We start from the raw sequence: 71,743 nt of genomic DNA, 5'->3' as shown, positions 1-71,743 counted from the left end.
TACACTGAGTCACTAAGAAAGTACTTCCTTCAAGCGTAGTGCTTACTCAGTGAACCGTCTTACAGGATGTAGCTCATAGCCTTGATTGTCAGGAAAAATCTTTTAGAACTTTTCATTACATTTATTTATTTGTGTACGTACCCACAGGCCTGTGTGTGTGTGTTGGGGTTTGAATGTGGAGGTCCCAGGATAACTTGCTAGAGTTACTTCTCTCCTTCCATGCGGGTTCTGGAGTCAAACTCAAGTTATCAGACTTGGCAGCAAGGGCCTTTAACCATTGAGCTATCAGGCAGCTCTATAATACAGTTTTTTATAGATATGATGAGGGGCTGGAAAGGTGGCTAAGAGATTAAGAGCACTGGCTGCTCTATCAGAGGATCTATCTGGGTTAGATTCCTAGTACCTACATGGTGGCTCATATGCCCTATTATTGCCTCTGTGGGGCCCAGGCACACAGTGGTACATAGACATACAGGCAAAACACCCATAAGAAAAAAAAAAAACACATCAGGCTTTGAGTTGGCCCACCCCAACATCTGCCCCATCTATGACCTGTTGGAATGAGTGCAGGATCTCCAAGAATCAGGGCAACAGTAGGATGGCCAAGGGAAGTTTCAGTGAGGCTTCAGCATTGATGGTGTACCAGAAGCCAGAGGCTTTGAACCAGACCAACGACTCATTACAATGAACATTTGCAAATAAAGCTGTTGGGACAAGGGGGTGTACTATGTGACACACCACAGCTTCCAGTGCCACTGCAACAGATGAAGAGGTGAGGGAGAGGTGGGAAAATGGGGGAGCAAAGTGTGGGGGTTTTGTTTGTTTTCTTTATTTAAATTTCCTTTGGGGAGGGGATGCTGCAGGGGCAAAGGGTGGATATAGAGGGACTGGGAAATAAGTGGGATTGCGGTGTGAAATTCCCAAAGATTCAATAAAAAAAAAACTCTTAAAAAAATTAAAAATTTAAAGCCAGACATGATGACACATGCCTTTATTTTTTTTGTTTTGTGTATTTGTTTGCTTATTTTGTTTTTGTTTTTTAGACAGGGACTCTCTCTACATAGCCCTGGAAGTCCTGGAACTCACTATGCAGACCAGGCTAGCCCCGGACTCACAGAGATCCTCCTGCCTCTGCCTCTTGAGTGCTGGGATTAAAGGCGTGCGCCAACACACACAGCATTTTTTAAAAAAGATTTTATTCTTTTTATTTTAAATTGTGTAAATGAGTGAGTGTGTGTGTGTGTGTGTGTGTGTGTGTGTGTGTGTGTGTGCAGATGACAAGGTGCTCCCAGCGAGCAAAAGAAAGGGTCAGATCATCTGGAGGTGAAGTTACAGGTGTTTGTGGGTGCTGGGAATGAAACTCTCATCCTCTGGAAGAGCAACAAGCACTCTTAACCTCTGACCCATCTCTTCAGTGAGTGCACACCTTTAATTCCTGTACTTAGGAGGCAGAAGCAGGTAGATCTCTGTGAGTTTGAGGCCAGCCTGGTCTATAGAGTGAGTTCCAGAATAGCCAGAGCTACACCGAGAAACCCTGTCTGGAAAAAAAAATTATGCTGAGATTCACAGGTCAATGATTTGTCTATCCGAGAGCTAACTTTATGGAAGGAAATCCTAAATGCCAAGGCAGCACATATGTATAACCTTCGTTTACCTGTTTGCATATATTGTTGAGGCAAATGAGGGATAGCTTAGCAGCCCAGGACTCCCATTGGCTTGGGCGGTGCACACTCCCCTCTTCTAACAAAGCACCTGGTAAATCTTAGTAACCTACATCAAGCTATGCACACATCCCTCTCCAAACAATGGAGTAAGTTTATCATCCCCCTTGCAAAAACCAAAAACCACTTGTCTGAAGGAGAATTTCTATTCAACTGTATTTGAGAACATACATTCTATGGAAAAACAGATGGCCAATCTGGCCTAGACCAGTTTTGGATGCCTTTGCCATAAGGCAAATTGTGTCTTCTAAGTTTTAAGGAGAACCCCCTGATTACTATCTTAAACCTATTTATAATTGGGTATGCCTATGATTAAAATTAGATGCATTATAGGAAAAAACATGCACAGTGAGCAAAGGCTTACCTAATCTAAACCTGTCAATCAAAATAGAAAAAAAACAAAAACAAAAACAAAACCTATTCTATACCTCTTAACAACCAAACTCCTTCTTTTGAATCCCATAAGAGGGACTGGAAAGAAGGCTCAGTGGTTAAGAGAACTAGTTGTTCTTGCAGAGGACCCAGGTTTAGCTTCCAGCTTCCCAAGGTGGTCCTCAACCATCCATACATAGCTCTAGTTCCAGGATTCTTCTTCTGACCTCTGCAGGCACCAGGCATCCATGTGGTCCACAGAGATACATACAGACAAAACATCAGTACAGTAAAGTAGAATAAATAAATAAATTTACAGAGAGCTCAAACTTGAGGCCCTGATGTATTCTTTCATCCATGTGGCCAGCCCACCATCAACCTTTACAGATTATTTCCTTCCTGTGTATACTACGACTTCGCTTTGAACAAAGTTTCCTTGGTACTTTAACTAATCTGTGTGGGCCTTTACTTCATCATTGAATAAGATGCTATCTGAGTTAGCTTTCTAATGCTGTGACAAAACACCATGGAAAGACAACTTGGGGAGAAGAGGGTTCATTTTGCTGACACTTCCACATCACAGTCCTTTGAAGGACACCATGGCAGGAACTCAAGGCAGGGAATGGAGTGCAAGAACTGAGCAAACAAAAGCCCCTGAGGAGGAGGGCTGCATACTGATTTGTTCCTCCTGGATTGCTCCTGCTGCTTCTTTGTACATCCAGAACCACCTGCCCCACAGTAGGTGAAGCCCTTTCACATTAACCATTAATCATGAAAATGTCCTACAGATTTGCCAATCTATGGCAACATTTTCTAAATTCAGATTCCCTCTTCCCAGGTATGTCTAGGTTTGTGTCAAATTGACAAAAACCAACCAAGATGTCAAGAACCTAGGAATACCTATCCAAGACCCTGACTTATAGCTTATTAATATTTCTGTGCTTATGGTTGAATTACACTAACAACTAACATTTTTAAGTATTTGACAGTGTTCTACATGCTTATGTGCACTGTAGCACTAATTCTCACACAAAGTAGGTTCTACTATGCCCATCTGACAAGTGAAGAAACTGATACAGTGTGATTAAGGAATTCACCAATAGTCATAAACACCACAAATAAATGTAATTATCTCCAAACTCAGGCCCCAAAACAATATGTAATTCTGCATCGGGAAGTTCTTCCCTTTCTTTCAACATCTTCATCTATAAGATATACAGAGTACACTCAAGTTATAGCATTGTTTGTGAGCCCCATATTTGTGGTCACCTACCCTCTAAAATTTAGCTATCCTCTCAAAATCTATATTTGAGCCAGGCATGGTAGAATATACCTATCATTCCAGCACTAGAAGGGATGAGGCAAGAGAACCATAAGTTTGTGGCTGCACTCTGGCTGGTCTACACCTGGCCTGGTTGCAGAGAATAGTCCTAGCCCCAGTCCATCTTTTGTTCAGCAGACACCTTTGTTTCTCTTGTCGCCCTATGTGAATCTTGTCTCAGAGTCTCCCAAGGATCCAAAGGCCTGTGCAAAACTTGGTTCAGGAAACCTGGAAAACTGTGGTACCTGGTGAATCAAGGAATTTGCAATGGCATTGTATTTTGGGGAGCTTCTTTCAGGTTGTTTTGAACATATGGAAATCAACTGGCTAAAGTGTAAATACAGAGAAAATAAAAATGCCCTGGGTGAAGGGAAAGTGTTTCAGTCCTTAGAGACTGGATCCCCCTGCAGCAGAGAAAGGTTAGAGTCACTCTTAAGGTGCCTCTGAGTCTTATTTTCACAGATCTGAGTGAACCCACATACCTATGCTGCAACACTTTGAGACATGAATTTAAAGCTAGTCTGAGCCACATAGACTGATTCAAAAAGAAACAATGGATCTGGGGATGCAGCTCAATGGTAGAGCACTTGTCTGGCAAAGCCTTTGGCTCAATCCCAAGAGGAGAGGTGTGGGATTTAAATCAATATTCAACTCATTTACTTCATTCTAACTTTAAAATAGTAACAAAAAGAAGAAGAAGAAGAAGAAGAAGAAGAAGAAGAAGAAGAAGAAGAAGAAAAAGAAAAGAAAAGAAAGAAAGAAAAAGATCACCAAACACAGGGAGAACAGAACAGATGTTGAACAAGAAGAATCTCTCTTTTCTCGTTCTGTTCTCATACAATAAACAACTGTCTTTTGCATAAGCTTATTAGGTGCCACTATTTTGCAATTTTGTAGGTTTTGTTGGTAACTTAGCATTCCTTAGCATAAGAAGGCTTGACTGTGCCTCACACAGAGAACGTGTGTCTTAGATAAAATTCATTCATGGGTGAACTATGGCACTGTTAGTAAACAGCTCAATGTTTGTGGGAATTCTGCCATTTGGTCCAATGACCAATTGGATGGAGCATTTTTGACCTAGTGGGTGTGGTTTTCTCTGAAGATAAGTGGCCCCTTAAAAATGGTGGAGCAAGGGTCACACACTCTTGGGTGGTCGGGGTAGAAGCATAGTCTGCAGTTTGGTTCTAATACCCTTGGACACACCAGCAGGACAACAGCAGCTGAATCCGTAATGGCATCTCAGCTCTGTTCAGTGTCATGAGTGGACCTTACAGATTTTTATTCCTTAATAAATCTTGCTTGATCTAAGATTCCAAGATCCTGCAGTAGATGGCCATTATGGGATATTTCTTTACACTACATGAAGATGTGTCTATGTTTTGCCTCACCTATGTAAGACACTTGACTGGTTTAATAAAGAGCTGAATGGCCAATAGCTAGGCAGGAGGGAATAACTGGGACTTCTGGGCAGACAGAGGAACTCAGGGGTCAGAATCTGGCATGGCAGGAGATGCCAGCAAGACATGGAGGGAGCTGGACATACATAATGGAGGAAAGGTAGGTTAATAGCAATGTAGATTAATAGAAACAGGTTAATTTAAGTTATAAGAGTTGGTTGGGAACAAGCGCAAGCTAAAGACCAAGCTTTCATAATTAATAAAAATTCTGTGTCATTGTTTGGGGTTTGGCAGTTCAAGAAAGTCCTATGAGAAAGACTCACCCTATTTGGTGTCCAACAAAACCCACAAAAGATCTGAAAAAGCTGAAAGGCTTCCCAGTAACCGCAGTCTTTCATGCAGTCCTGGTGCTTGTGACATCCAGAGGCAAGGATCCTTTAAGGTGCCCTACTTTGTAGCTAAGCACTACTAAACTGGGAGACTAGTTAGAAATGGCTGCTGCAGCACAAACTCAGAAAATTCCTAGAGCTGGGGTGGGTAAATGCAGCTCTGGGGCCAGTACTCACCTGCATGAGGCTAGGTTCTTAGGGAACAGAGTAGGGAGGGGCCAACCACCAGAGCCTTGTACTAAGTAGAAGTGGAGCTGCATGACTGCTGGTCTAGCTGTTTAAGGTTTGGCAGTCAGAGAAGGCTGCAGATGCAAAGAAAGTCAGGTCCAGACTGAAAAGGACCTCTGAAAAGATACAGTATGCTTGAAAATGTGCTTAGATGCTAAAAAAAAAAGGAAAGAAAATGGGTATAGACAGTCATAAGTTGTTTAAAAACAATAAAGTCTTTTTTAAAATTTTTTAAAATATGCCATGTAAGGATGGTTGTCTGGATTCTGTATGGTGTTTTGATGACTTTGAACTTTTGAATGCTGATGAGCAAAGGGAAAATGCTGCTAAGATACACTGGATAATTTAAACACTGCTAAATTATACTAGCCTGTATATTTTAAGGATGTTTTAACTTCAGAATGGACGTCAGAAAGTGTGTTGCATTGGGGGAGAGATTATGCTTTTGTTTCCACAGGAAACAAAAAACTATGGATTTCTTCAAAATTAATAAATACCAGATTTGACCAAGGGAGACTTCCTGAAAATCTTAGCTACAGACAAAAAAAAAAAACTACAAGACAGGTGATGTATATGATGTATATCCCTCTACTATGGGAATGGGTCTGAGACTGGATGAGACATGATAAATCTTGTTGACTACAGAGTCCTCATGACTTATTACTACATGCCATCCTTTCATATGTCATGCATAAAGATTTATATTACAGTTTGGTTATGTAGTCCAAATGGATTTATAAAGTTGACAGATGTCTTTTACCTACTCAAACATAGAACAGAAAATCATCTTTAACCAACTTGTGCACACTGTGCATTCCATACTGTGTTAATGCAAATATGTACGTTATCTTTGAAAGTTTATGTGTTTTAAGAAAAAAGGGGACAGTGGGTTTGAAGGCCCCACCTCCTCCTCCTCGTCCGGGTGACGCCAGTCTGGGGTCCTGACCGGGGGCGAACTATGGCGGCTACAGCAGGCCCACGCCTTGGGCGGGGACTGGAAGCTGGGTATCACCCAGGGCTCGCACGGGGCAGGAAAGTGCAAGGTCCAGACCCGCAGCCGGCCCACGCCAGGCAGTCAGTCCACACCGGACAGTCAGCCCGCACCACGCAGCCAGCCCGCGCCAAGTCCAAACCCTGACGTCGAACGTCACCCAACCCATGAGGGACTTAGGCTCTGGCCGTGTGTTGCTGCTGCCAGCTAGGGAGGGCTTTACTTTTAGTGGGATCTGCCATGTGACTTGCATCTATGGCCAGGTGGAAATATACGACCATAACATCAAGCAAGGCCAGCCTGCTCAAGATGTCTTTTCTGCCTATACCCACTCTTAACCTGACCATCAGCGGGGTTCAGTACTCAGAACCTGAGAAAAGTGAAAAGGAGATGAGGATGCCGGCTCTGCTCAAGCCTCACATGAAACTGGATGACAGAAACTGGTTAGTCCAGTACTTCCCTCCTCTGGGCTCCATTCTGCTGCTGGAGCAGCTGAGGACCCCACCCTACCCACCCTCACCCACCCTCACCCACCCCACCCCCACGCACCCACCCCCACCCCCACCCCCACTCACCCACCCCCACGCACCCACCCCCACGCACCCACCCCCACCCCCCCACTACCCCCCACCCCCACCCACTCCCCCGTGGACTTCATGAGCTCCTATGAGTGTGCATGTTATGTCTTCCTGCAGGAGAATACTCCTGTGCAGATTAATTCTGAGTATATAACTTCAAAGACGTATGGTATCAGAAGACAGAGGAAGAGGAAAGGCATCTATCTGCCTGAATGACAGCAGCCTTTGTGCCCTGGAAGAGCTAGTCAGCACATCCTGTGCCTTCCTGGAGTTGACTATCTGGAATGTGACCTGGAGCAGATGGAGTTCACTCCTCCTGGCTACATTGCTTTACTTAACATTACAGAACCACTGCTGGGACCACCTTACACCCACTCGAGGAGGCCACAGAGGATAGTGTACTACGGGAAGATGAATTGTCATAATGACTATGAGAATTACGTCGAAATAATAAAATACGTGTTCAGAGATTACAAGAGAGAATCCCCACACAATGGGCTGGGTGAAAGATGACAGACAGACTATTGCTGCTGGTTGACCTGATCCGATTGCTGTCTCCCAACTATATTGTTCAATTGTATACTGGCCAGGGAAGGTTGATGCCCACTCTGACCTCAGAATATGTGGAGCTCACAGATGGCCTGTATACAAAAAGCAAGATCAAAAGGAGACATCGAGGCTTTGAAATTGAAGAACTGGAAGACAATTTGGAATTTACTGATGAAGAGAATGACTCTAGTCCAGTTCCGGTCTTCACTGGACATAAGCTGATATGTGTTCACTCAGGATTTTTATGTGATAAAAATGAAAAAAATAGGGCCAAATACACAGAATTTTTCAAGATCTGGCAGTGTTGAGTTACCTTAGCCAGCTGATGCCTCCTGTGCCAGGGCCATAGAGTCCTCTGCACAGCCTCACACCCTATCCGGTCCCCTTCAGTGCAGTTGCTGTCCAGATCACTCATGCTGATGTTGCCCCTGCCCACATACTGTACACTGTGAATGCAGCTGGGCTGGCCTTTGCAAGATCCTGGACGATATGAAAGGATATACTCGGGGGCCCATCCTGCTTGCCCAGAACCCCATATGTGACTGTTTGGGCTTTGAATGGCTGATGTTGCTCTGTATCTTCAAGGCATCTGCAGAGGCATTGACATGGACCAGCGGCTATAACACATCCTCACCCCTTTGCCTCCAGAAGAGTTAAAAACTGTGAACTGTCTACTGATTGGTGCCATTACTGTTCCACACTGTATTCCCAAGAACCAGCCTGGGCCCGAAGGGACAATTCCTTATATCACCACGGATTATAACTTTAAACTTCCTGGAGCCTCAGAAAAAAATTGGAGAAAGAGTGTATGGAAATGCATTTCCTGGGTACAGAGCCTATATAAAAGGAAAATAAAGCCTTGCTATGGACAAAAAAAGAAAGAAAGAAAGAAAGAAAGAAAGAAAGAAAGAAAGAAAGAAAGGAAGGAAGGAAGGAAGGAAGAAAGAAAGGAAGGATCAGATACCAATAAAGACAAGTAGCCCAGGTGATCCAGCCTCTCAGAATTCCTCTGTTGCGGTGTCCTCAAAAATCTACATCCAAAACAACTTCAAAGCAGCTAGCTGAGATGGTCTGGCCTCACAGACTATCCAGCTAGGACTTCAGATAAGTTCTGCACTTTCCCATCACACAGAGACTAGACAACAAATGATACAGCTGGATCTCCCAGGACTTTACCATTATCAATTTTCTCAGAGTCCTCTAAAGATGCTGTTACCCCCAGACAACAGGAGTAATTTTAAGAACAGGACACCCACATTCTCAAGAGGTGGGGTAGATGGTTTTTGGTCATTTGAATGGTTATAAATATTTGTCATTGTTTAGAGGGGTTGGTTGCAAGTTGTTACTGGTCATGGTCAGGGGAAAAAATAAGCAAAGTTGGTTACATTCAGGGATCTCCTTCTAAAAGAAAAAAAATGGGGGGCTATAGAAATGATAGAATAAAAGGATAGATTGTTGAATCTACTTTTAACCTAAAAAGCAACTATTAATCTCAGATATTTTAATGGTATGGATTTTTGTATATTGATACAAATTTAAGGGTTTTTTTTTGTTGTTGTTGTTGTTGTTAGAACATACCTGTGTACGTGTTTCTGTTCTTGTTTAAGGTATTGTACCTATGAAGCTCATTTTTAAATATAATGTAAAGTTCTAGTCCTTGAAAGCTACATAGGATAATAAGAAATGCAGGTTAGTAGTATGTCATCTATAACAATCAAATTTGTGGCTATGTTAGATATGTTTTCAAGGTCAAACAGACATATATTTTAGATAAATAGATAGTCTTCAAACACTTCAGAGACCTACAGAATATAGCATTTTAAATGTCTTGTTTTGTTTTCTCTTTTCTTTTCTTTTCTTTTTTTTTTTTCCAAGACAGGGTTTCTCTGTATGGTCTTGGCTGTCCTGGAACTCACTCTGTATACCAGGCTGGCCTTGAATTCACAGAGATCCACCTGCCTCTGCCTCCCAAGTGCTGGAATTAAAGGCATGTGCCACCACTACCTGGCTTAAGATGTTTTAATAACATAGGTTTTTCATGACAGTGAGACACATCTGTTCCTGGCAGCACCAATCTAGTTCAAAAAGATGATGGGCATTGAAGAACCTCCATATGGCATTTGCTTTCATTGTGGCAAAGTTAGTCATCCAGCAAGAAACTGTCCTTGCTTTGACTGCTGACAGTATGCTGTCCAAACTAAGACAAGCAGGATAAAGAGAAAGCAACTGTTGAACTTTGCCGAGACAAAGTAGGACAATCTTTTCAAAATTCCTGCTTCACAGAAATGTCTGTCAGATATTCTAGACCTGTAGGCTGAAGATGGATGCCCCAACATTTGAACATTCTATTTTATAGTCTTTGTGTCTTTATTCATTTGTTACATATTTCTTTTTTTTTTTAATTCTTTTAATTATTTTATTTTACACTATGGGTGTTTTTTGTGGGGGTTTTTTTGTTTGTTTGTTTGGTTGGTTGGTTGGTTGGTTGGCTTGGTTCTTTTGAAACAGGATTTCTCTGTGTAGTTTTGGTGCCTATCCTGGATCTTGCTCTGTAGACCAGGCTAGCCTTGAACTAACAGAGATCCACCTGGCTCTGCCTCCAGAGTGCTGGGATTAAAGGTGTGCATTACTGCCATCCCATATTATGGGTGTTTTTTGCATGTATGTCTTGTGCACCAGTACATGCCTGGCACCCATGGAGGCCAGAAGAGAGGATCTGATTCCAATAGAACTAGAGATACAGAAGGTTGTGAGCAGCCATGTGGGTGCTGAGAACTGAACCTGTATCTTCTAGAAGAGCAGCCAGAGCTCTTAACTGCTGAACCATCTCTCCAGCCAGCTCATTCTTTTGCTTTTAAGATACATTTGCAAGCTGGATATAATGGCATGTGCTTAGAGAGGCACAGGCGATCTGAAGGCCAAGGCTATCCTTGGTTACATAATTCAAGCCCTCCTTGGGCTACATCCAGAGCTTGTCTTAAAAAAAAAGAAAAAAAAAGAAAGATAGATTTGCAATCTCTTTGCACAAACTAATTTAGAGATATAAATGAAGGAGCCAGGTGATGGTGGCACACATCTTTAATTTTAGCACTTGGGAGGCATAGGTAGGCAGATTTCTGTGAGTTCAAGGCCATCCTGGTCTACAAAGCGGGCTCCTGGACAACCAGGGCAACACAGAGAAACCTTGTCTTGAAAAACAAACAACTAATAATAATAATAAAAAGAAAAAAGAATGAAATTTTTTTACTTTCCAAATACACTCTATTAGGAACACACTAAAATGTAGGAGTGGGATTCCAACATTCATTCAGAAACAAGAAAAACACAAGTTCAAGGTCATGGTCTAGATATTGGAGTCTCTGTCTTGATAAATCAAACAAGCAAGACGAGACACACCACTCAGGTTTTCACAGACAACAAGCAAGGGCATGATAGGCTTGCTGTGGACAGCTGTCTGACACATTCCTGTTTCTCGCAGGCGAGGAAATGAAAGAGTTAACTGCAGCACAGTGTGGTCAGGATGCACCTCCAGCCCAGCTTCTCTCCCTGCCTATGGTGAGTCCTTGGAAGGTCCTCTGTGCTCCAGCTGGATCACTTTACCTGTATCACTTTGATGCCCAGCTCATCCGGGTGCTGGTGTCTACATTTAAAACATCCCCTTTTGTTTATTTCTCTGGTCAAATAACAGAATTTTAGGTTGCTATATATATATATATGGTACCATCACCCAGTCTAGCTGTTTAATTTTATGCCTGAATAATAGTAAAAAAAAAAAAATTCCAGGTCAAACATCCAGCTCAATGTCAAGTAGCTATTACCATAACCAGAAGTTAAATCCCATCTCCAAATTCCTAGTCTCAGCTCTTTTCTCTGCCAAGCATCTTCTCTTCCTTGAAAATTAACCACAGTTCTGATCACTTTCTATCTTGTGCCTTGTTAATCAGACATAGCATTTGTGTGTCATCCCCAGTTTTGCACTGTTATGTTTAATTTAGAAGATAGATTATTCCATATGAGCTAATACATCTAATCACTCGTCATACTAAAACTTGTCATATATTTGTTTTTAATTATCAGAGAAAAAGGGGCTACAGCATATGTAATTTCCTTTTTTCTTATTTTGGCTGAATGAAGTCTAATACAGCTGTCTAGCATTGACAATATAAGATTAATTGGTAATTCATAAAAGTTTTTTTTGTTTGGTTTGGTTTGTTTTTGGGGGGTTCTTGGGGGGGTTGTTTTGTTTTTTGTTTCGGTTTTGGTTTTGTTTGTTTGTTTGTTTGTTTGTTTGTTTGTTTTTTGAGACAGGGTTTCTCTGTGTAGCTTTGTGCCTTTCCTGGAACTCACTTGGTAACCCAGGCTGGCCTCGAACTCACAGAGATCTACCTGGCTCTGCCTCCCAAGTGCTGGGATTAAAGGCGTGCGCCCCCACCGCCCGGCTTCATAAAAGGTTTTTAATGTGGTCTGTGTGTATGTTCAAATTTTCATGTCTTCCTTAAACATCTGGTCTCTCTCTCTCTGGAATTTATATTTAGATGTTCAAAAAAGAAGAAACAGATGTCAACAACACAAATTCCCCAGGCTTATTCTCACTTCACCACTAAGCAGATAGAGAGAAACGTCATCAAAAACAGGAACACTTCACAGGACATTCTCAATAATCTGCTTACTGAGGCTGGGGTGTGGCTCTGTGGTGAAATGCTTGCCTAACATGTACAAGACTGTGGGTTTCACCCCCAACACAGCAAAAACAAAAATAGTATTTTCTCCCACTGGGGAGATAGAGGCAAAAGGATCTGGAATTCACAGTTACCCTTGGCTACATGGCAAGTTTGAGGCCAGCTTGGGATACAAGCGATCTTATCTCAAAAAAAAGGAAAGAAAATTTTTAAGCAGAGCATAGTAGTATGCACTTGAGATTCCAGTTACTTATTGAGAGCTCCTGGCTATCCTTGGAAACAGTGAGATCCAGACTGATAATAATAATAATAATAATAATAATAAGAAGAAGAAGAAGAAGAAGAAGAAGAAGAAGAAGAAGTTAATAATTTCTTAATGACTGAAAACACAACAGGAAGCTCTCAAACTGCTTTAAATTGCTGCATATCTTTTTAAAGATTTATTTATCTTTGTCTTACATGTATGAGTGCTTTGCCTGCATGCGTGTATGTGCATCATGTGTGTACAGTGCCATTGGAGGCCAGAAGAGGGTGATAGATGCCTGGAACAGTAGTTACAGAGATTGTGAGCTGCCGTGTGGGTGCTAGAAACTGAACCTGGCTCCTCTGCAAAAGCAACAGAGTACTTAGAGCCACTAAGCCATCTCTCCAATGCCTCTTGCACAGTCTCTAGAAAGACATAAATCGATAAGGCTGACTCCACTCCAGAAACAATTTTAAGGAGCTATAACTCTTTGTATTATATTCAGACATCATTTTCAGGCAAACATTCATAGTTTGGTGACAGTGACCCCGCAGAGCTGTCCAAGGCTCTGCTGAAGGCAGAGGGGATATAAAGAAAGTCGGGTTCTGTGGGACAGAGACAGATAAACGGCTACTTTACAGCCTTGTAGTGTCTAGCGTCTGTCAGTGTCAACCCACCCTTAATACTTAGCTCCAGGCCTATCTCTTCAGTGCATCAGCTTGCTGTTTATTTTGAGGGTGATTACTATTTCCCACATCAATGCCCCCAAAGTGTATTGTGCAGCCATAGCAGCCCTTACTCTGTTATAGTTAAGTGTTCTCTCAGAGCTTCTGCACCTCCCACAATGCAAGTGGTGGAATCAAAGATGAGGGTATCAAAAGCAGAGTCAGACAACACGGTCATGATAATGAAGCAATAGCTTCCTCTTGTTTTTTGGTGGGTTTAGCTATGTGGCCTGTACTGGAGTCCATTTCACAATCCTCCTGCATCAGCCTCCCAGGCAGTGTGATCACAGGGGTGCCCACTATCCCTGGCTAGACCTCATCATTTCTAAGTAGAGAAGATACTCTCATCACTGCTAGTGGGAGTGAAAACCGGTGACCCTGCCAAGGGCTGTGGGAGGATACAGCAGACGACAGCTAGTGTTTGGCAAGCTGACCCGAGCCCCACCTGGCAAAGCCGTGGGGTCACTGGCTGTGGAAACTAGTTGTTTCCTGTCTATAATTTTCTCATGTGCCACCACTATACCTCCCTATAAGAACAGCTGTGAGGGTGCTTTCACAGCCCTTTGGTAGTGTGTTTTACATCTTTGGGCACACTTAAGAGTTGTGGATGGTCAAGTTATGATTTCTGTTTAAGCTGTATAATTTTGATGTATAGAAACAATATGAGGATATTTTACATTACTCAGACTGACGTAGGATTCTCAGTCACAAAGACAGCCTTTTACACAGACAGCTAAGTTTAGACTTCAGAGCAGATTCGAAGCAGGCTAGTTGCCCCTGGAGTTCAAATTCACGAGGTCATTTTTCCAGGTGTTGTTCTGCCCGTTCAAGGACAGATCTTGAAGCACTTTAGAAAGAACTTTCTCAGTAATTCACTTTTTGCACGTAGTCCTAGCCCTCAGTTCATGCTACAGGCTCAAGGTTCAGCCAACTGTTTACTTACTGTCTGGGATTCTTCACCAACTTAGAGCTATGTGCATGGGTCAGTGTGACATCACTAGCCTAAGAGAAACTATGTGACTTACCTTGTGTTGTGAGAAGGGGTAGGGCCCTGAAAATATAATTGTTCAGAGTTTGACTGGGAGGGAGCAGCAGCGGCAGTGTGGAGAGAGACGGCTGTGTAGAGCTGTGTGAGCGCTGCTGCCGAATGTGAGTGTGTGTGTGTGTGTGTGTAAAAGTATGAGAGAGAAAACCATGTGAGAGAGCTGCTGCTACATAGAGGAGCTGTGCCTAGGAACTGTGTAAAGTGTTATATGGTGAGAAAGCTATGTAATGAGATGTTTAGCTGTGGCTGTGTGGAGATTTGTAACTGTGTAGAGATAAGGAAGATGAAGCTGTGTAGGAAAAAGATGTAGAAGAGAAATGTATGTAAAAGAAAGATGTGTGCAGATATGTAACTGACAGAAAGTGGGAGACCACCCCCCTTTTTTTTTTAATTTTTGAGACAGGGTTTCTCTGTGTAACAGTCCTAGCTGTTTTGGAACTCACTTTATAGACCAGGCTAGTCTTGAACTCACAGAGATCCACCTGCCTCTACCTTTCATGTGCTGGGAATAAAGGCGTGTGCCACCACCGCCCGGCTCCAGAGACCATTCTTAAGTTGTAGTAAAAGAGAAAGTTATCTATCATCAGAAAGCGTGTGTGTTTCCTTATTTCATCAGTCATAGATTAAAACTTCTTCCTAATTACCCTCAGATAAAAAAGTTTCCTATCCCTTGATACTCTGAAGCATTTCTTTCATTGCCCTGAGCTGATGGTAGGAGATGGTCTTTCCCAGTCCTCGTGATGACACTGTAGTGAGCTGATCATGGGAGCTGGTCTCTCACTGTCCGATGACACTGTAGTGAAAATTTTCATATCTTTCAAAAATTATGGGGCTAGAGAGCATTTAACAGCATCTGCTGATCTTACAAAGGATCTGGATTTGGTTTCCAGTAGCCACATGTAACTTCAGGTCCAGAGGAGCCAATATCCTCTTCTGGCTTGAGGGAAGCAGGCACAAACATGGTGTGCATACATACATGCTAGCAAAACACTTGCACATATAACTAAAAGATAAATCAATCTATAAATTTATGCATGTATACTTTCAGGTTAAACTCTTCCAATTCTAGGAGCCTGTTTGTTTGTTTGTTTGTTTGTTTGTTTGTTTGTTTGTTTAATATTGGTATAGTCATATATGGTGATACATTCCTATAATCCCAGTACTTGGGAGCCTGACTCAGGAGGATCAGGAGTTCAAGATCATCCTCAGTTACACACAAGTTTGAGACCAGCTTGGGCCTTATAAATCTCTGTCTTGGAGAGGAGAGGAGAAGAGAGGAAAGGAGAGGAGACCAGACAGACAGACAGACAGACAGACAGACACAGAAACATACAGAGAGAGAGAGAGATTTGAAAATACATATTTATAACTGTTTGAAATTTGATAAAAGCAGAATATTATGCCAGACAAGGCACATGCCTTTAATTCCAGTACTCCAGAGGCAGAGGCAAGAATATCTCTGTGAATTTGGAGCCAGCCCAGTCTCCATATCAAGTTCAAGGCCAGCCAGTGATACATATCTCAAAAAACAAGCCAAGCCAAAAGTGGTAGGTTGCCTCCATAACATTTGCACCACCATTGCACTGATGGGCATGTCTTGCCACACTGGTCATCATTGCAGTTCACAGGGTTCACAGCAAGGTTGAACTGTTGGTGACCTTCTCCCCACCCCATCCCACAACTTAGGCATACCTTCCAGTACTGTGAAAGCTAGCCAACAAGGAGGAAGCTGGCTGGTCAGTACCAACTTGATTTCTCCATGTTCTGTAAGCGGGGTGGTGTCTTCAACAAGGGAGTCTTCCTGTCAGATATTGGTGAACAACTGAGAGCAATGGCAATATCTCATACATGCCTGGTACTGTAAATAAGCCCAAGCACCCATAGTTGGGAGCATGTGGCCTCTGGGATTGGACCTACTATTTTGTGAAATGGACATAGTATCAAACTGCCCTCTAACTGCTTATCTACCTAAAGATTGGTGCAACTCTCAGCCCTCATCAGAGAAGTTTCTTTGTGCAATACGTGGAGGTTAGTGCAGAAACTCACACGGGTCAAAGTGCAGAGAATAAGTGACTGTGGAGCCCGGCTACAAATGGAATATTTATGTCACATCCCCTCCCAAGGCTCAGGGAGGCAGGGTGGAAACGTTTTAAGAGGGCAAGACCAAAACAGTGCCTTCTAGACAGATGGGACCACTGCACTCATGAGCTCACAGCTGTGGCTGCCCACACTAGACCGGAACAAGATCCTGGCAATCAACATTCTAGGATGGAGTGGGAAGGAGTGCACAGGTCCCTACCCCCAACCAAGAAATTATGGACAGCTGATGGCTTCTGGGAGGTGGAGGGGAGTCAGTTTTCTTTTTAAGGCTGTACCTCCTGGTAGGTCAACCATACTCCAGGGGATGACTCCACACCCAGAAATACAGTGACAGCAGAAACTGAAGTCAATGGGTTATTAAATTTAAAAAAAAACTCATGAAGTTAGGAGAGGGATAGGAAGTTAAGGGGAGGAATTGAGGTGAATGTCATCAAAATATATTGTATGAAATTCCCAAAGACTTATTACAACAGTAAAATAAACCAAAAAGTTGAATATTCATAAATAGAAGAATAATCACATAAAACAACATAGAGCAATTTAATAAGATTTTCACTTTTATTTTATATACCCAGGTGTTTTGCTGTGTGTGTGTCTATGCACCAGGTGTTTTGCTGTGTGTATGTGTCATCTATGCACCAGGTGCATGCAGCACTGGCAAAAGCAAAAAGAGGCCGTCAGGTCCCCTGGAACAGGGGTTCAGGAGTTGTGAGCTGCCATGTGGGTACTAGGACTTGAACCCAGGTCCTCTGCGAGAACAGCCAGTATTCTTAAGCACTGAGCCATCTTCTCCAGGTCCTGGGACAATTTTTTTTTTGAGCTGAGGATCGAACCCAGGGCCTTGTGCTTGCTAGGCAAATGCTCTACCACTGAGCTAAATCCCCAACCTGACAATTTTTAAAGTATGCTTTATCCTGGTATGAAAAAATAAATGGGAGAAATTGAATTTAGAAACAAGTGTATGAGTCACTTTTCTATTACTGTGATAAAAACAAACAAACAAACAAAAAACACCATGACCAAGGCAATTTACAGAAGGAACAGTTTATTTGGACTCATGGCTCTAGAGGGTTAGAGTCCATGACAGGACAGGAGGTGGAGAAAGTAAAGCAATTACTTACATTCTATTATCAAATAAAAATCAGGAGTCAGATACCAGGGTAAAATTCTGATTGATCAGAGAAGCAGCAGAGAAGAAGCAACTGATGATCTCATCTCTCCTTCCTCAATCCAAAGGGCCCACTAATCTTTCTAAGCCCCTCCCTACTACTTCCAGTGTCTCTCTATACCCTGTGTCCTCCAAAACCTCTATGGTTAATTCTAGTCAGCTAGTAGCTAGCTCCACCCTCTGATTCAAGGTAAACTTTATTGACAGTCTCAGGAGTGTCAGACAGAGTACAATCAAAATATCCCACATCGCCCCCTTTTTGTCTAAATAAAAAGTTAAGGTTTTAACTCTAACACAGTAAAACTATATACAGTAAGAACAATTACCTAGTAAGGATTACATCCACAATGTTCAGTCCATTTGCATTTGTCAAATTCAGAGAAAATACTCCATTATCTATCCTATCTTGGTGAGTTCAAAGAATTACACCTAATTCACTTTCTATCATAACTTGTACTATGAACCCAAAACTATCTTTTCATAGCTTTCAAATTTTCTCTTACAAGCATTCTTTATTTTATGGTTTGTTTCTGAGATTGGGGGAATGTTAATCTGGGTTTTCTATTGTGTCCCCATAAATTCATTGCTATGTTAGCCATATATGGCTTTAATTTACCTATCTGTCCTTCTGGCCCTATATACTCAACCCATATTGTACTTTATTTTATCTGAGATAAAGGTCCAATCTGTAGAAGCTGAGCATTTACCTCCTGAAGAGGCCAATCTGGATGCCAAGATTTGGTGAAATTATGGTTACATCTGCACTTGTGTCTACCAAACCCTTAATTTCAATACCATTTATATCTATTTTTAACTTTTGTCTCTCATCATTTATGGCAGTTTGCCAAAATACTTGTTTTCTGGTCTCTCTTGAAAAGTTTGTCTTGTCTAATGAAGCTGTTCTGTCACCCAGAGCAGTATGGGTTTTTTGTTTGTTGTTTGTTTTTGTTTGTTTGTTGTTTTGTTTGGGGTTTTTTGTTGTTTTTTGTTGTTGTTTTTGTTTTTTTGAGACAAGGTTTCTCTGTAGCTTTGGAGGCTGTCTTGGAACTCACTTTGTAGACCAAGCTGGCCTTGAACTCACAGAGATCCACCTGCCTCTGCCTCCTGAGTGCTGGGATTACAGGTGTGAGCCACCACCGCCCAGCTGAGCAGTATGGTTTTAAACAACAGGCATTAAGTCTTTATTTATTTATTTATTTTTATTTTTTATTTTTGGTTTTTTTTGAGACAGGGTTTCTCTGTGTAGCTTTGGAGCCTTTCCTGGAACTTACTCTGTAGCTCAAGCTGTCCTCAAACTCACAGAGATCCTCCTGCCTCTGCCTCCCAAGTGCTGGGATCAAAGGTGTGCACCACCACCGCCCAGCTGCATTAAGTCTTTTAATTTCTCTGTGGATGGATTTCCCAATGCAGACATGAAATGATTTAATCAAATTTGACATTAGGGCTTATGAGGGGCCTCTAAGGCATTTCCCAATGACAAAGGATTACTTTGTCTGTCCCTTGTTGATCTGCATTCATTAGTCCAATGTCAGCCTTTGCCATGCCTTCTGCATAGTACAGAAGACTGGGGCCTTCTGTTTGGATTATCTCTAAAAAAAAAATTATTTCTAGGACTACCTTGCCTATAATCCCCTTTCAGATAACATTGTTTGCCACAATTAAAACATCTGACATTTTTACTTTTCTTAAAATTTTTAGAAATTTCTTCTATCCAAGTATCATCTAAGTGTGAGATCCAATATTAGTGGTAGTTTGGATCCACTCATCTATGGGTGCTTATTTTGCCTTTAGAAGCCTAATCATGCTTTTACATTCTGAATTAGCATTTTTAAAAGCCAAAGATTCAATTAATATTTGTCTAGCTTCTGGGTCTGATATCATTCTATTTACAGCTGAAGTCAATCTTTGTAAAAAAAAAAAAAAAAATCTTCTTTTGGGTCTTGTATAATTTTAGTAAATAATTCAGTCCTCTTTCCCAACTCTATCACAAGCATTCAAAGCTGCTGTCTGCATAAGGCCAAGGTGTGATCATCAAATCTAAACTATCTTTGTAAATCAGTATACTGCCCTTCATTAAAGAGCTGGTCTTGGGAAATTTCCATACCTCTATCCCTACTTCATTGTTCTATGACCCTAGCTTCCTCTCTCCACCATGTTTGCCATTGTAACTGAGGACCAACTTCCAATATTGCTGTAGCTTAATCTCTCCAGCCTTGTGAAATAATTCTCTTCCAAGTTGCCCATGAATTTAATTTCTGCTTCACAAAGGGTGAATGCATACCATATGAAATGACTCCTTTTCTAAATCTTTTCAAATCTAACATTTCTACAGGATCACAATTAATTTCTGCATATCCTTGGGGGTGTCTATCATCTGGTTGTTGTTCTTGTATGGTAACTGGATAAATTAAGGTTGGTTTTCTAATAACTGTGGGCTGCTCCTCCTCATTTTCATAATTCAGAGTTCTGCTCTAAATTCCTCTGTCTGTGTGTAAATATTTTTTTTAGTTTCATTAATAGGTCTTTCTAAGGATTGTATCTTAGTCAATTTTTCATATTCTAATCAATATCAAACCACTTTTAAAAAATAAAACATGAATTACCACACTGTTAATAATTATAATCAGTATTATGTCAATCTCAGTCAAATTGATTATCCCTTCATTTAATTTTTCCAATTTCAAACCATTCTGGAACCATACAGAGACCTAACTCCCTGAATCATAATATTGTTCCTCATTCTTAATATGGGAAAAACCTCTTAAAAAAAAAAAAAAACTACTTTCTCCCTTAGGAATTCCCAGGTGTCTCACCAGATCTGATGATGATGACAGCAAGGGTGTATTGTGCAAGGGTAGCCAGCTGCAGCTGCTCGAGTTTAGCCAGGGGCTGAGGTTGTTAGGCAGTATCAGCATCAGTAGAAGACTGAGCAGGTGCAAGCAGGTGTCGAGGCAGCTGGGCTGGCACTGTGGCAGCCCAGGGAGGGGATCCAGGGAAAGTCTGAAACTCGCAGGAAGAGGTAGCAAGCCATCTGAAAAGCTGACAGTGGGGAACATGCAGGAGAAACACATGTGGTGGGAAGTGAGGGCATGGGGTCACCTGAATGACAGAGTGGGCAGTGAGCAGTGACTCCTGTGGCTACAAAGCCGGCAGTGAGTGGCTACCTCGTGATCTCATGCCCCAAGTTGGACTCCAGATAAAGCATTTATTTATATTGTTCTATTATTAAATAAAACTCAGGAGCCAGATTTGGGGGTAAAAATCCAATTGACCAGAGAAGTGGTGGAGAAGTGACCTCTCTCTCTTCTTCCTGATCCAAAAAGGGCCCATGAGTCTTTCTAAGCCCCTCCCTACTGCTTCCTATGTCTATCTATATATCTTGGGTCCTCCAAATCCTCTAAGGCTAATGTTGGTCAGCTAGTAGCTAGCTCCATCCTCTGATTCAAGGTTAACTTTATTGGTAGTCTCAGGAGTGTCAGAGTGTGATCAAAATATCAAAATGTACTCAAAGTAGAGTCTTTTTGAAACTTCAAAGCCCACCCCCCAGTGACATACTTACTCCATCAAAGTCATATCTCTTAAATCCTCCCCAAACAGCCACTAACTGGGGGCCAAGTAGTCCATTGCCTGGAACTTAAAGGGGACATCTCATTTAAACCTCCACAGCACGTGAGAAGCTGGAGAAGTGGCTGAGTGGGTTCTAAGAGCACTTATTACACCATGGTGAGGACCAGAATTTGGATGCTAGCTCCATGTAAACAGCTGGGCGTAGCCTTGCTCATGCCTACAATCCTAGCCCTAGAACATCGAGGGAGAGTTAAATTCTAGGACCTGCTAGATACCCAGCCCAGGTTCAGTGACAGACCCTGACTCACAAAGAATGGGTAGACAGTTACAGAGCCAAACACCTGATACCCAACATCTTCCTCTAGTCTCTTCAAGCACCTCCATAGGCACACACAGCTGCACATACACACATACTTCACACATATGTACACTCATTCTCAAATATACATACACACCCACACAAAAATTTAAGAGAAAAAATGTGAAATGGAAGTACATGTTTGCATTTGTATTTTATATAAATTTTGCTTATTATATTTGTATTTATTTTAAAAATAGATCAGTGGGGGCTGGAGAGATGGCTCAGAGTAAGAGTACTGACTGCTCTTCCAGAGGTCCTGAGTTCAATTCCCAGCAACCACATGGTGGCTCACAACCATCTGTAACGAGATCTGGTGCCCTCTTCTGGCCTGCAGTCATACATGCTGTATACATAGTAAATAAATCTTCAAAAAAAAAAAAAAAATAGATCAGTAATGGTGGGGAGTTAAGAGCACACGTTGCTCTTAAAGAGGACCAGAGTTCAATTCCTAGTATTATACCCATCAGCTCACAACTAACTGTAACTTCATTTCCATGGGGATCTGGTGCTCTCTTCTGGCCTCCTTGGGCACTTGTACTCACATGCACAAACACACAGACACCCACAAATTAAAATTAAGATAAATCTAGGGGCTGAAGAGATGTCTTAGCAGTTAAGCGCATGGGCTACTCTTACAGAAGACTCGGGTTCAATTAATCCCCAGCATTCACATGGTGACTCACCACTCTGTATCTCTAGTTATAACTGTAACTATAGTCTATGACTCCACAGGATCCAATTCCCTCTTCTGTCCTCTATGGACTCCAGGTATACAAGTGGTGCACAAACATGCATGCAGACAAAACAATCAAACACATAAAATAAAATTTAAATTTAAAAAGGTTAAATAAAATGAATCTTGGGGTTGGGGATTTAGCTCAGTGGTAGAGCGCTTGCCTAGCAAGCGCAAGGCCCTGCGTTCAATCCTCAGCTCAAATAAATAAATAAATAAATAAATAAATAAATAAATAAATAAAATGAATCTTTTTTAAAAAATGGTGTTTAGAAACTTTAGTCTCTACTTTAATCCTTCTAATTTAATGTTTGACCATGGTAATGAATTGTCTCAACAATATATATTTTATGTGACTATATATGTACATGTATAAATATCCACATATTATAATCCTACTTTTGTATGCTTTCTGGATACCTTCATTATTCAATGTTTCCAAGTCCTAGAGGGGAAACACACACACACACACACACACACACACACACACACACACACATACACTAAATAAATAAATGAATGAATAAATAAATAAATAATGAAACTGTATACATTGTATATGAGCATAGAAATAAGTCCTGATGTGTTCAGTAGAAGGTCAAGCCATAAAATCACACACCAATTATGCTACATTTTGTTCAAAACCATCACTTTTTTGTGCCAGGCAGTGGTGGTGCGTGCCTTTAATCCCATCACTCTGGTGGCAGAGGCAAGCAGATCTCTATGAGTTCGAGGCCAGCCTGGTCTACAGAGTAAGTTCCAGGACAGCCAGGGCTACACAGAGAAACCCTGTCTCAAAAAACCCTGTCTCAAACATATATATACTGCATTTAGAAAAAAAAATCAAGAAGAATTGGCAGTAACCTATTGAAAATGGCTATTCTGGGAGTAGGAAATAAAAAACTTTTATTTTTTTTCCCTTTTATATTTTAGTATTATCTCAGTTTATCTTTGTATGTTCATACTATTTTAAGTAGGTTAAAGAATAACAATAGAAATAACTTAATGGGTATTATTCCACTCTTGTCTTTTTTTTTTTAAGACTTTCTAACTCAGACACCCCAGATTATTTGATTACAAACAAAGAAAGGAGGCAAAGTTGTTTTCTGAATGAGTTGATCTGTGAGGACTGGAGCCTTTGCCACAGATAATGATAGTAAGGAGGCTTTGTCTGTCTGTCTGTCTGTCTGTCTATCTGAGTAGGTATCTCACTTTGTAGCTCATGCTGCCTGGAACTTGTGATCCTCCTGCCTCAGCATCCCAAGCACCTGTTTTACAGATGTGGGTCACCCCGTCTGGTTGATGGGAAAGAATTCTTTGCAGCAGGAATGCTCTAGGGACTTTATCTCCACCTGAGGGGACACAGCCTGGAGCGTGCAGACCAGGACACCAGGAGCAGCTGCACTCTGACCCTGGCCTCGGGCCACTCCTTCTACACGCAGCATCTGTCACCTGCTGCTGGTGCAAGCCCTGTAATCTCACTTCTCTCTTATTTTTTCCCAGATTGCCCCCAGATGAACATATCCACACCCATTGCAGTCCATTTTATTTCTATTTACATGCCAAGTATGTTTGTATTATAGGTGTGTGTGTGTGTGTGTGTGTGTGTGTGTGTGTGTGTGTGTGTATCTGCATAGACCAGAACACAGCTTAACTCGTTCTGATTCTGGTATAGCATATTTTTTATCCACATATCAAACATTAAAGAGATACTATTTCTCTTTTATGTAACTAATTAATTGATTTGATAAATTAAATGTATTTTTACATTATTCCTCCTCAAACCCCTGACCCCTAACTCAGCCATCCTTTTTTTGTTAAGTGTGTTCTTATTTGTTCCTTAACCAATACCTATGTATGCAATGTATCTTGATCATAACCACCTCCCGTCCACCCCCACCCCCCCCCCCCCCCCCACCACACACTTTCTTGTTCCTGTGCCAGGATTAAACACAGACCTAAGCATGCCAGGCAAGTGGTCAGCGCTGATCTGCATCCCGAGACCTTTAATTACTTTTTTTCTTTTTTTTTCTTTTTTTTTTTTTTTGGAGCTGAGGATCGAACCCTGGGTCTTGCACTTGTTAGGCAAGTGCTCTACCACTGAGCTAAATCCCTAACCCCCTTTAATTACTTTTTATTTTGAGGTAAGATCTTGATAACGTTCTCAAGTTGGCCTTAAAATCACTCTAGAGGCTGGGAAGATGATTCAGTAGTTAAGAGTTCAATTCCCAGCATATGTATATATATATATATATATATCTCCAAAACTCTTACACATAAAATAAAATAAAATAAATCTTTTAAACACCTCACTCTATGGGGCTTGCTCTGGCAGAGGACCCTCAGTTCCCAGCACCCACATCAGGTTCCAGTTCCAACGGATCTAGCCTCCTCTTCTGGCTTCTGTGAGTACCCATAAACACGTGGCACACACAGACACAAAAATGAGTTTAAAAGGAAAAACAAAAACTTCACTCTATAGCCCAGGCAGGCCTGGAAATTTCTCGCTTCCTGCCTCGGCATTCTGGTAGCTGGACGGCAGGCTCTGGCAGAGAACATCTGCGTTCCGCTCCCTCCTCTGTCTGTCCCTTCTGCTTTTCTTATCTAAACCGCCTAAGCTGAAGCCCTGACTCACAGAGAGCCCCTTCCTGTGCAGTCAGATAGCCGGCTAGATCCCGAGTTCCCTTTACCACAGGGAAAGTCGGCGCTCAGCTACTTGTCCAATGGACTTCATGACTTCATCTCAGCTAAGAGTGGAGAGCAGATAGGATTTGTTGGTGACCTGCAGATCAGTGCTGGAGCCCTCTGCTTCATCTCAGTGTGTTCGGTAAGAAACCCTAGATGAAGCTGATAGCTTGTGCTTTGGTTAGCCCACTGTACTGTTTATGTACAATGGTTTCGAGTTCACTATCTTCTATGTCCGAGGTTTTTATTGTTAGAGAGTCCTGACCATGGAGTCTCGGCTGGCCTGGAACTCACTACACAGACCAGGCTAGCCTTAACCTCCCAGAGATGTATGTAAATCCTGCCTCTGCCTCCTGAGTGCTGGGATTAAAGGCGTGCACCATCATGCCTGGCTCTTGCCCTAACTTTTATTCCTCCTGCTTATCCCCATGTCTGTTTTTCTTTTTTTTCTAAATACTATACACTCTATCTGTCTTTGCTTTTAATATTTTCATTCTGATAATAATAATGAATATTTATGTCATTTATTCCCTTTCATAAAATGACTGTTTCTCCTGATCTCTGACTCTGTTTGTTCCCATTAGTTTTGTTCTCCAATCACTGATCCCAGGTATACACATTATTTATATGTATGTGTATATACCCATATGCGGATTCCCGTCTGTCTCTCTCTCTGAATTTCAAATCTCTGAGCCCTTCCCTCGCACTGCTGGGTCTGTCATCCTATAATTAGGATTTGATTTGAGAGTCTGTTTTTCTTTACTCATCATAGGTAAATTTTAGTCCCAGGATCTTACATATCTTTTTTATTACTACTGGCTAACTCAATACTAAAATCTTTTTTAAAAAATAACTAATAATCTTAAACAAAGAGGTGGGGTTTTTTTTGGGGGGGGGTTGCTCAAAATTTGGGGAAATATGAACCTTGATCTTGCTCTGGGTGACTTCTTAAGGCCTGACTTGCATACACTTTCAAAGCAGATCATTTGTAATATTTAAAGTATAAGTCACAGCATAAAACCAGTTTCTCTTGTTCTTTTCAACTTCTATTATTTGAAGTTGCACTGTCCACTTTATTATCAAGTTCCTTAGCTGTGTGATCCTTGCAGTAAAAAGAACATTGGCCTAACAGTTACTGGATGAAGGGCCGGCGACTCTTCCCAGCTGTGACTGTGTGAAGGCCACACAATCCCCTGAGTTTCAGCATCAAAAACTGCAAAGTGGCCAGAGATGATTTCTGTGTGTTCTTGTGTTCCTAGCAATCTCTGGCTGTTTTCCCTCGACATCTTTGGATCCTGTGCACCAATGCTGGGCTGGCACAGTAGATCAGGACCCCTGCCAGTCACCTTAGGAACTGGGAGGATTGGGGGATCTGAGCAGAAAAAGACAGATAGGAGGGAGGGAATCATTTCTCCTTTCTTCATTTTGTTGACTTGTTATTTTAACTTCTGCTTCTCACGTAAGACCCTGCATCAAACTTTGTTAAGCTCAGCAGAATCACTTCCAAATGCCTGGGTTTCCATTTAAAAGAAATGTAGCGTGTTCTTATATTCAGTAATAGTTGGGAATTTACTAAGAGTGGTGTTGTTCAGCTGTGGAGCATAATTCCATTTGAGTTCTCTTTTTAAAAGCTGTATTTCAAAATTAACAGCTCAATGTTAGTGAAACTAAGCAGATCACATGAGGCTGTATTTTGAAATGATATATTAAAATTATATTAAACAGTATATTTTGTTTTAGTACATAAAACCAACTTTATACTGATTAAAAGGTAGAATTTTTTTTTTTAAAAATTGGGAATTTAAAAACAAAACAGAAATTAGAAGAGACAGTATAGGATTTAAGGAAGCCATCTGGGTACAAATGAAAAGGCTAAGAACTAAAATTTTAAATGTAATTGAAAATGAAAAATTGAAACCTGAGAAGTAATCATTCTCCTGGTCACTGTGGTACATGCCTTGTAATCCCAATATTCGGTAGATGGAAGCAAAAGAGCTCCAGTTTGAGGCCAGCCTGGGCTATATGATCAGGCTTCATCTCGGAAAAAACAAAAGAAAAGAAGTGACCATTCACCCACATGGTAAACCCTGTGCGATAGATTTGTAAACACATCTTGTCATTACCACCACACAATTTAGGGTCACCATAAGAATTACAACGTAAGATAAAATATGCCACCCCACAGTGCACATCAGAAAAGACTCAACCACACACTCAAACAGGAGTATGTACGTGTGGGTGCACACACATGCAAGGAAGAGACTGAAGAATCTTCAAGGGATTATAAGAGAATATTTCAGATAGAATGCATTGATCTTAGGCTTGAAGAGTAAGTATTTTAACAAATGGAAATTGAGTGTAGAGAATGGAAGAAGCCATACAAGAGGCACAATTCTAAATGGAAGTCATTAGCCTCATTTAGAAATGTTTATAAAATGTCATTAATAGGGAGGATGTCAAATAGACCAGGAGGAGAGACTGCTAAGAACTGCATTGCGGAAGATAGAGAAATCGGTTTGGGTTTGAGTTCTCAATGCAATTTTAGCAGAGTAATAGAAGCAGAAGAAAAAATAAACCCAAACCACAAAGAAGAGAGTTAAGAACAATAATTCAAGCTAGGCATGGTGGTGCACGCCTTTGATCCCAGCTCTCAGGAAGCAAAGGCAAGTACATCCCTGAGTTTGAGGCTAGCCTACAGAGTGAGTTCCAGGATAGCCAGGACTGCACAAAGAAACCATCTCAAACAAACAAGCAAAACAGAATAATAGGCCCTCAAACAAGCTGTTTGCCTTGACAGAGAAGTTGTGTTAAAGGTAAGATCCAACAAGGCCTTTAACCCCAGCACTCAGGGAGGCTGAGACAGGTGGATCTCTGTGAGTTCCAGGCCAGCCCGGTCTACAGAGTGAGCTCCAGGACAGGCTCCAAAGCTACAGAGAGACCCTATCTTGAAAAAACAAAAAACAAAAAACAAAAAACAAAAAACAAAAAAAAAAAAACCCACTCTAATGGGTAGTATAGTCACAGCTTAGATCACTGTGGAGAAACCACTTATGAAAGATATTTAGGGGCTAGAGAGATGGCTCAGGGGTTAAGAGCACTGGCTGCTCTTCCAGAGGACCTGGGTTCAATTCCCAGCACCAACATGGCAGCTCACAACTGTCTGTAACTCCAGTTCCAGGGGAGCCGATGTCCTCTTCTGTTCCACAGGATCACAAATGCACATGGGGCACATAAGCTCACATGACCACACACACAAACACATAAAAATAAAAAATTGACTAAATAGTTGAAAACATAAAAACTTTAAAAAAAAGATATTTAGGGAGAAAGTTGGAAAATAATTGGATCAAAAACTTGGTATTTCTTAAATTAAATCTTCCTGTGTGATGTGGAGACAGTAAGTCTAGAAAGTGCTATGCGATGTGTCTGTAACTGCTGTCCTGGGTAGCTTTCTCTCAACCTGAGACAAGTTGTCTGGAAAGAGGAACTTCAATTCAGAAAACGTCTCCATCAGATTGGCCTGTGGACAACTCTGGGCATTGTGTTGATTACCGCAGATGTGGGAGGGTCCAGCCCACTGCCCTCTGCACTGGGCAGATAGATGGTCCTGGGACGTATAAGGAAACAGGGTGAGCAGCCGTGAGAAGCAAGCAGTAAACAGTGTTCCTCTGGGCTGCTCAGTCACTGCCTCCAGGCCCCGGCTTTGGCTTCCCTCACTGGACTCTGACCTGGAATATGTAAGAAATAAACCCTTTCCTCTCCGAGTTGCTTTTGGTCAGTGTTTTATCACAGCAGTAGAAAACATAGAAATATAGCTCTAGAGTATTTAAATGCCCTAAAGGTAGAAGCACTCCAAATGTCTATTGTTAGATTACGAGATAAGTAAAATATGCTACACACACATTGGAATATCGACAGGCTCTGACTATGCAGCCCACACTGACTTTGAACTGGTGGCGATCCTTACGCCTTGTGACTCAGTGCTGGGATTAGAGTCATTCACCAAGAGGCGGCCCTAGCCTTTAAGAGAAAATCCTGACACATCTCCTACTTGGAGGACATTGTTGACAAGTGAAAGGACATTAAAAAGAGCTGGGCATTTTGACTCTTGCTGTAATCTCACTACTTGGGAGGCTTAGGCAGGTTGCTGCAAGTTCAGGGATGGCCTGGGTTATAGACTGAAACCTTGTGGTTGTCACACACACACACACACACACACACACACACACACACATACACACACAAACTAAATAAACAAATAAATAACTGAAATGACAATATACAAAGTTCAACATTTATATGCTGTTGTCAGTGTGGCAAAGCTTTCTAAAGTCCTCCGATGACTTCAGACTAGGGAGAGTCCTCCTAGAAGTCTTTCTTCACTGACTCATTTAGACGTCTGTTCAGTGTTAGCAGCAGACACTGAGTGAAGAAAGAAGCCGAGGAAATGAGGAACAGAACGTATCCCAGCAACGCTTAGGAGCGATGGCTGTCATCCCAGCACTCAGAAGTCAGGCAGGAGGAGCAGAGATTCAAGTCAGTTTACTCCACAATACAGTTGGAAGCCAGCCAGCCTGGGCAACATGGAGATCCAGTGCCAAAAAGCCAAGGGGTGAGGCTGTAGCTCAGTAGAGTGCTGCCCAACAGGTGCAGACCCTAGGCTTGAATTTCAGCACCAAAAAACAAACAAACAAAAAACAGGGGGTATAACAAAAAGGGGGCAGGGAGGTTTGAGTTGATATGAACTTGCGAATGAAGTTACCTTTTTGATACACATTTAAATCAGCACCATAGATTTTGTTTGTTTGTTTTGCTTTTCGAGACAGGGTTTCTCTGTAGCTTTGGAGCCTGTCCTGGACTAGCTCTGTAGACCAGGCTGGCCTCGAACTCACAGAGATCCCCCTGCCTCTCCCCCCCCCCCCCCCGAGTGTGGGATTACAGGTGTGCGCCACCACCGCCCGGCCAGTACCATAGATTTTAAAATGTCTATCAGAGAATGCTGTTGTGTGTCTAATCTGGTGAAGGAATGCAAACCAGACTCCTGAGAGCCTGTGGCATTGAGAGGGTGCATCACCACATAAGGCCTCCTAACAGTACCTGTTTTTATAAAGGTACTACCAGCTCTAACATTTTCTTCATCTTTTTGCAGGTGCAGCAATGGAGTCTTCCTCTGCTGACACCAATTCAACTGACACATACTCAACGCATCTGTTTAAACCCCAAGACATTCTCTCCATGGTCATTCTTATCCTCACTTGTCTATTGGGACTGCCAGGCAATGGGCTGGTGCTGTGGGTGGCTGGCCTAAAGATGAAGCGGACCGTGAACACAGTTTGGTTTCTCCATCTCACCCTGGCTGACTTCCTCTGCTGCCTCTCCTTGCCCTTCTCCCTGGCTCACCTGATTCTACAAGGACACTGGCCCTATGGCTTGTTCCTATGCAAACTTATCCCATCCATCATTGTCCTCAACATGTTTGCCAGTGTCTTCCTGCTTACTGCCATTAGCCTGGACCGCTGTCTGATGGTACACAAGCCAATCTGGTGCCAGAATCATCGGAATGTGAGAACAGCCTACGCCATCTGTGGATGCGTTTGGGTGGTGGCCTTTGTGATGTGTGTACCAGTATTTGTACACCGAGAACTGACCATTATAGACAATTATAGTATATGTTCCTATAATGTTGATTCCCACAGGTCCTTTGATTATTGGGACTACTACTACTACAATATAGATCTACCAGAAAGCAATTCTACTTACAACTCCACTGCTCAGCTAACAGGACGAATGGATGACAGGCCTTCCTCTTTACAAATAAGTGATCACCTTTGGACAGCTGTCACTAGCCTCCAGTCACAAACATTCCAAAGATCTTCTGAAGAGCCATTCCCTCTAGATTCAGCAAGACTATCTAGTCAACAACCCCATTACAGTGTAAAAGCTCCCAGTGCGCTCTTAGCCACCAGAGCCAGTGGGTTTCCTCTTGAAGATCACAGAACCAACACACAGAACCCTGATGCTTTTCTCTCTGCTCATAGACAGATTTCCCCTACTGCTTCCAGCAGTTATGTATCTCACCCTGAGCAGTCACAAGATTTCCAGGATGATTATTTTGCCCAGTCCACGTATAACAATCATGCACTAACCCCTCTGGCGGCAATGACCATCACAAGGCTGGTGGTGGGCTTCCTGGTGCCCCTTTTTATCATGGTGGCTTGTTACAGCCTCATTGTTCTCCGAATGCGAAAAACCAACTTCACCAAGTCTCGGAGCAAAACCTTTCAGGTGGCCCTGGTGGTGGTGACTGTCTTTTTTGTCTGCTGGACTCCATACCATATTGTTGGAGTCCTATTATTGATTGCTGACCCAGGAACTTCTTTGTGGAAAGCTGTGTTACCCTGGGACCACATGTCCATTGCTTTAGCATCTGCCAATAGTTGCTTCAACCCCTTCCTTTATGCTCTTTTGGGGAAAGACTTTAGGAAGAAAGCAAGACAGTCCATAAAGGGCATTCTGGAGGCAGCCTTCAGTGAAGAGCTCACACACTCTACCAACTGTACCCAGGACAAAGCCTCTTCAAATAGAAACAATATGAGTACAGATGTGTGAAGATGTGGAGCTGGGGACCTAAGCAGATGTTCTCAGCTGAATCCTGAAAAAAGTCAGCATGATGAGCAGGACACTTTAGACAATCTGGTGGCCCTCAGATAGGGATCTCTGACTATTGACATAACATCATTTGGAAACATAAAAGATGCGAATTTCCAAGTCCCATCCCAGGCTTGTTGACTCAGAATCTCTGGCCCCCGGGGACCAGTGTTTTAACAGGTCCTCTTGTTTCTGATTAACATTAAGTTTTACAGTCATTTGGCTTAGTCTATTCCTATCCCTAACTAAGCTGTGCAAGATAACTTTCTCATCTGTTTTCAATATTAATCTTTTTTCCTTAGCATCATCTAAATCATCTTTTAGTTTGCACAGAAGGCTGTTTTTATTGTCCTGAGTGAAAGATATTCATTCATTGTACAGCTTTATCGTGGTGATGGTTGTAAGTGGAGAAAAATAAAAGACACAATAAAGAAAAGGCCCATGAAAGCAAGTAGGAATGAGTTAGACACTGGAACAGAATACAACGCCAAATGCTTGCACTGGAAGCATCCTTGGGTAATTCCAGGTGCCCATGATTACCCCTAAATGAGTACAGATGCACATGAACACTTTCCTACTCGTGGAGTGTTTTGGAGGCTGTGGTTGGAGTGTTCTCTTCCCTGTGTATTCGGTCTGTTCATAGAGCCATCTATGCCCCCCCCTTTTTTTTTCCTGTGTGTGTTTTTTTGTTTTTGTTTTTGTCTTTTCAAGACCATTTCTCTGTGTAACAATGGCTGTCCTGGAACTCACTCTCTAGACCAGGCCAGCCTCAAACTCATCTGCCTCTGCCTCCCGAGTGCTGGGATTAAAGGTGTGTGCTACTAAGGCCCCCAATGTCCCATTTCTTAAACTCCTGAATTCCCTTTTTGTTTTCCACACAGGGTCTTTCTGTCTCCTGCTGGGGTTGGGGGTATGCAGCACTGTGCCTGGCCCCGCTTTCTTAGTCTTCCATGTTAGACTTTGAACCTCACATAGAATAAAGCAGTGTTCTAAAGATGCTTTTCTCCTTATCCCAAACTCATGTCAAATGGAAGGAGGGATGAAGGGTGGAACTATCAACCTTCACCTCACTCTGAGGTCACTGCCCTCTAATGGCAATACCATCAAAAGGTTTGAAAGACGAGTCTAGGTATCTCACATGACAAAAGTGCTAGGCACACTCTCTTTGGGATTTTTCTCCCAATTAATGTTTATCTGGACCATGGTATTATCAAGTATTATACGCACCCAGTTTTAAAGGAATGAATGAATAATGAAATACAAATACAAAGACCTCTTTTTCCAGTGCCTTCTTACTTCAAGAGAGCACCTTTGAAAGAACGGTCGCTGTTTATTCTGACATTTACCATGATGTGCCTAAATCTTGTGCTTACACTGCTGTTTTTCATAGATTGGATAAAAATATTTATTTTGAAACATACATATTTTATCCACTTTCATATTTTCATCACCATCCCAGTGTTGATCAGTGAGTACCATACTTTCGTTTGTCCATGACCATCCTTTTTCTTTCTCTTTTTGTTGTTAGACTGTGTTTGCTTTAGAACCAGGGTCTCTCTATGTAGCACAGGCTAGCCTCAGACTCACAGGCCTCTTTCGACAGCACTAGACCAGAGCACCAGCACCTCCAGCTGACAACACAATTTTCTCGTCCGTACATTGTGATGACATACTGTTTTTCCTCTGTCCTTTCCGTTTTACCCATCGTACATATAAGGTTCAATGTGATTGATCCATATATGCACATAGCATTCATGCTTCAACCTCCCAGACTCTGCCTAGTCATTATTCTACTTTCTGGTTGACTTTTTTTTTTTTTTTTTTTTTTTTTATTTATTACATATACAGTGTTCTGTTTGCATGTATGCCAGAAGAGGGCACCAGATCTCATTACAGATGGTTGTGAGCCACCCATGTGGTTGCTGGGAATTGAGCTCAGGACCTCTGGAAGAACAGCCAGTGCTCTTAACCTCTGAGCCATCTCTCCAGCCTAACTTTTTTTTTCTTTTTTCTTTTTCTTTTTTTTTTAAAGACAAGATCTCAAGAATCCCAGGCAATCTTAAAATTGCTATGCAATCAAAGAGCTTCCAATCTTCCTGCCTCCACCTCCCATGCAGGGATTACAAGCATGGACCACTATGTCCAGTCTTACGGGGTGCTGGGAATCAAAACCAGGGCTTCGTGCAAGCTGATTAAGCATCCTAACAGCTGAGCTACTCCCCAACCTGCTCAGGTTGACATTTTTGGCTGTCATACATGGGACTATGTGGTATTTGTATGTGCACTTCACCTCACTCAGAGTGTCCTCCAGTTCCATCCTTTGGGCTAATAACAGGATCTCTCTCATCTTATGGCTCCTTATGGTATGTGTGCATATAGTACATTGCCATTATCCACTCAACTGTTAACAGACACCTCCACAGGTTCTACGTCTTAGCTATTATACTTCGTACTGCACTAAACCTTTAGTTTAATTTTAAAAAATTAGCAACTCCCACAATCTTCTATTCTTTTTTTTTTTTTTTTTTAATGTTCATTGGTGTTTTGGCTGCCTGTATGTTTGTGTGAGGGTGTCAGATCCCCTGGTACTGGAGTTACAGACAGTTGTAACTGGGTAGAAGACTGCAGTTTTACCTTTCCAATGTAAGCTTTTATATTCCATATGAACAAACACTTGTATCCACAAGGCTCAGGGACTCACTGATCCTTTTCATCTTCCTTTTAGACTTTATTTTATGTGTTTGAGCATTTCACCTTCATGTGTGTCTGTGCACATGTGTGCCTGTGCATATATGCAGCAATCAGACTCATGGTGAGTGACGGCAGCCTTGCTCTGAAGCAATGCCAGGTTCCTGGTCCTCTAAGGCTCTGGATATCAGTTCCTGGGTTACTGTAAAGAGCAGCAGGGTGAATAATCTTGGCATAATGTGAAGACTGAAAGTATAGTAATTCTGGCAATAACTGACTTCTTCCAAGTGCTCTGCTTACTTTGGGATTGTACTCTGAAGAAAGTTTTACAATTAGATCCCCTCACTGCAGATTTACGACTCTGTAAGTATCTTTACCTGCTTTCTACTCTCGTCTCTAGGAAGTCTGAAACACAGACCTAACACCTCCCTATAGTACAGGATCCTGAATCTTTTTTAAAGTTATATAATATACATAAAAATAATAATAGACAATATATTTTGATCATATTCCCTCTCCTCCCCCAACTCCTTCAAGATCCTCCCCACATACCTACCCACCCAACTTCATGTTCTTTCTCTCATAGAAAGGAAAAAACAACAAAAGACAGAAATCAAAACACACACACAAACAAAAAAAAGGAAAATCATAAGATGAAAACTACCAAAAAAGTCAGGCGGTGGTGGTAGAGGCCTTTAATCCCAGCACTTGGGAGGCAGAGGCAGGTGGATCTCTGTGAGTTCAAGGCCAACCTGGTCTCCAAAGTGAATTCCAGGACAGCCAGGACCATTGCACAGAGAAACCCTGTCTCAAAGAACAAAAACAAATAAACAACAACAAAAGCACACATTAAAAACATGAAGTCTGTTCTGGGTTGGCCAGCGACTCCGGGCATGGGGCCTGCCCTGGAGTGTGGTTTATATACACAATGGCACTCCCCTAGAGAAAAATGTTTTTTCCTTTTTCAGCAGGTATCAGATGCAAATAGATTCTTGGTTAGGGGTGGGCCTTCGTGTCCACTCTTTAAACTAGCATGCAAACATGTTGGTGGGCCTGCTCTACCGCCAAATGCCAACAAGATGTAACTACACTTAATAGCATTTTAAAGACAGACTGTGAAACCCACGTCTAATTCTCTTTCCATTGGTCTCACTAACAGTCAGTCGGCTAAGCAGCCCCAGCGGCAAGGGTGGGTGAGAGATAGCAGGGTGCCAGCAGGAGCCGAGCGCTTTCACATTTCTCCTCTCCCACCCTGCAAAAAGAAATTAGAGAGGAGTACCAATAAGATAAGAACTGGAAGACAGGCGGTGGTGGCGCACGCCTGTAATCCCAGCCCTCGGGAGGCAGAGCCAGGCGGATCTCTGTGAGTTCGAGGCCAGCCTGGTCTCCAAAGCAAGTTCCAGGAAAGGTGCAAAGCTACACAGAGAAACCCTGTCCCAAAAAAAAAAAAAAAAAAAAAAAGAACTGGAGACATTCCCTTTTTTTAATTTTTTTTTTATTAAGAAAGCATGCAAAAAAAAAAAAAAAAATCAAGTTGTGAGCCTATATACCCTCTTCCCAGCCTGCACCAATGCAAAGCATTATGGGTGGTATAAAGAACTCACCAAACCAGAAACATGGGAGTTGAGGAGAGGAAGCCTAGGATAGGTGGATCAATATCAAATGACTTCTCCTTTTGTCCTTCTCCTCTGCTTTTCCCCTTATCCCCTCTTACAGGCAGTGACTCCTACAATTTTGCACACATCACCCAAGACAACAACAATGACTAAATTTCACGTCCAGCAACACTGGACCAACAAAATAAAGTAGTTTTCTTTCCACTTCATGGAGGGGATGGGAAACGGAGGCCCAAAGGGAATCAAGTTTGTCCGGTGCCATTTTGCAAGCCTGAGCCTGGTGGGGGAGAGCTGGAACCCCAGGAGGGCTAAGGCCAGTCTTCAGGCCCTAGCCCCATACTTCAGCTGCTCTGGCTGCCCACCGGGCCCTTCATGGGACTAGTTCTCAAGACATGGAGGAGCCAGGGGCATTTAGAAGTATGATTCAGCCTACCCTTCCCAACCTCATACAGATCTGACCAGGAAGGTGTTTAGAAAGAGGGTGTTACTCTGAAAAGGCAAGATGTTGAGGAAAACCAAAGGGAAGCTGCATAGAATACACCTGAAAGGAAGGAGTAAGGAGATGTCTAATTGGGCACCGGGCAAAGGCATGTGCCACCCTCAAGAGAAACACTCCCTTCCCCAGTAAGAAACATTGATCATACTTCAACCCCACCAAATGGTCTCCAGTACCATCTCCCACAGTGTTGTAGGGTGTTTCTTTTTTCTTATACCCCGCCCCCCTCTTTTTCCTTACAAAGGCTTCAAAAGAAATAAAGTGCTCTTTAGTGAACTGCCCTGTCTTGCCCCTTCACCTAGCCTCACTGGACTTCACCGATCTCATACATTAATTAACCCCTTCTAAAGAAAGGAGAGGGGTTGGTGAGGAGGAAATCGGGATGGGAAGCCCAGTATCTTGGAAATCATGGGTAAAGAAAAGAAAATGAACAAAAATCAGAAACCACAAAGAGCCTGGCCTTGTCTAAACTATGTATATTGTCCATTTCAGGAAAATGGAAGTAACTTGGTCTTCCCTCTCATAAGCCAAATTCAACAAACACACTCACTAAGAACTCTGCAGCAATAAGTCATGGCCACTTATTGTTAATGGAGGTTACTCACCCTCATGTCTGGAGCAAGCGCCCCTGGCCTCCACTGCATCCTGTCTCCATATTAACTTGCCTCCTATGATTTTCATGGCCTGTCAAAATCAAAAGCTTCAGTCCCACTGACAGGGATTTCAAGAAAGCGCTCCCTGCCCGTGTCTACGGGTAGAGTCTGCTCTGACAGGAAAGAGGCTTCCGCAGCGCGTCTAGGATGTGAAGAGACTCAGATTGACAGGGGCTTCCTCTTGTCATTCGAGAATGCCAGAAAATGGGAGAAAATAAGACGGGGGGGGGGGGGGTGATCTGGACAAACAGCTACAGAAGACAAAATCATTTGGGAAAAGAAAATGGAAGACAATATATGCAGTAATGGCCACAGTTAATCCTCAGAAAGAACTCTTTTTCCAAAGCCAAATGCTTTAAATTGGAAGTGTTTCCAAGAGGCTGAATCAATGATGAACAGTGGTCCTCATGCCCTCCCATACAAGCTAACCTGAGAGCAGTAGCTAAGAGGAAGCAGGGATGCCCTGACACGGCAGGAGGAAGCCAGGGATGCCCTAACATGGCAGGAGGAAGCCAGGGATGCCCTGGCATGGCAGGAGGAAGCCAGGGATGCCCTAACATGGCAGGAGGAAGCCAGGGATGCCCTAACATGGCAGGAGGAAGCCAGGGATGCCCTGGCATGGCAGGAGGAAGCCAGGGATGCCCTGACATGGCAGGAGGAAGCCAGGGATGCCCTGACATGGCAGGAGGAAGCCAGGGATGCCCTGACACGGCAGGAGGAAGCCAGGGATGCCCTGACATGGCAGGAGGAAGCCAGGGATGCCCTGACACGGCAATACACACCCAACGTCATGCTGATTTATACCCCATCACTTCTCCATGGCTTTCTACTCAACTCAACTGTCCAAGTCCACCCTTCGTGGGGAATGAGGACTGCCAGAAGAAGTAAAGACTGGGTGCACACAGGAAGAGTTCAGGACACAATTAGCACCATTGAGTAAAACCCGCAAAGTCATGGCTGCCAAGCAGTGTCTTAGACTCTCCACTCGCTGAGGCCTATCCAGGCCCAGACAGGAACAGAACACAGTTTAGAGCTGAAAGGTAGAAGCAGCATTGCGTTTCACAGAGAGAAAGCGGAACTAGAATTTGAAACCTTTCTCTGCAGCTACCACGGCCTCATCTTGCATCTGGAAGATTTCAAATAGGAAAAAGGAGGGCAGAGCCCATGGTGAAGGGTCGGTACTGGGCAGTACATAACCGATAATAATAATAATATAATTAGAATAATAACAGAAGAACTAGGAGGGACCGGAGAATGAGGAAGGAAAGGGGTTATCTTCGGCAGCATCTTGCGGTGGCTTCTCTGACAGAGAACAGACAGAAGCTATATATCTATGTACAGGTTTGGGGAGGATGGGCGAGGGCTGTTCTTCCACCACGGCGAGAATTCACCACCAGGCCTTGGGCTGATGTCCACTCTGATTCACTAAGTGATCAAGTCCCAGTCGAAGTCATCAGCAATCTCCTCAGTGGCACCAGGAGGTGGGACGGGAGGCCGCGGGACCATGTGATGTGCTGTCGAGAAGAAAGACAGACCAGAAAGGAAGCTGGATGAGAAGCAAGTCCATCAGTCTAGATGGGGAGTGTTCTCCCCAATGACACCAGGAAGGACACAAAGACATGTGTGGCTCTTTCTGTTACAGACTGTTCACTCAGCAACACCTCAGAAACACCAAAGCACATGCCGTAAACTCTAACAGAAAAAATAACTTAAGAAGGTGATATCATATGAAACAGCAGCACAGAAAGTCACAGTTGCAGAGCACGGACAAAGAAACAGATGTCACCCTAAACACTGAAATACTTGGACTGGAGAGATGGCTCAGAGGTTAAGAGCACTGGCTGCTCTTCCAGAGGTCCTGAGTTCAATTCCCAGCAACTACCGGAGATCTGGTGCCCTCTTCTGGCATGCAGACATATATGCAGGTAGAATAGTATATACATAAATAAATAAAAATAAATAAATCTTTTTAAAAAAAAACTGAAATACTTGTGATCAAATAAAATGACAACAGTGAATTTCCTGAAATACATTTAAACATGAGAAATCTGTTCATGTGTACCATCTACAGGAGTTCAATGTCTCCCCACCATCAAAGACAGTTCAATCCCCTGCTGAGCAGCTCAGTGGTACAGTACTTGCCCAGCATACAAGAGTTTAACCCCAATACTGCAAAAAAACAAACATTAAAAAAAAAAAAGATAGTTTGCCCCCAGATCCCTGATACTAATAGTCAGGTGACCAGAAAACAGACATTCATTTCATTTGCCTGTCTTCCATCTTGATTCCAAAGTTGGACATAAACATCCCTCACAGCTATCTTTCACTAACATTTATAATTTTACTTCCTTTCAGTATTGCAGTTACAAGGTAATTTTTTAAATTTTTAAAAACTATTTTATTGTATGTGTATGTGTGTTTTGCCTGCATGTATGTCTGTGCATCACATTCACGCAATGCCAGCAGAGGCCAGAAGAGGGAATCAGATCCCCAGGTACTGGAGTCATTGACCATTGTAAGCCATGTAAACCATGTGGATGCTGGGAATCAAACCCAGGTCCTCTGGAATAGAAGCTAGTGCTCTTGACCACTGAGCTAACTCTCCAGTCCCAGGAGCAATTTTAAAGCAATCTCAAGTTAGTGGTGTAGCTCGGAAGTAAAGCCCTTGTCTAGTATGAGCGAGGTCCTGGCTCCGCTCCCAGCACTATGAAACAAAGCAAATTTAATAAAATAAAACGACCTTTCTTAGTCTCACAGGATGTACACCTCCCTAGAGTCTCATCCTCTAGCCTTGGGAACCATGCCCTCACCCATTAGCAGGTGCAGACAGAAGGGAGAGAGAGGATTCCGAAAGAAAACAAAACACTGAGAGATGGGCAAGCTTGCCTGTCAGTGAAACACTCCTAGCTCTTACCTGGGCGACTGTATCCTGCTGTGTCCTGGGTGGGGATTGGGTACATTGGTGCTGGGCCAGGGTAGAGATGGGAGGCTTGTGGATGCCCATAAGAGTTCACTGCCAAAGTGAAACAAGAGTTACTTCACTAGGGGACTATCGACGTCAACAAGGCAGGAAGAGAGAACACGTTCCCTGTCCTATCAGTCTCTGCCTTTCTTCCTGCAAGCAGGAAGCATTCCACAGAAGCTACCAGTCCTCAGTTCTTAGGGTGAGAAGGGACGGATCTTAGAACTGTGAAATATCAAAGATCTGAGAAAAACCAGAAACATGACAAACATAATCATCAATCTGTTTTCCCCTGCTTGATCTCCCCTTGGCCCCCATGAAGATTATTACTGAGACAATTTGGAACAAGGACTTTCTTTAATAAATTCCCTCAGCCGGGCGGTGGTGCACACCGGTAATCCCAGCACTCGAGAGGCAGAGGCAGGTGGATCTCTGTGAGTTCGAGGCCAGCCTGGTCTACAGAGCTAGTCCAGAACAAGCTCCAAAGCTACAGAGAAACCCTGCCTCGAAAAACCAAATAATAATAATAATAATAATAATAATAATAATAATAATAATAATGATGATGGCTGGAGAGATGGCTCAGAGGTTAAGAGCACTGACTACTCTTCCAGAGGTCCTGAGTTCAATTCCCAGCAACCACATGGTGGCTCACAACCATCTGTAATGAGATCTGGCACCCTCTTCTGTATACATAATAAATAAATAAATCTTTAAAAAAATAAAAATAATAAAAATAAATTCCCTCCCTTTTTAATTAGTAGTTTTACTCTCCCAAACCAAGGCATGGGAAGGAACAGGCCTGCTGCTTCTGCGGTTCTTCAGGAACTCCTGCAGCTCACTGAGTCGACAGATGTCCAGTCAACAGACTAGCCCCAGGACCCAGCCTGGTCACTGCCTGTAAGATCGCTTCCTCATTTCTCCTCTCCCATCACCCTTCACTTCCCTCCCAGTCCACTTCTCGGCAGCTTTGTGTAGTACCTTGGTTCATGGATGGCTCCGCTTTGCCACTGGTGAGAGCACAGGAGTCAGGGATGCGGGCAGGGGCAGGCGGCCGATGGGAGGCCCCTTGTGGGGGCATGTGACCAGTCTGGGTGAGGAAGTGGTTGAGGGAGTCACACAGGTTGGCGATGTGATGCTGGTCGAGGGTCCAGTTCTTCTGCTCTGCCTGCCGTAGACTCTCCATCAGCTCTACAAATGAGAACACCAGCCAGGCCAACCCTGAGCACCTAGCTACCAAAGCCACCACCACACCACCCCGGTGCACAGTTTCCTCTCACCTTGGACCACCAGCGTTGTGCGCTAACAGTAACAACTTATACCTTTTTCCTCTTTGCTTATGTAAGCATATATTGAAATGTGATATGACAACAAGTATCATGAAATGTGCCAGCTTTTAAATTAGTTTTTAAGGCTTGCTCTAACGTTATTCTGTACTCACAGTTTTAGAATAAAATAGACTAGAAATAAGCCTACTCATTTCACTCTAGCTAAAGATGCTTCTTGCAAAATTGAAACTACTTTGTTTTCTTGTTTTTTTTTTTTTTCTTAAAGGGGAATCCCAAAATGACCATCCAGAGGCCATGAGTTTATCTTTTTACAGTTCCTTTCAATTTTCCATTCTGTTTGTTCCTTGCCAAATTCTTATTTTAATTTGCATCTCCTTGATGAATAAAAGTGTTCAAAGTGACTTAACGAATTCACTATGTCTCTGTCAGGAAGCATCACTACAAAACTGTGGTCCAGAGTCTGAATCCCCAAGCGCCTTTCCTCTTGCCCACACAAAACATGACTGGTATAAAGCACTGTAACATCTGAACAATGGTAAACATTTGAGTCAAATCTGAAAACACTTATATCTTTCTTGTATAGCATGCAGAAGTGATGAGACTCTCAGTCCCACACCCATCTGGGCATCTCCTGGGTCCTAGCACCTCCCTCTCTCTCTGCCCCAGAAGTGGACCTAAAGTGCTAACCGGAGAACTGAGACTGCTCAATGCTGGACCAGTTAAGCCGGTTCACCATTTTGAAGCTTTCCTTTAAGGAGTCAATACTGGAGCACCAGTCTGGAGGAAAGGCTGTGGAGAGAAAGGTAGGTGGTGAGCCAGGGTGTAAGAGAGCAGTCAACACATGCCAGTTTCTCACAGCTACCCACCCAGCTTAACAGCTGCATTACCAAGAGAGCTGTGGACGCGCCCTCACTGGAGATTCAGGAATGGTACAGTGTGACCCGTTCTTTTAGCCCCAGCCGTTCATAGGCAAATATACAAAACAATGCGAATTCATCTATGAATATGAACGGGAAACAACGAAATCCCCAACCCCAGTCCTCCATAGCACAGAGCAACTTTATGTAGCAATTTCCGTCGGCTGAGATGAAGGAAGAGGGTAAGAGACTGAACCTAAAAGACCAACTGTTCGCTGTTTCACCCGCGGTTCCCCCACGCCGGTGGAGCACGGCTCACTCACCCCCTCCCAGCTTCCTCTGTGCCCTCCGTGCTCACCAAAGCCAGAGCTGTTGATGGGCGCCTGGCTCTGTGCTTGCTGCGGCGCTGGCTGCTGGGCAGGGTGGGGGTGGGCATGGTGCTGATGAGGGTGGTAACCTCCGTGCTGCAGTGGGGGAGGATGCAGGGCCATCACACCCGGGGGTCCGTAGCCTTCCGCTCCAGCTGGTTTCCCCCCTGGTGTCGGACAACCATCAGGGCTTGGGGTGTGCAGTGGAGGGGCACCCCCTACAGCGGAGGGGCCCTGAGTGGGTGCCTGGGGCTGCTGGGGCTGTGACTGCTGGGGTGGCGGCGGCGGCTGCGGCGGCGGCGGCTGCTGCGGCTGCGGCGGCTGCTGAGGTGGTGTCTGCTGATACATGTAGTAGTTGTTAGAAGGCGGCATGTCTCCCAGGAGTGAGGAAAACCCTGCAGGGGGAGGAGGACATCGGTAAGTGATATGAGCTACACAGTTTCACTGAATGACATCTCTCGGGATGAACGAGCTCAGGCAGAAAGAGTTGAGAGGACAAGAGCATATTCTGTGACCGCAAGGACCCTGTGTCCCTCCTATAGATAACAGACCGGAAAAGCAGTTAAATAAGAGGAATGCTTTGGCCCACTGGTGACCACGGGAACGTTAATAAAAAACTTTAAAAACCTCATCGGTGACCTTTCATGCTCCTTTTAGGGGATTTAGATATAGGGCTGGAATCAGTTTCAAAGGAAGTCACATAGCAGAAGAAATTTAAAAATTAAATTATAACTAAAACAAAGCTATCAAGCAAGCCCAGTCTGCTCCTCCTGATGGTCTCTGCAGCCCTCTCCATTCTGCCTGCTGTCTTCACAACCAGGAAATGCCGCTTGCACGGGAAACAGCACACAGACTGACTGATTTCTCAAGCCAACTGGGCAAGGAAGGGCTAACTTAGAGGAGGATCCAGCCGCAGCCCCAGGCCAACAGCAGCTCAGGATGCAAAGAATAAGCCAACACAAAGCCGTAAACTCTCAACCACTAAACCATCTCTCCAACCATGAAGTTTCTTAAAACATTATGAAATACTTTTCTCAAATTTTGTTTTCGGGCTGCGAGGTGGTGGCGCACATCTTTAATCCCAGCACTCGGGAGACAGAGGCAGGTGGATCTCTGTGAGTTCGAGGCCAGCCTGGTCTACAGAGTGAGTTCCAGGACAGGCTCCAAAGCTACAGAGAAACCCTGTCTCGAAAAACCAAAAAAGAAAGAAGGAAGGAAGGAGAAGGGAGAGAAGGGAGCAGGAAAGGAGGGTGGCAGAGGAGGCCTGGGAGGAGGAAGGAGCAGAGAGGAAAGGGGTGGAGGAGGAGAAGCTCACGATGGATAAGCAGGTTCTGAAAGGCCTCAGCCAATGCTGTTTTCTCTCAGCTGAGATGACAGACCTCAGACAAAAGAGGTAGTGTGACTGAGGCCCTCATGCCCCCACCCTACCCCCCACTCTTCTGTCTAGCCCATGCTGCCTACAATGAACTACCAAACAGATGCGAAGGCCTGAGCTCTCAGCCCACCTGGAAAGACAGCTCGGCTGGGAGAAGTGCTTGGTGTGCAATTGTAAGCAGCAGGGGTCGGATCCCCAACACCTATGAAAGTGCTGTGTGGGTGACCTGCCACCTGTAATCCCAGTACTGGGGCAGAGAGAGTGAGGGTTCCCGAGCAAGGTGGCTAGCTAGACCTACCTAGTGGGCAAGCCCTAGGTTCAAGTGAGCAACCTTGCCTCAATGTATAAGGTGGAAAACAGCTAAAGAAAACCCTTGATACTGATCTCAAACCTACACAGGCATATACATTTACACATTCACACAGACAGACAGACACATACACACACAGACACACACTCACACACAGTTGAACATTCAAACGCAAACACAAATAAATGCAAAAACATGTGCATGTGTGTGCAATTGTGTGTGAGTGTGTGTGTGTGTGTGTGTGTGTGTGTATGTGTGTGTCAACTTTACACAAGCTAGGGTCATCTGGAAAGAAGGAACATCAATTGAGAAAATGCCTCCATCAGACTGGACGTGTAGGCAAGTCTGTGGGTCATTTTCTTGATTAATGATTGAAGTGGGAGGGCCCTGACCACTGTGGGCAGTGCCATCCCTGGGCAGGTGGTTAAGAAAGCAAGCTGAAGCTGGGCATGGTGGCACCCACCTTTAATCCCAACACTCAAGAGGTGGAGGCAGGCAGATCTCTGTGAGTTCCAGGCCAGCCTGATCTACATAGTAAATTCTAAGAGAGTCAGGGCTACATAAAGAAACCCTGTCTCAAGAAGAAAAAGGAAAGAGAGCAGGCTAAGCGAGCCATGGGGAGTAAGTCAGTAAGCAGCATTCCGCCATGGCCTCTGCTTCAGTTCCAGCCTGCCTCTCCTCTCGAGGTATCCTTCAGCCATGGTCTTTACCACAGCAATAAAAAAGCAAACTAGGAGGCTGTACAGATCTAACCATCACAGAGCACAGAGCCACACCATCTCTCAGGAGGCCACCCAATAGGGACTTAAAGTAGTTCTCACTCAATAACTAGAAATTTGCACATGGGCACGATCTCAGGGGCTGCTGAGAAGTTCCACGTGCTGTGTTAGGAGTTACGGTAACGGTGTGCTGGAAAACTAAAGGAGAGGTCCTCATCGCTTAGCGGTGCACACTGAAGCTGAATTTACAGGGGAAGCGATGTCTAGGAAAGTCACGCAACTATTTCCACTTCAAAACAAGCTCAGTGGCAAACAAAATGAGCTTAACAAAATAAAGTTAAGTGATGGAAACCAGGCGTTTGTTATTTATCCACTCTACTTTGGTATCTGTTTGATATATTTTACAATAAAAAAATAACAATGCTGGGCCATGGTGACACATGCCTTTAATCCCAGCACTCGGGAGGCAGAGGCAGGTGGATCTCAGTGAGTTTGAGGCCAGCCTGGTCTACAGAGTGGGGTTCAGGACAGATAACTTGCATAGTGAGACTTGTCTCAAAGGGAAAAAAATCATAATAATAAAGCACTAGGAACTGGAGGTGGGGTTCAGTTGGCAGCCTCAGTCATAGCTCAGTACTTGCTCTGATTATACTGAGCCCTGGTTCCAACCATAGCACGTAAACCAGGTATAACAAAGCACACCTGTAATCCCAACACTCAGGTGAGAGAAGAAGGATCAGAAGTTCAAAGTCACCCTTGGCTACATTGTCTCAAGCTCAAGGCCAGCCTGGGGTATCTGCCATTCTGTTTCAATCTAACTTACTAACTGAAAAAGAAAAGTAAGTTATTTATAATAAAGCAGGATTCTTGGGGAGAGAACACTACTACTGTCCCCTAGTGGTCATGCTCTGAATGACTGGCTCACAGCCATGAAATCTCTACCCCAGAAAGAGAGGTGTGGCACAGCGGTAGAGCACTCATAACACACACAAGGCCCGGGGTCAGTCAGATCCCCAGCACTGGGGCAAGGCGTGTGGGGGAAACCGCTGCCTTTGGATGGCCCTCCAATTCAGTTTGTGAAGATAATGACCTGGTGGCCCCTGAATCCGCTGTCTGGCACCAGTTTAGTCCTGTTTCCTCTGAGCAGTGACCAGTCCATATTAAAACAAGAAACTGGGGGCTGGCAAGATGGCATATTCAGGTAAACGCATTTACTGCCAAACCCAAGTTTGATCCCTGGGACCTATATGGTATACAGAGAGAACTGACTCCCACAAGTTGTCTTCTGACCACATGTGTGCCGTGGCATGTGCAGTGCACACACACACACACACACACACACACACACACACAACACACAACACACACATGCGTGCGTGCTAAAATGTAATTAAAAAAACCAAAAAGAAAGAAAATTGGAAGAGAAGAGAATGTTACCACTTATTTGACAATATAAAGAGCCTTTAATCCCGGCACTCGGGAGGCAGAGCCAGGCAGATCTCTGTGAGTTCGAGGCCAGCCTGGGCTACAGAGTGTTCCAGACCAGCCAGGACTACACAGAAAGACCTTGTGTCAAAGAAAAAGAGGAAAGCAAGAAAGGAGCTCTCAGGATGTCACCTGCCCGTCCTCGATGCGGACTCACCGTGCTGGGAGGAGGACCGCTCCAGCATGGACTTGTAGAGGTTGCGGAAGGACCAGCTTAGGTCCTGAAAGTTGATCTCTGAGTAGGAGAACTTGAAGTCGTGGTTGGTATTGTAGAGGGGAGGGGCCCCGTCTGTGCTTTCTCGGCCTGGAGCCCCCGATGCCACCGCTCCGCCATCCACAGGCCCTGGGCCCTACCAAAACAGGCAAGGACGGGTAAGGACGGTGAGCTCCGTCAACCCTCCAAAGGCCACCAGGCTCTCAGGCCTGTCCCCGTCACCCTCTCCAGCTGACCAACGGCACGCACGGCATCACCAGCTCTTCCTGGCTGGCTCACGTCTTAAATCCGGCCTCCTTACTAACACTCCCCACCCCTTCCCCAGGACCCTCCCCAGGGGCCTCCCGGCTTCCTGTCCCAGCTGTGGCTTTCTTGGCTTATGCTCTTCTCACCACGTACTCTCCTGATTTGCTCAAAATTCTGCCACCCCTTTGTCTCTTCCGTCCGGCTCCCTCTCCTCCCTTCTGGCTGGGTTTCCCTCTTTTGTGTTTTTTCTCTTTCCCAATCTACCTGCCTAGTATATCACAGGTCCTTACCATGTAACTGAACAGAGCGGTATCCGAACCCACTCAACCATCCATCAGTCGCCCTGTGCCCGTGGCCCCTGTGTCCTACCTGGCTGTAGCTGGCCATGGAGGAAGGGCTCTGCAGTGACATCTGAGGATTCCCCTCATGAGGCAGCGAGGTTTCTCCACTCCCTGGAACACCTCCCCGGGGGCTCTTGCTGGCCTCCTGTTCTGGAGAGTCTTGGGATAGCTGAGAAGTATGAAAGGAAGAAAGCCATATGCAGGAGTGAAGCCCACCCGAAGCCCATGCTCTTGTCTCCCCTTTGCTGGTATTAACCCACATTTACCACAGAAAGGACTAAAATCCAAGACAGGGATGTCCCCAAGAGGAGAGAACTTACGTCATCATCTGGAGGGTGTCTTCTCTTCCGGGAAATGTCAGGGCAGGTGTCAATTGTCCAGTAAGAGCCCTGGAAGGGGAAGCCAACCCCATGGAGAAGAAAAGCATTACCTATAGATGTTCCCGTTGGAAACAAATGCTCAGGCAGTTTCTCACAGCAGCCACGCTGAAAGCGGGCGGGGCTGGGGAATACAGCTGGTGGTAGAATGCTTGCCTAGCATGGACAACGCCTCAGATTGGAGTCCCCAGTGCAGAACAGAAGAGAGGAAGAAGGAAGTGAGGCCAAGCAGAAGACAAGGCAAGGGAAGGAGACGGGAAGAAGTGGGGCTGGGCATCCAGACAGAATCCTCGGGAGCTGGGAACTGTGAGGAACGAATCTGTCCCCAAGGTCACTGAGCAGTCCGAACACTAGCTGCAAACGTCCCGACCGGGCAGACGAGCAGTGGTAATTATGTCAGAGAGCTGCAATGGCCAGAAAGCCCTTTTTCCCTTACGACCTGAGGCAAAAGTCCAGTGGGTCTTAGCATCGGTCAAGTGGGGAGAATGACGTGCCCCCTCCTCCCTTTGGAAGGTAAAACCTGAAGACTATACATAGAAGACCTTCCAAAAAGTTAGTAAGCAAACTGGGTATGCTGGCACACACTCAGAAGAGACTAAGGCAGGAGGATGGCAAGTTCAAGGCCAGCCTGGGCTACACAGTGAGACCTTGTCTCAAAAAAAAAAAAAAGAAGTGAGTAAGCCAACATTTTACATGTAGGAACCAGTGTCACTCAGAAAGGCCTCACCAGCCTGGGCACAGAGTGAGACCAGTTCAAAAGGAATAAAGGAGGCTGGGCATGGTGGTGCATGCCTTTGCTATTTGTTTGTTTGTTGTTTTTACAATAGAGTCTCTCTGCTAGACCCTGGCTATCCTGAAACTCTCTATGTAGACCAGGTTGGCCTTGAACTCAGAGACATCCACCTGTCTCTGCCTCCTGAGTGCTGGGATAACCGTGTGCAACACCATGCCCATCTTGATATATGCCTTTAATCTCACCACTCAAATCTCTGAGTTGGGGGCTAGCCAGGTCTACATATTAAGTTCCAGGCCTAGACAGTAAGACTGTCTCAAAATATGGGAAGAAAGAAAGAAAATAAGGAAGAAATGAAGGGGGGAGGGAGAGAAAGGAAGGAAGAGGGAAGAGAACCTCAAAATCAAGTCTATCATAAACATCCCTATTAAAAACAAAAAGATTTCATCGTCTTCCTTAGTCACCCATTCTCATGAGGAACCAGAAGCTTGGCAACCATGTTCTTCCTTTGAGGAAAAACAGAGATGCTTTGAAAATTAGCATGGTTTCCTCCTCTAGGTAATTAGAACAGCCACAGGACTCTGAGTGTCAGCTGCCTCACTCTCCTTCCTTCTCCTTCCATTCCCCGTGTCTCACCTTCCCAGGGTCATCCCGAGGTCTGGGCACCTTCCGGAAGCACTTGTTAAGAGAAAGGTTGTGTCGAATGGAATTCTGGGGAAGCAAAGAAGCAAGTTAGGTCAAGCATTGGGCAAACCACGGTGTTTTCCAAAGGGACACGGAAGAGCACCCAGTGGAGTCCCGCATTCAGCCTCTTCACTGCATTGCTGGAGGGAGCAGCACCCAGACAGCAGGGGTGACAGGACAGTCACCGAATTAACCAGCGGCAAGGGGATGGCGACCAGGTGCTCCTGAGAGTTTGTAGTTCTCCAGCCTCCCAAAGTGACAATGGGTTACAAATGCCTCAAGCCAGGAGGGTCGCTGAGGTCAAGCCTAGCCTCATGACAGCGAGCTCCAGGACAGCCGGGGTTACATAGTAAGACACTGTCTCAGAAAACGAACAACAAAATAGCAGGCATGGGGGCCCACACCTGTAAGCCCAGCACTCGGGAGACACGGGCAGCAGAGTGGCCACAAGCTGGCAGCCAGCCTGGTCTAGAGTCGCATGAGTTCCAGGGCAACCAGAAGTGCATAAAAAGACCATCTCTCAAAAAATGAGCCAGGCAGAGGTGCCTTTAGTAAGCCCAGCTCTCAGGAGGAAGAGACCAGTGAATCTCTATGAATCTTACACTACTCTGGTTTACACAGTGAGTGAGACCATGGGAGGACAGGTACTGACGAGCTGATGATTCACCCTGGGGGACCTGATCCCTGAAATCCACATTCAGATGGAAGGGAGAGAATCAATTCTACAAAGTTATCCTCTGACTTCCACATACACACACATGTACATGCAGATACACACCATGTACACATACACACAACAATAATAATAAATTGTAAGTAGGAGCTGGGGAGATGGTGGGGAGATGGTTCAGTGGATAAAGAGCGTAACACAAACAACAACAATAAAAAGGGCCAAAAAAAGAACACCTGGAAGATCACACTAGCCAGTCTGGCATAAAGCAGTGAACAATAGGGATCCTGCCTGAAACCAGGGGGAAGATGAGGATCATACCCCAGGCTGTCCTCTAAACTCCATAGCCACACATAGTATGCATGCACTCACACTTGCACACACATCATAAACACACACACACCAACAAATAAACAACTCAAATTCATATCTACCTCACTTCTCAATTCCCTATGAAAAGCAAAAGAGCAGTATTTTTATACTGCTTATATATATATATATATATATATATATATATATATATATATTATAACAAGGCCAAAATCATTCAGTGGGGATATGGCCTCCTGAGTAAACTCACAAGTATGAGGACTGATGTGAATCCCCAGGACCCACATAGAGCCAGGAGCAGTAGGGTGTTCTGTAATACCGCAGCTACACAGGGAACACTGTTGCCCTACAGCAAATGGGAGGCAGAGATAGTGCTCATGGGTTCACAGGCCATCCAGCCTGCTACACACAATGTTAACAACCAAGACCCTACCTCAAACAAGACAGAAGGCAAGGACCAGCACCCAAGGTTGTCTGCTGACCTCCACATGTGCTGTGGCACCCAACACTATAGCCCTCCTTTTTTTTTCCAGAGCTGAGGACCGAACCCAGGGCCTTGCACTTGCTAGGCAAGTGCTCTACCACTGAGCTAAATCCCCAACCCCCCCAACACTATGGCCCTCTTGTACCCTCACTAACACACAAAACATGTGTACACACACACACACACACACACACACACACAAAGACTTTAAAAAACAACAGCACAGATCAGCTCTGTTTTCTCAATAACACTCAGAATGACCAAATTTGGAGAAAAGGAGAGGCCCAAGTATGTAGGTTGGTCCGTTGAAAGCTGTAGCCTAGCGGGGACACATTTACCGAGGGGAGATAGAGTGCTGCTTCCAACAGCCTCAATCCATCATCTGGTTTGTGAGTGGACTGGTGATTTATAGAGTGAGAAAACCACACTTAATCCCCACTCCCACTCAACAACTGGCAAATGAGCTGCTGCTCCAAATGATTACAAGAAAGCCTGGCACCCAATACTGGGAGGTCAAGACAGGAGAATCAGTAGTTCAAGGTCAGCTGCAGCTACATCGTGAGTTCCAGGCCAGCCTGAGCCACAGGAGTCCTTGTCACAAAATAAATACATCTTTGGGGGCTTTTCTTATCGTTGTTTGGGTTCTTCTTCCTCCTCCTCCTCCTCTTCTTCCTCCATCTGTTTCTTCTTTATGGGTTGGAGGTGGGTCTCACCATGTAGCCCTGGCTGGACTGGAACTTGCCATGTAGACCAGACTGGTCTTGAACTCAGAGATCCACCCACCTATGCTTCCAAAGTGCTGGGATTAAAGATATATGTGACTAGGGCTGGAGAGATGGCTCAGAGGTTAAGAGCACTGGCTGCTCTTCCAGAGGACCTGGGCTCAATTCCCAGCACCCACATGGTGGCTCACAACCATCTGTAATGAGATCTGGCGCCCTCTTCTGGCCTTCAGACAAACTGGCAGACGAAACACTGTATATATAATAAATAAATCTTAAAAAAAAAAAAAAAAAGAAAGGTCTATGTGACTAAACCTGGCTGAAAAATATATAGTTTAATATCAAACTTCTTTCCATTATTTTTGCAAATCTGGACCTGGTTGTTCTCTTTTTCTTAATATATACAATATTTCAAAAGATGATGTCAAGGAATCTACAGAAATTTAACAAGTTTCCTACCCAAGGAGGAGTCATGCCTTGCCTTGCTCAATGAGTTGAACATTGCAGGGTGATAAGAAATCAAAGACTGCCCTTTGTGGGAACCAGACAGTAAGAGGGTGTGGTCACCAACATCACCTGTGACCCCATAACTACACTTAATGGCTGGCATCCCCAGTGTTTCCATGATAAAGCTTGTGAAGAAGTTGTTTAATGCTAAAGTAAATCAAAGCAGAGGTGGAAGAGAGGAGACCTTGAGTTTACACACCCCTGAGACAGGTCACAGGAAGACACAAAAGTACAGAAGGCTGCTAGCAGCTAAGGATAAACCGACACAGAAACAGTCCCACCTTCCAGCCTATGCCAGCGTTCTTGTAGTAGGGGAAGTTATCGCAGATCCAGCGGTAGATCTCACTGAGGGTCATCTTCTTGGCTGGAGAAGAGTTGATGGCGTAGGTGATGAGGGTGGCGTAGCTGTATCGCGGCTTGCCGTCTTGGTGGACTGCTGCCTCATCTTTGCTGAGGGTGGCGTTCGGATCCGTGGGAGAGCCTGGGGAACACTTTCGGCTGCCCCCTGGAGGCCCAGCCTGAGAAGCGCTCCCAAGCTTCTCAATGCTAGCTCGGAGAGTCAGCTGGGGCAGCCAGTCTATGGAGGTGAGGCTGCTCTCTAGGTCAGAGGCCATAGTACTTGTGGGTTCTGCAAGGAAGAGGACCAAGTGGGAGGAAGGCCGATGAACTCCCCGTCTACTGGGGCAAGAACCACTCCATGTCCAATATATACGGCAAGCAGTTTCTTCCCATTTTAATTCCCACTGGAGAGCCTGCTCCTGAGATGACCATGATCCCAAGTGCAAGTACCACCGGCCACCCACCAGATGACAGAGTGCTTCAGACCCCACATCTTATTGGAGAGTGTGACCACAAGGCCTCTCCCTTCACGCAGGATCAGATACCACACCCCACAAAAACTGAACTATTCCCTCAATTCTCCTTATAGCCCCACAACACAGTATTTTTAAACTCTATATAAGAATGAGTTAGAAGAAGAAAATCAACCCCACTTAGCAGGTAGAATTAGCTGAAGTCCATTCTCCAATTCCATGACACTTGTATGTTTATCTAGAGCATCCACAAGTACATAGCAATAGCACATGTGAAGGCAGTCTGAGCAAACACAAGCACTCACCAGGGAAGCACACATCAACACTCCTAAAGATGCTTTGTACGAAACAAGAGCAGCAGTCTTTTGCCACACACACGTCCGACGTAAGGTGTATTAGACATATCCCAAGTGCAGGCTCTAACAACTGAGCGGGGGCTGGGAGCACAGGTCTGTAAGCTCAACTGTTCAGAGGCTGAGGCAACAGGATCACAAGTTCAAGGCTTGCCTGGGCTACACGGTGAGTGCATAGGCAGCCTAGGCAATTTAGTGAGACCCTATCTCAAAAAGTACAAAAGACAGGGGCAAGAGGTAGCTCAGGTTAGAGCCCTTGTTGCTCTTGCAGAGGATTTGAGATCCGTTCCCAACACTCACAACCACCTATAAACTCCAATTCTGGAGAATCCAACACCCTCTTCTAGCCTCCTAGAGCATGAGGCACACACACCATAGATGCACGTATATACATAAAAAAATAAAATAACTTAAAAAAAAAGAAATTAAAAAACAAAAGGGGGCAGAAGGTGTAGTTCTTGCTTGAGACCCTGGGTTCGGTCCCCAGCACCACAATAAATAGATAGATAGATAGATAGATAGATAGATAATTAAATAAATGAATGAATGAATGAATGAATAGATAGATAGATAGATAGATAGATAGATAGATAGGTAGGTAGGTAGATAAATAACCAAATGATGACACCCGGCAACAGCAAGATACAAGATTGACAAATGGGCAGTGAGTGGCGCACACACAGAGATCACAACATGTACACGGCATACATTATCAAACAAAGTCACACAGAAGAAACAGATCCTGAGTACACAGCTACCCTCACACCTTTAAAGCTCCCCCTAGCAGGCTCCTGCCCACAGACACCAGCACCAGGAAGAAGTCATCAGCAAAGACCTCCCACCTCCCAGGCCTGCTGGGCTTCACCAAAGCCAGGGAGACACCCAGCTGTGTGCACACCGGCAACAATCAGATAGCCTGGCTAAAAATAGCCTCCGTGGGGCTAAGAGCTGGCTCCCCTTCCCCGCCCTTCCCCTCCCTCCTTCCTTCCCAGCCAGGCTGCACCTCCATGCTAACTCCTAGCGCTACGATTCCGCCCACGCCTGATGTTTGCCGGTCCTGCCGCCAACCAAACCGCCTAGGCTCTCACCACCAGGGAGGTGTAGCTAGTAACATGTTGGTGGAGGAAGGTGAAGAATGGGGGGGAGCTGTATTGCAGAGTCTACAAAGGCTGACAGGAACCTCTACGTAGCCATTCGGCACTTCCTTGGAGCTGGAGCCAGCGAGCCCCCAAGCACTGGCTGTCTAACAGGTTTGTGCCTGCACAGATGCCAGATGCCAGCTAGCATGTCTTGCTCCGTCGCAGAAGGACAGCGCTCTGCACCAGCCAAGGCTACCCCTTAGAACTTAGAACGCTGGTGGGAACCCTGCTCTGCGGGTGATGTCTCTCTCAATCCATAGCCAAAAGGTGCACAACCAGATGAGACGCGGGTGAGGATGCACAGACTCACTCTTGGCAGGCCCAAACTCTGTCTCAAGCAGGACCCCTCTCTCCTAACCCGAACACACCACGCACCTTTCACGCCCTGTTTCATCCTAAGCTGAGGTTTCGCCATAGACACTTGCCCTTTCTCCTACAGGTCAGAATTCTCATTCACTCCCCTCCTGACCAGGTCCCACCCTTGAAATCAACCTGTGCTCACATGTACCTGGCCCAGAGCTCCCAACCATCAACACGCCTAGTCCACAAAGCTAAAGGAAACATCTTCTGGGCCTCAAGGGTCTAAGCAGCAAGAGACCTAACTGCACCCCAAGAGTTGTTTGAGCAGAGAAAAACAATGGGGCCACGTTAGTGCCTGTACCAAGAAAGCCTCCCATTCAGCCTCAGCTCTCAGCAGTACCAACCTTCTCACCCTAATACCACCACCGTGCCCCAAACCCTGGCTCATCACTCCAGGAAGCCACACACCTTCTAACCTTTTGCTGTGTCAAAACATCCCAGCCTCTGGACTACAGCAGGGAGCTTGGGCAGTGTCTGTCCTAAGATCATCGGTGACGTGCCAATTAGCAAATTCTCAAGGACCAATTCAATCCCTAGAAAGATAGTACCCTGCTCCCTAGTCAATTAGCCACTGGCCTCCTCGACCCAGGGTGTGTGTGTGTGTGTGTGTGTGTGTGTGTGTGTGTGTGTGTGTTTGAGTCTGTTGTCCACACTGGTCTCAAACTTCAGGACTCAAGCAATCCTCCTGCGTTAACTTCCCTGGGTCTACAGGGCATCAGTCCAGCCTAGTCCCTATTATCTCCTGCTAAATAACCCTGGAAAATCTCATCTTTAGAGCCAGAAAATTTCAGTTATTTCCTCTGAAATGCTCTCAACCCCAACCTAGAGCATAAGGGTGGATTTGAAGTATGTAGAGGCCTTACAGAACCCATTTGACACATGCCCAACACCAGGGATTCCTGAAAGGAATCTAGCTCTTCTAGCTCTTTCTAGCTGTCCTGAGCCCTTCCCTCCCTTCCCCCACACAGTAGGACCCTGAGGTTAGGTGCCTTTCTCCTCTACCCTCCCAGGAAGCCCTCCCTCCAAATGCAAACCTCAGCTCTGGGTGCATTCCAGCATTAACTCCACGAAGCTCACGGGCCGGGTCCTCCTGGTCTCCCGGCACTCTGCTAGCCTGGCCCACTTCCTTACCCCCTCACTTCCCCATTCATAAAGGGTAGTGAAGACTGACTGGGCTTCCTCCATCCTATTCCCAACCCCAACACTGACTCACTAAGTGCCCCTAGCCATCCCTCACGCCCTGATGAAGTCTTGATGCCTCAGTTTCCCCCTCCAGTAAAAGAAATGAAGTCATAGCCCCTACCAAGGCTTCATCCCTGGAGGGACAGGGATGAAGCTAATGAGCTCGGAGCTGCCACACATTCCACACTCCCCAAAATAATGGCACAAGGCTAATGTCCAGGCTATTATTAGAAAAGCTAACAAGAGGTGGTTCCATTTCTCAGGCCAGCCAACCTAGTTACCCAGACCTCTCTCCAGGTGGGCCTCGTGCCACTGGGCTCAGGCAGAACCCGAGTCAGGCCACATTCTTCTCCTCGGCATGCTGGAAGACTGAAAGGAAATACACACAGAATCTGGGAAAGGCGGCCAAAGGGCAGGCTCCTTCACATCCACGGGACAGCTAACGAAGACTTCAGTGCTGGGACAAGGCAAACAGAAAGGCTTCTTGGGGAACGGAAGGTCGAAGGTATGGGACCCGTAAGAGCCACAAGATCCTGCACTGTTTATGCCCAATCTACCCAAACAGCTAGTAACCATTCTCCACGTGGTCCCCAAGTCAAGTTCCCAGGAGGGATAACTTCCTGGGCTGTAAATAATGCCAAAGCTAATAGGGCAGTGATAGAGTGTATCTTGTGATCAGCCACGCTGCCCGAGTTTCAAGCCCAGCTTTGATAGACAAGTCACTTAATGTCTCTGTATCTTAATTTCTAGCTCTGTAAAATAAAATTAAAAATTCTAAAAAGTTAGATACAGTAACTCAAGCTTGTAGTCCTAGCACTCTGGGAGGAAGAAGCAGGAGGATTGGCATGAGTTTGAGGCGGCCTGAGCTGCACAGTAAACTCAAGGTCAGTCACCGCTTCATAGAGACACTGTCTCTCTCTCTCTCATACACATACACACACACACACACACACACACACACACACACACACACACACAAATCTGAAAAGTTTTTGTTTTTTTTTTTTTGGTTTCTCAAGATGGGGTTTCTCCGGGTAGCCCTGGCTATACTGGCTACACAGATGTCCTGGAACTAACTCTGTTGTCCAGGATGTCCTCAAACTCAGAAATCCACCTGCCTCTGCATCCAGCGCTGGGATTAAAGGTGTGTCCCACCACCACCCAGCTTAAAATTCTTTTAAATAAAGGTTAACTGTTCCTAAAGAGTTGTCCGTGAAGATTATCTAATATTTCTTAATATGCTTAAAGCACTTAGTAAGTGAACCTTTATTTTTGAATAAAGGGAAAAAAAAGAGTATCAGTAGGCTTGTATACATGGCTCAGTGTGTTTAACATGCACATGCCGCCCAAAGTTCTCCAAGCACTGAAGTGTTTTTCTGTTTTGTTTTGGTTTTAGTTTTTAGAGACAGGGTTTCTCTGGTGGCTGTCCTGGATCTCGCTCTGTAGCCCAGGCTGGCCTCGAACTCACAGAAATCCGCCTGGCTCTGCCGCCAGAGTGCTGAGATTAAAGGCATGCGCCACCACCGCCTGGCAGCACTGGAGTGTTTTAATGAAAAAAGAACACTAGGGGCTGGAGAGACCGCTCAGCAGTTAAGAACACTGGCTGCTCTTCCTGAGGACCTGAGTTCAATTCCCAGCACCCACATGGTGGCTCACATCTACCTGTAACTAGTCCCCATGGGATGATCCCCTCCTCTGGTGTGCATACATGCAGAGAAAATACATACATATATATATATATATAATACATGTCATGTTTTAAAAAGAAAAGAGGATGCCAAACATTATAGCAGATGGTAGAAGCAGCATTAGAAATGTCAAAGGTGCAGGGTGTCAAATCTCCAAGTCTGTCAGGACGTCTGGATTTCAAACGTCTCCTTCCAGTTCATATCAACCCAGTACCTATTAATATAAGATCGGGAAACCTCCAAGGATGAAGGGATGGGGGAAATATCATCCCCTGCCTTTCCAGGGGGTTTAGATGCAGTCATAAGATACAGTCTGGAAAACAGAACACTCCAAATCACAGTTAACCCGGCCAGCTCCACACTGAGTCCTGTCCCAGCGGAGCCAGTGGGTCTGCCTGGGGCAGCGACAGGACAGTGCACACTGAGCCATTCACAAGTGGCACTCCAGCATCTGGCAAAGGGCTGTGTAAGAAACAGGCCACTGCTACACCAGAGACATCTGTTTTTCAAAAGCGGGAGAAGCAGTTCGCGACATCGAAGTGAAGGATTCCCATTTTTTTTTAAGACTGGAGGCAACCAGGATGAAGCTCTCCTACCTGTCCCGGAAGAAACAGGCCCAAACAGAGAAAGGGCTGCCGGGGATGACTGCCAAGAGGGGGCCCTGAGAATTCCCGCAGGTGGGGGAGGGGACGGCTAAGCTGGTCCCACTGGTCATCTGCACCCTCACCTCTTCTAGGTCCTAGCAGAGGGTCACCTGCTTCTACATGCCTGCCAGAAATGATCCTAAGGGATCAGAGAGCAGTCTGAAAACACCAGTGTACCCTTCTCCATGTACATACTTAAAGCACAGACACTAAGCCGCATTCATTTCCACTGAGAAACGTGTACTTCATTCTACGGCACAGCCACTGAACCCGTGGACCACAGCCCTGTTTCACACACCACCACTACAGAAACCTCCAGGATCAAGTGGACGGGCTGAGACTTGAGCAATCTGTCCATGGCCCACCTAGGGAGGCAGACACTGAAACCCCAGGGGAAGAAACCCCATCCAGAAGATGAGGCATGGTCCATTGACCAGACCGGAGAGCAGGCCCGCAGGTAGTGACCCCGGGTGAAAACTCAGAGCTCCACTACAGACCCAGCCCCGGCTCCACCAGGGAAATTTCTTGGTGCCTTTTCTCCTGCTTTTTCTAAAGAGTCTGGATTTTGATGCGTCCTTAAGGTAGGATGAAAATTTTCACCACAAGGTTCCTGGGACCCGGAACTAAACAAGAGGACAGGAAGAGAGATAATGACACCAGTAGATGTGTTCCTGGAAGCAAACGCTAAAAAACTCCACGGAGGTCAGACCTCATGCAGACGAGGTGTGGAAGAGACTAGGAAACACTGTCTGCCTCCTAACCACATTCTCATTTTTCCGGAGGGCAGAGCCAGCGTCTAGGAAGACTTCAGCCCACCAGTGTGCACTAGCCTAGACAGTTTTTCTCACCTCGGGACATGTGGACTCACATTTCCCTTTGGATGGCACATATCCAGCCTGAAGCAGGGATGTCAGAAGGGCCTCCTGGGTAGCCAAGCTAGAGAGAGTGGGTGGGGACAGACTGACAGTCAGGCAAACTGTCAGTGTAACAGACTGGAAGGAAGACCTTTGCTACCCAGTAAGCTGACGAGGCCATGCCCTAGACAAGACACAAGATGCCCCCGTGACTTTACAGCAGGTCCACTCAGCGGAGGACAAGACCCGAAGACGGACAGTGCAGTGGGGTTCTGGCTGTGCCTGCATTACTACAGTTACCATGGCGTCCTGAAAACGCACCTGTTGTCTGTTCTCAGTACAGAGCATCCACTTCTCTAGGAACTGCAAATGACCCATCCCTTTGGTCTCCAAAATCTAAAAAGCCCGTTTCTCAGAGTTTCTGCAACAACATGTGGGTTTCAGTGCAGAAGCTCCATCAGAAGACATTTCCCAGGGGACTCTGCCTTCCATAGGAATGAACCCCAAGATCCACCATGTCAGCTCCCCATACCTACTGGTGCGTAAAGACCACAGAGAGAAAGCTGCAAGAAAGCACTAACCTGCCTCCAAGGTTCCCCCGGCCGCCGCGGGAGGAAACCACCTGGTACAGAAGTCTGAGGTTGCAGGGATTCCCCTCTTCACAGGTGGGTGACGGGTCTCATCCTCTGTGACTCTTCCAGTGCCTGGGGGAGCCTCCCAAGCTGGAGCGGGAAACTGAGTCCCCCGAGGAAGAGGAGCCGGAGGAGGAGGAGGTGGGGGAGAGGGAGGACCTACCTGGGGAAGGTGGCACACCCCCCACACCCTGCCTGCTACCCTAGGGAGGAGGGGAGGAGCCTCTCCCACCCAGGAGTTGTCTCCTCCCCTTTGGGGGAATCCCCTTTCCCCCCAAACTGGATCGTTCAGGGGCTGAGGGCTCTTTCTGTCTGCTGGAGATCTGAGCTGAGGGGCTCTGCCCGGGTCCACTGTCTAGGTGCACGGAAGTTGGGGGGGGGCGAGGTCTTCCACTCTTCCAGCAAACTGGAACCGATGGCTGGCGGTTCCCTGGAGGGTCCTGGCTTGTGCGTGTCAGGACGCCTCTCCGCGGTGAGTACTGGGTGGGATGCGGGGTGCCTACTCCACAGGCGTGGCTCCCTTTCTCTCTGCCTCCAAAGTCCCGAACTGTCTGGAGTGCGTTGCGGAGTGGGGGGCGGTCTCACTCCGGGTCCTTCAGCTCCCACTGCCCTTCCCGACTTCTGGGGGTCTCCTCCAGAGCCAGCGTGGGAGGGACAGCGCGTGCCCTGCGGCGATCTCTCCGGGCTGTCCCGGGACTGCGGAGGGTCGTCCTTCCCACGGGAGAAGGAGCAGGTCCCGGCGCCCGGTGCCCCGAGGGTGGGGTCCACGCACTCCGGCTCGCGCCCGGCCGGCCTGGGCAGCAGAGTCCCGGAGGCCGCGGTCCCGGCTCCCGTCACCCGCTGCCGAGCGGCAGCGCCTCCCCAGTCGCGTCCCCGGTCCGCCGCGCTTCCGCGCGCGTGGGGCTCCCCGCGCTGCCACCACCGGGGCTCCGGCCGGTCGGGGTTCCCGGGAGCCGGCAGGCGGACGGAGCGCGTCGGGGCTCGGCTCGGGCTCGGCTCGGCTCCGCTGCAGGCCCCGGCTCCTCCCCGGCCTCGGCGCCGCGCTCCGCGCCCCTCCCCCTCCCGCCGCCGCGGCCACCGCCTCCCGACGCGGGTTAAGGAGGATCGCGGATCCCCGCGGGTCGCCGGCCCCCCGCACCCGGGCACCGGCGGTGCCAGCGTCCACGCTAAGCGCCACGCAGACCTCTCCTTGGGCTGACTGAGGTCTCCTCCTAGACGAGCATTCCCGGTTTTCTCAGAAACGTATTTGATGGCTTCTCTCTTTCTCTTCCGGACCGCTTATAAAGGGTTATGGAGCCTGGCGTGAAGTTAAAGTTTACTCTTCTCCTGGAGGTCAGTGACTGCTCCTTGGATCAGTGGACGGATGGAAGGATAGATGAGCTTGTTACAGAGGAGTAAGCAGCGGGAGATGGGGTCTCGTGTTAGCTCCCGCTCTGTAAACTTGTGCAAGGCCCTTGTTTCTGGAGTCCTAGGCACCGAAGAAGAGGGGACTTGGATACTCTGGCCTGCCTACTAATATGGATGTCGCAGTCACCAAAGGAAAGGATTTGTGTGGAGATGCTCTTTAAAACCGTACAATAAACAAAGGATGCAAAGTATGATTATTAATTTCCCCCTTGACATGCCTATAAAATATTTTTGACCTTTGTGCTAAAATCAAGTGACATTCCTATAAAACATTTTATCCTGAGTGCCACAGCGGGCATAGAATGTTCTCTCAACACATCCCTCTACTCCTTACAGAATAATTTCCATCCCAGGGCAGGAAATATCACCAGGGTAGCCCTTTACTTCTACCCCTCCAGCCACGCTATTCCAGTACAAACTAGTTTGTTTGTTTGTTTGTTTGTTTGTTTGTTTGTTTGTTTGTTTGTTTTTCGAGACAGGGTTTCTCTGTGTAGCTTTGCGCCTTTCCTAGATCTCGCTTTGTAGCCTAGGCTGACCTCGAACTCACAGAGATCCGCCTGGCTCTGCCTCCCGAGTGCTGGGATTACCGCCCAGCCTCTAGTACAAACTCTCACACATTTCACCCTCGGGCTTATTTTTCTCCAACTGTATTTTTATATAAAACAAGGCAAAAAAAAAAAACAAAAAACAACCGCCCAAAACTATTCATTTGCTATTTGAATTGCTCGAAAAGATGACAGTTTGATAACTACCTTTAGATAGTAATGCCATTTGGCTAAATGTGTGTTACTGCAATTAAGATCTAGGTACATACAATTACATTACACATACAATGTGCAGGCATTAAGCCTTCCCACTTCCCATGTGTTATCACATTGGAGTCTTCTAGCAATTACATACAGCACTGTTATTACGCCTTTTAGAATGTAACCATGGCTTGAAGATACTGTGTCTGAGTTCACATAACTCACACCATTACATAATTAGTACTATTTTAAGCCAGGTATTAAATACAAATGACCTCAGAACCAGGTTCTGAACCTCTAGTATATCATTGGCTTGAACTGTGGAAATGTAAAGCATTCTCAAATTGCAAGGAGTTAAGCCCAACACAGCTGTTCCCCTCCCCACACTTCCAATGTCCAGTTTAAAGATGCATGTCCTCCAGCATGGGGGTGCCCACCTGTGATCACAGAGGAGGGTCCTGAGTTCAAGGCCAACTAGCCTCCCTGAGAAGACCCTGTCTTTAAAAGGAAAAGAGGAGGTTACAGTCATAGCTTGGTTGGTAGAGGCCCTGGACTCTATTCCTAACACCACAAAAGCATAAACCCTATATGGTGGCAAGTACCTATAGTCCCAACACTGGGGAGGAGAGACCAAGAAGATCAGGAGTTCAAGGTCAGCCTACACTACTAATCAATTGGGAGAGAGAGGTTGTTATAAGACAGGTCTCACATACCCCAGGCTGGCCTCAAACTCACTGTGTAGTAAAGGATGACTAAACTTCTTGTCCTGGCCAGGCAGTGGTGTTACACATTTTTATTCCCATACTTGGGAGGTAGAGGCAGGTGGGTCTCTGAGTTTGAGGACAGCCTGGTCTACAGAGTGAGTTCCAGCACAGCCAGGGCTAGAGAAACCCTGTCTTGAAAAACCAAGAAAAAAAAATCTTTAAGATTCTGATCCTGGGGGCTGGAGAGATGGCTCAGCAGTTAAGAGCACTGTCTGCTCTTCCAGAGGACCTGAGTTCAATTCCCAACAACCACATGGTGGCTCACAACCATCCGTAATGAGATCTGGTGCCCTCTTCTGGCCTGCAAGCATATATGTAGGCAGAACACTGTATACATAATAAACAAATAAATCTTAAAAAAAAAAAAAAAAAAAAAAAAAAGATTCTGATCCTGGCTGAAGAGTTGGCTCAGCAGTTAAGAGCACCTGCTCTTCCAGAGGACCCAGGTTCAATTCCCAGCACCTGCATGGAAGCTCACAACCATCTGTAATAGTTGTATACATGCATATACATACATGCAGGCAAAGCAATCATATACGTAAAAAATAATAAAATAGCCGGGCGGTGGTGGTGCACACCTTTAATCCCAGCACACTGGAGGCAGAGGCAGGTGGATCTCTGTGAGTTCGAGGCCAGCCTGGTCTGCAGAGCTAGTCCAGGACAGACTCCAAAGCTACAGAGAAACCCTGTCTCGAAAAACAAATAATAATAATAATTAATTAATTAATTAATTAAATTTTAAACTCTTGATCCTCCTGTCTCCCCCTGCCCAAGTGCTGGGATTATAGGCCTGTGGGCATAGTTGCTTTGGTGGTGGTAGTTTTGTTTTTTGTTTCAAGATAACTTTTTTATTTATATTTTAGTTTTTTGTTTGTTTTTTATTTGTTTTTGTTTTGTTTTGTTTTGTTTTTTTTGAGACAAGGTTTCTCTGTGTAGTTTTGGTGCCTATCCTGGATCTCGATCTGTAAACCATGCTGGCCTCAAACTCATAGAGATCCTCCTGGCTCTGCTTTCTAAATGCTGAAATTAAAGGCATGTGCCACCACTGCCCAACTTTACTACCCGGCTTTATTGCTGTGGGATGTTCTGTATGTCAAATGTGTTGCTCTGATTGGTTAAAATAAATAAAGAGCTGATTGGCCAGTAGCCAGGCAGGAAGGATAGGGTAGGCAGGACAAGGAGGAGGAGAATTGTGGGAAGTGGAAGGCTGGGTGGAGAGACACCGCCAGCCGCCATGACAAGAAAGATGTAAGGTACTGGTAAGCCACGAGCCACGTGGCTAAGTATAGATTAATAAAAATGGGTTAATTTAAGATAGAAGAAGTAGATAACAAGAAGCCTGCCATGGCCATACAGTTTTTAAACAATATAAGTTTCTGTGTGCTTACTTGGTTGGGTCTGAGTGACTGTGGGACTGGTGGGTAAGAGAGATTTGTCCTGACTGTGGGCCAGGCAGGAAAACTCTACCTATACTTTATATTTTAGTTTTTAATTATGTATCTCTGTGTGGGGTGCAGGTGTCCTTGGAGGGCAGAAGAGGGTATGGAATCCCCTGGAGCTGGAGTTATGGAGATAGCTGACTGTGGATGCTGGGAACCCAGCTCGGCTCCTTGGCAAGAGCAGCACTGCCCTTGACTGCCTAGCATCTCCCTAGCACCACACATCAAGTTTTAGGCCGCACTGAAGCAGACATCCTACCGATTGAGCTACACGAGATGCTTTCTGCAATAGACCAAGATGGCTGGACGTGGTGACCCACATCTATAGTCCCCAGCACTTCTAAGGCTAAGACAGGAGGATTGCCACAGTTTGAGGCTAGCCCAAGCTATGCAGTGAATTCCAGGCCCAGCCTGGGCTTCAGAGTCAGAATGTATCTACAGACCTTTCTGTGTCTGTGTTGGATGGTTTCTTTAATTTTTTTAACATCACATTTGCAAGGCAGCAGTGAGAGGTAGAAGTAATATAAAATGGAAAGGCTAGGCTAGGGAGACATGGTTAATAGAGCATATGGTTCTCATAGGACCAGAGCTTGGCTCCCAGCACCCATGTCCAGCGCTCTCAACTGCCTGTAACTCCAGAGGAATCAGGCACCTCTGAGGGCACAGGCACTCATGTGCAAGACCCACACATGTATACAAAATTGAATTTTCAATAAAAATCCTTTCTTAAAATGGAAAAATTAAAGATTAAAATTTATGAAAAATTTGAAAAAATAAAAAGCTCAAATATTGTTCATATATGCAAGATGCTGGCTGTAGCATTTTTATAGAAGCAAACTAAGTATTCAAAATTAGGCAAATAAAAAAGAACTTATAGTAAATCTACATAATAGAATATTGTTTGGCATTAGAAAGAGTAATTTTATTTAATTCTATATGAGCCCAAATAAACCCTTCCAAAAAATAAAGAGTAATTATATTTAATTCTGGACATAAAATGGTTCCGTTTTTATTTTTATATGTCATCATTTAGCTCATGCCTCCCGAGTGCTGGGACTGAAAGCCTGAACCACCATACCTGGCTATAGCATCATTTAAATATATATACCTTTTGCCATGGGCATAATAACTTTAGCCAGTCATTTTTATATGTCTGTATTTGAATAAGAAAATTACATTTCAAGAGTCGGAGAGATGGCTCAGCAGTTAAGAACATTTCTCTTGCAGAGGTTCTGGGTTCGGTTCCCAGCACCCATGTCGCAGCTCACAACACTCTGTAACCCCAGTTCTGGGAGATCCCACACTCTTCTCTCCTCAGGCCCTTATGTGTTCATGGTGCACATACTTACGCTCAGACACACACACACATACACATAAACTTTTTTCTTTTTTTTAGTTTTTTTCTGGAACTCACTCTGTAGCCCAGGCTGGCCTCAAACCCGCAGAGATCTGCCTGCCTCTGCCTCCCCAGTGCTGGGATTAAAGACATGCCCCCCACACACACACTGCCCGGCTCATTTTTTTTTTTTTAAATAAAATTATGTTATAATAGTTTGCCTAGGGCTGGAGAGATGGCTGTTCTTCCAGAGGTCCTGAGTTCAATTCCCAGCAACCACATGGTGGGTCACAACCTGTAATGAGATCTGGCCTGCACGGACACATGCAAATAGAATACTGTATACATAATAAATAAATACATGCAAATAGAATACTGTATACATAATAAATAAATACATGCAAATAGAATACAGTATACATAATAAATAAATAAATAAATCTTTTTTTAAAAAAGAAAAAGAAAAAAGTAGTTTGCCTAACATGATCAAATAATGTGTTTTAAAAAATATATGCCTGGGGCTGGAGAGATGGCTCAGCAGTTAAGAGCACTTTCTAGAGATCCTGACTGAGTTCAATTCCCAACAACCACTTGGTGGCTCACAACTATCTATAATGGGGTTCGATGCCCTCTTCTGTCATGCAGGCAGAGCACTAACACACATAAAATACATAAATAAATAAATCTTAAATAAATAAAAATGTGTTTGAACAAAGATGACATGTAGTTAGAGTTTTTCTGCCTGGCCCAGTCAGGACAAATCTCTCTTACCCGCCAGTCCCATAGTCGCTCAGACCCAATCAAGAAAGCACACAGAGACTTATATTGCTTACAAACTGTATGGTCATGGCAGGCTTCTTGTTATCTGCTTCTTCTATCTTAAATTAACCCATTTCTATTAGTCTATACTTTGCCACATGGCTTGTGGCTTACCAGTGTCTTTACATGTTGCTTCTCATGGCGGCGGCTGGCGGTGTCTCTCCCCAGCCTTCTACTTCCCAGAATTCTCTTCTCTCTTGTCCCGCCTATACTTCCTGCCTGGCCACTGGCCAATCAGAACTTTATTTACACAGAGCAATATCCACAGCAATGACACCAAGAGACCTGCCAATGTGGAAGGGGCAAAGCTCAGCGGCCTCAGCTGTAGACAAAGAACTAAGGCACAGAGGAATGCTCAGGGACTGCTATCCAATACCAAACGACCAGCCCCACGTACTTACCAGTGACAGTTTACGGACCGTGTTGTATTTAGGAGTGTGTGTGTGTGTGTGTGTGTGTATGTGTGTGTGTAAGAGGCCGTAAATTTGAAAGAGCTGGGGGAGGAGGCTTGCACATGGGTGCCTTAGAAGGGAGGAAAGGGAGGGGGAAATGACGTGTATTAATGGAATTCCATTATCTTTAAAGGATTTTTTTTTTAAATGTGTATTGGAGTACTTAGGCCTGAAATGCTTGAAATTTGTTTCAAAATAATAATGATCAAGGAGACATGTAGGCCAGGCGGTGGTGGCACACACCTTTAATCCCAGCACTCGGGAGGCAGAGCCAGGAGGATCTCTGTGAGTTTGAGGCCAGCCTGGGCTACCAAGTGAGTTCCAGGAAAGGTGTAAAGCTACATAGAGAAACCCTGTCTCGAAAAACCAGAGAGAGAGAGAGAGAGAGAGAGAGAGAGAGAGAGAGAGAGAGAGATGTATAGATGATAAAATAGTGGCCAAACATTGCTTATTATATTAAAAAAAAAAAAAAAAAAAAGCAGCGAGTTCCAGGACAGCCAAGGTAAAACAGAGAAATCCTGGTTCAAAAAACAAAACAAGCTACTGGAGAGAGGTTTAAGAGTGTACTGGTCTTGCAGAGGACCCAAATTGGGTTCCCAGCCTCCCTGTCGTGTGCACACACATTAACAAGATTAAAAATAAAGTAAGGGCTCAGTTAAGAGCGTTTGTTGCTCCTGCAGAGGACCCCCTGGGCTCCAGCACTGACATCCATTCTACAACTGCCTGTATCTCCTGGTTCCAGAGGACCTAACTCCCTCTTCTGACTTCTGCTGGCTCCTGTATGCATGTAATGCGAATATATACACATACACAATAAAAAGAAATTAATAAAAATAAAAACTTAAGAATTCACTCTCTACTTTTGTGTTTTGAAATTTTACAACAGAGCTTTTAAAATTACTGCAAAGGAATGCTAAACATAAGGTGTTTGCTATCATGCTTTGTGGATATACTGTTGCCTGATATCTGCACCTTTCATTTACACGGCATCTTTTAATAAACCAAATCCAGAAAGTAGCAAATTTTCATCCATTTTACAAAAGTCTTTGAGATATTACCACCTCCGCTCTTAAGCTCCCTCTAGGAACCCTTGGTCAACCACAAGGGGTAGGCTGCAGCTACTAGAGTCCGGGTTCCTGCTTCCTTTGGTGACTGTCATCCGAGGTGGGGGTGGGGTGGGGGGTAGGGGGGTGAGGGTGGTGGAATAAACCAACATACAAATGATTCATCAGACAAAATTGGAGTTCCTATTTGCACATCAAAAAGCAGGGGGGGGGGGGGGAACTGCCACTAAAAGCTGTAGTCCCTGGAAAAAGAACGCAAGTGATCAAATGATTAAAAATTCTCTGCGTAGTTTACATCTCCTTTTCATGACTTTTCTCTTTTTCAGTTTATACATTCATTTTACATCCTGGTTAATTCTCTCAACTATGTGGAGAAGCCAGGCTTGCAGCGGGAGACGTGAGCGAGCGGGTGGAGCGAGGCTGGAGGCGGGAGCGGCACAGCCAGGGAGGCCCAGCCACGCGTCTGTTCCACCTTAAGAGGCGCCCGCCTCTCCCCGCCAGCAAGCTCTCGGTTCCGCCCACCCCGGTGGCAGCCCGGCCCGGAACGCGAAGGCGAGGAGGGAGGAGAACGGCGGCGAATGGAAAGATCCGCGCCCCCGGCTGCCGGCCGCACGCTCCGGGCTGGGTGCGGAGCGGGCTCGGGGATGGGCCCGCGAGCCACTGCAAGGCGGGCTGGGACCGGGACCGCGGGGCCATCCCGGGTGGGCGCCAGGGAGCCGAACTGGATCCAGGCTGGACCCGGAGGCGAGCAGCACGGACAAACGTAGAAAGTTGTAACTTTCCTGGTCCCAGACGCACCGCGTCAAGGAATTTCCAAAAGAGGGGCAAGGGGTCCGCGCCTCGCCTTCGTCCTGATTGGTGGGGTTGAGGGTGGGCTGGGCCCCGGGGTGCTCGAGGATTGGCCCTGTCGGCAGTCCATCACGGCATGACGCAGGTAAAGGGTGGCCATTTGGGGAGGAAGTGAAGATTATTTTGGTACCTCCTCCGCCAGCTACTGATTGGTGGAGGTTTGCAGTGATGTAAAACAGGGCATAAAAATGTCTACTAAAGGTACGGGCCTATTGGCCGGGCTCTCGGAGGAATTTTAGGGTGGATTGTGCAGAGCCAGCCGACCGCTGTTTTCGTAGGGAAGGGCCAAGTGGTTTGACACCCGGAAATGAGTGAGGAAGGGAACTCAGGGAAAGCGAGGGAAAACCGCGCACCTACTTTGCCCTCACACAAGGTCATTTCCTGCTGGGGATCGATAGTTTCCTGTTTACTTACTCCGGCGGTAACGTGTACGCTGGCTTCCTGGAATATACCCGATATTCAAACTCAACTTTTGAGCCCAGACTTGCCTTTTAGAGTACCAACGAGAATGAATGAGATGGAGAAAGGGGAAAGCATGGGATTTATCTCTGTATGTAGAGGAAGGTAGTGAAAACAGAGTAGGACTGGAGGCAAGAAGACCTGCGGTAGATCCCCAACAAAACTAGTAGCTCACGCCTGTGACTCCCAGCACTTGGAGAGGTGGAAGCAGCGTGTTAGAAGCTCAAAGTCTTTCTCGACTACATGGACAGTGAGAAGCAAGTCGGACTAAATTTGACGCTGAGTGGGTTGATGGATGAAAGTGGAAATAACCTAGCGTGGTGACTCACGCCTTAAATCCTGGCGCTTGGGAGACAGGCAGGCGAATCTATGAATTTGAGGCCAGCCTGGTCTACATAGCGTGTTCCAGGACAGCCAGAGCTACAAAATTAGACGCAAAAAAAATTAAGATTGGTCTGAAAAAAAAAAGGGGGGGGGGGTTACTCCGAAGCTTTTCTGCATGGGCACTGCATTTTACTCTCCTGTGCCCAGGGACAGGCAGCGAATACACAGTAGATGGTGACCACCTGCTGGAGTGAGAAGACAAAGAATGAGGGGGAAAATATTATTTTTAAAGGTGTCTTGTCTATTTTAGGATTGTTTGGTTTGGTTTGGTTTTAGTTTTTTGGAGACAGTTTCTCTGTGTAACATTCCTGGCTACCATAGAACTCGATTTGTAGACCAGGCTAGCCTCAAACTCACAGAGATTCCCCCTGCCCTTGCTTGGCTCCTAGGATTAAAGGCATGCGTCACCAGCACCGTCTGGCTACGACACACACACCCCGCCCCCTCCTTTTTTCCTCCCTTAACCACCCAGGTTAATTCAGCCATAACTTCAGAAATGGATCTCCTTCCTGGGAAGCTGTCAACCTAGGGAAATGCTCCGGGCTTGTTTAGTTGTCGTGGAAGCAGTGCCCTGTAGCCCGTTGGTCTGATCTCGCTGTGTAGGGGAGGCTGTGTAGTCAAGGATGACCTTCATCCTCAGGTTGCTACCTCCCTCGCCCTGGCATTACAGCCCGTACCCCTCTCTGTGCCTGGTTTATGAAGTACTGGGGTGAAACTCAAGGCTTCAAGCAGCTAGGCAAGCACTTTACCAATCCAGTCTCTACTGGTTTGGGTTTTCCTTGATACCCAGAAGCCTTTAAAATTTGAACAAGATGGCCCCCCAAGCTACTTTCCTGAAAAATGGAAGCCGCAATATTATGAAAAAGCTGTCCTCTACAAACAGTAAGTGGAAAATAAGTACATTAAACCTACAGCCTGGGTGAGGGTAGAAGGTAGGAAGAACTTAGATTTTGGGAAGATTGAGAAAAGGACCCATGCTGTAATATGAAGTCATTTGCCTCCCAGCACAAATGTCCACTTTTTTTTTTTTTTTTCTGGTCCAAAGTTTTCTTAGAGCTATAATTCAGGCATGCTTTAACATTGTCTAAAAACTACACTGTTTAAAATATAACTAGGGTGCTCTGGATATTGCTCTGTATAAATAAAATGCTGATTGGCCAGTAGCCAGGCAGGAAGTATAGGCGGGAGAAGCAGAGAAGAGAATTCTGGGAACAGGAAGGCGGAGGCAGAGATATTGCAAGCTGCCGCCATGAGAAGCGAGATGTAAGGTACTGGTAAGCCACGAGCCACGTGGCAACTTATAGACTAACAGAAATGGGTTAATTTAAGATGTAAGAACTAGATAGCAGGGCTGGAGAGATGGCTCAGAGGTTAAGAGCACCAACTGCTCTTCCAGAGGTCCTGAGTTCAATTCCCAGCAACCACATGGTGGCTCACAACCTTCTGCAATGAGATCTGGCTCCCTCTTCTGTGTACATAATAAATAAATAAATCTAAAATAATTATACTTCATACATTAAAATTAAAAAAAAAGAACTAGATAGCAAGAAGCCTGCCATGGCCATACAGTTTGTAAACAATATAAGTTTCTGTGTGTTTACTTAGTTGGGTCTGAGCGTCTGGGCCTGGCAGATAAGAGAGATTTGTCCTGACTGTGGGCCAGGCAGGAAAACTCTAACTACATCCTCAGCTCAAAAACAAACAAACAAAATATATACATATAACTAGGGACGTAGCTCGATGGTGCAGTGTTTGACTGGCCTGGGAAAGGGCCTGGACAGTCCCCAACACCACAAACTAATAGTAATAATGAATACATGTTACAGAACCATGCTTCATCATTCCACCACAGAACACTCCAAGGACTATTAGCCAAGAGTCTACAACTGACATTTTCTACTTTTCCAAAGAGAGCTCATGTTTGCATGATTCTTCTGGAATCTTCTAAGTGCAGGTGGTTTCAAGGCTATACACTGGGACTGGGGGAGAGAGCCCAGTCACTGAAATGCTTGCCTCAAAAACATGAGAGCTGCGTTTGATACCAAAAATCCACAGTAAAAACCAGGCAAGGTACTTGCAGTCCCAATGCCTATAAACATGTACATGCATTACAAAACAAGAATGTATGCCAGACTTGACTTTAGCATCATTCTGGTAGCAGTTTAGAACACATTTTGTTATTTGTGATAGCAAAACTATGATGGGGAATGATCCTGAGGCTATACATAGTATAGCACATGTTTAATATCAATAGGGGAGGAAAATGTTGGCGTTTTCAAAAATTGTAAGTTCTGAAGAATATGTACTTTATTCCTAGTGATGGTTAAATAAATCATGTAAAACAAAAACTTTTTGTTTAATAATAAATAAACTGGGCTGGAGAAATGGCTTAGAGGTTAAGAGCACTGGCTGCTCTTCCAGAAGTCCTGAGTTCAATTCCCAGCAAGCACATGGTGGCTCACAACCATCTGTAATGAGATCTGGTGCCCTCTTCTGGTCATACATGCTGTATACATAATCAATCAATCTTGAAAAATAATAAATAAACTTAGCATAATCACTTCCCCTTTTATTATGTCATAACTATTTATATTAATTAATTATACTTAGCATAATCACTTCCCCTTTTATTATGTCATAACTATTTATATTAATTAATTATACTAATTAATTCTATATTGATATAATATATCTTGGATATATCTCATACCCAATAAGCCAAAGTAGAAATTT

General features: G+C 45.1%; 2 protein-coding genes, 1 long non-coding RNA gene and 1 pseudogene across 3 annotated transcripts; 3 read left to right on the top strand and 1 right to left on the bottom strand.

Annotated features, from left to right (window-relative positions):
- Positions 1-4,914: 4,914 nt before the first annotated feature.
- LOC118580278 lies at positions 4,915-8,401 on the top strand (annotated as a pseudogene).
- A 16,391-nt stretch (positions 8,402-24,792) lies between these two features.
- C3ar1 (complement C3a receptor 1) lies at positions 24,793-32,167 on the top strand. The gene is made up of 2 exons (XM_036181680.1): positions 24,793-24,995; positions 30,003-32,167. The coding sequence occupies exon 2, from the start codon at positions 30,011-30,013 to the stop codon at positions 31,460-31,462; it is 1,452 nt and encodes a 483-aa protein (XP_036037573.1). The 5' UTR covers positions 24,793-24,995; positions 30,003-30,010; the 3' UTR covers positions 31,463-32,167.
- A 3,533-nt stretch (positions 32,168-35,700) lies between these two features.
- Positions 35,701-59,296, bottom strand: Foxj2 (forkhead box J2). Its single transcript, XM_036180871.1, has 11 exons — positions 59,241-59,296; positions 51,909-52,255; positions 48,867-48,941; positions 47,441-47,509; positions 47,149-47,289; positions 46,477-46,669; positions 42,421-42,825; positions 41,893-41,994; positions 40,898-41,107; positions 39,869-39,967; positions 35,701-38,468 (listed from the first exon to the last, which is right to left on the bottom strand). Exons 2-11 carry the CDS (start codon positions 52,239-52,241, stop codon positions 38,380-38,382), a joined length of 1,716 nt encoding a protein of 571 aa, XP_036036764.1. The 5' UTR covers positions 52,242-52,255; positions 59,241-59,296; the 3' UTR covers positions 35,701-38,379.
- A 1,069-nt stretch (positions 59,297-60,365) lies between these two features.
- Positions 60,366-68,252, top strand: LOC118579543. The gene is made up of 2 exons (XR_004944477.1): positions 60,366-60,623; positions 67,645-68,252. It is a non-coding gene; the product is annotated as an uncharacterized LOC118579543 (long non-coding RNA).
- Positions 68,253-71,743: the final 3,491 nt, after the last annotated feature.

The sequence above is a fragment of the Onychomys torridus genome, chromosome 3 (genome assembly GCF_903995425.1).
Source record: "Onychomys torridus chromosome 3, mOncTor1.1, whole genome shotgun sequence".
Taxonomy (NCBI): Eukaryota; Metazoa; Chordata; class Mammalia; order Rodentia; family Cricetidae; genus Onychomys; species Onychomys torridus.
Note: the sequence above shows the minus strand (reverse complement) of the source record. Positions and strands in the feature narration are given on the sequence as shown.

What these genes read in the sequence shown, in the direction of transcription:
- C3ar1 (XM_036181680.1), top strand. Translation starts at nt 30,011, where the DNA reads ATGGAGTCTTCCTCTGCTGACACCAATTCAACTGACACATACTCAACG.
- Foxj2 (XM_036180871.1), bottom strand. Translation starts at nt 52,241, where the DNA reads ATGGCCTCTGACCTAGAGAGCAGCCTCACCTCCATAGACTGGCTGCCC. An exon ending in ACGCTGGCATAGGCTGGAAG is followed by an intron (nt 48,942 to 51,908) that starts GTGGGACTGTTT and finishes TTGCTTCCCCAG; the next exon opens with AATTCCATTCGACACAACCT. An exon ending in CATCAACAGCTCTGGCTTTG is followed by an intron (nt 41,995 to 42,420) that starts GTGAGCACGGAG and finishes TTCTCTCCACAG; the next exon opens with CCTTTCCTCCAGACTGGTGC.